Genomic DNA, 72,089 nt, shown 5'->3' with positions numbered 1-72,089 from the left:
CATCCCAAGTATCCTTTTATCATTGTGAATGTTCACTTTGTTTAAAAAAACAAGTTATGAAAAATTATTTATTTAAAACAATGATATTTCCCAATTAAAACATGCAAAACATTTGTTGAATAAAAACAAATAAGAGTGCAAATAATCAGATAAAGGCTCAAATTTATTTGATGGAATGGTAGTCTGCAAATGGAAAGACTCCATAGATCTTTACAAATTTGAAATTGGTGATATATATTGGAAAAGGGCTACATTGAACATAATGACCATTTCTCCACCAACTCTGAATCCGATGTATTTGAAGCTTCAGTTGACGATGACTGAGCGAGAATTTCTGACAGAAGACAGTTGGTAGAGCAAAGTCTTGTCAGGATGCAGTTACTTGCCAAATCCCTAATTTTTTCCTAGATTGCCCCAGGGTGAGGTACTCAATCTAGCGGGATGCATATTCAATTTTTTTATGTCTCTAACTTTTGCTTGGATCGCCCTTTCGGGTTTTCAATCCACCGAGACGCTCATTTTTGCCTAAGGTTCCCTTTCGGGTTGTCAACTTAGCGAGCTATTCTGTTTTTATTTTTAGGCGAAGTATTTCTTGACTGCATCTGAATTCACAAGACGAGTGAAATCCTCCCCATCCATAGTTGTAAGTATCAAAGCATCGCCTGAAAAGGCTCTCTTAACAACATATGGACCTTCATAGTTTGGAGTCCACTTGCCCCTGGAATCGGGTGCGAAAGACAAGACTTTCTTAAGCACCAGATCACCTTCTCGGAACACACGAGGCTTGACCTTCCTATCAAAGGCTTTATTCATCCTTTGCTGATATAAATGACCATGGCACCTAGCAGTTAATCTCTTATCTTCTATCAAATTCAGTTGGTCATAACGACTCTGAACCCATTCAGCATCAGTCAATTTGGCTTCCATCAAGACTCTCATTGATGGGATCTCCACCTCTACTGGGAGTACAGCCTCCATGCCGTAAACAAGAGAGAAAGGGGTTGCCCCTGTTGAAGTGCAGACAGACGTACGGTATCCATGCAAGGAAAATGGCAGCATCTCATGCCAATCCTTATACGTAACAACCATCTTCTGGATAATCTTCTTGATATTCTTATTAGTAGCTTCGACAGCCCAATTCATCTTGGGTCTATAAGGAGAAGAATTATGATGTGCAATATTGAACTCGCTACATAGCTCTTTCATCATCTTGTTGTTCAAGTTAGATCCATTATCAGTAATGATCTTATATGGCACACCATAACGACATATGAGTTGATTATTGATAAACTTCACAACCACTTGCCTGGTCACATTCGCATATGATGCTACTTCAACCTACTTGGTGAAGTAATCAATTGCTACGAGAATAAATCTATGACCATTGGACGCTTTTGGCTCTATCATGCCAATCATGTCAATTCCCCACATAGAGAAAGGTCATGGTGATGAAATCACATTCAAAAGTGTCGGAGGAATATGAATCTTATCCGCATAAATCTGACACTTATGACATTTCTTCACATATTTGCAGCAGTCAGACTCCATTGTCAGCCAATAGTAGCTTGCTCTCAACATCTTTCTAGCCATGGCATGTCCATTGGAATGAGTACCGAATGAACCCTCATGGACCTTAGTCATTAACAGGTCTGCTTCGTGTCTATCCACGCATCTGAGCAGAACCATGTCAAAGTTCCTTTTATAAAGCACATCGCCATTGAGGTAGAAACTGTCTGACAATCTCGTCAAAGTCTTCCTATCTTTCACAAATGCCCCAGGCGGGTAAATCTGACCTTGAAGAAAGCATTTGATATCATAATACCATGGCTTGTCATCTTGTACTTCCTCTACCACAAATACATGAGTTGGTCTGTCCAAGCGCATCACAGTGATGTTGGGAACTTCATTCCAAAGTCTAACCACAATCATTGAAGCAAGTGTAGCAAGAGAATCTGCCATCTGATTCTCATCTTGAGGAATATGATGGAAATCAACCTCAGTAAAGAACGTTGAAATCCTCCTCGCATAATCTCTATATGGGATGAGGCCAGGCTGATTCGTCTCTCATTCACCCTTAATTTGATTAACAACAAGGGTTGAATCACCATAAACATCAAGATGTTTGATCCTTAGATCAATACATTCTTCCAATCCCATGATACAGGCCTCATACTCAGCCATATCATTCGTGCATTTGAAAGTTAGCCTTGATGTAAAAGGAAAATGTGTGCCCTGAGGAGTAATAATCACTGCCCCAATACCATTTCCATATTGATTCACAATGCTATCAAACACCATGCTCCATCGGGAACCAGGCTCTGGCCCTTCATCGAGCGTAGGCTCATCACAATCTTTCATTTTCAAATACAGAATCTCCTCATCTGGGAAGTCATACTGAATTGACTGATAATCTTCAATTCGTTGATCTGCCAAGTGGTCAGCCAAAATACTACCTTTAATTGCCTTCTGAGCTCGATACTCAGTATCATACTCAGATAACAACATCTGCCAACGGGCAATCCTCCCAATTAAAGCAGGCTTCTCAAAGATGTACTTAATTGGATCCATTTTGGATATCAACCAAGTCGTATGATTCAACATATACTGGTGTAAGCGCTTAGCAGCCCAAGCCAAAGCATAACATGTTTTCTCAAGCTTCGAGTATCGAGACTCACACTCGGTGAACTTCTTACTCAGGTAGTAGATAACATATTCTTTCTTCCCTATTTCGTCTTGCTAACCAAGGACACAACCCATTGATTCTTCAAGAACTGTCAGATACATAATCAATGGTCTCCCTTCCACAGGCGGAGACAGAATCAGAGGCTCAAACAAATATTCTTTAATATTGTCAAAGGCCTTTTGGCAATCCTTGGTCCAATCATGAGACTGATCTTTCCGGAGGAGCTTGAATATCGGCGTACATGTGGAAATATAATTCAAGCGGCCGAGGAAACCTCGGAGTTGCTTCTCAGTTTTGGGCGCAGGCATCTCTTATATTGCTTTGACCTTTGTAGGATCAAATTCAATACCTCTTTCACTGACAATAAAGCCCAATAACTTGCCGGAACGGACTCCAAATGTACACTTGTTAGGATTCAGACGAAGCTGATACTTCCTCAAACGCTGAAAAAGCTTCAACAAGTGCTCTACATGTTCAACTTTCGTTCTTGACTTAGCAATCATATCATCAACATATACCTCGATCTCCTTGTGCATCATATCATGAAACAAGGTAGTCATAGCTCGTTGATACGTGGCTCTGGCGTTTTTCAAACCGAAGGGCATCACTCGATAACAGAATGTTCCCCAAGGTGTGATGAATGTTGTCTCTCCATATCCTCGGGTTCCATCTTAATCTAATTATATCCGGAAAATCCATCCATGAATAAGAAAACATTGAATTTAGCTCTATTATCTACCAACATATCAATATGTGGTAGAGGGAAATCATCCTTCGGACTAGCTTTATTCAAGTCTCTATAGTCCACACACATTTGGACTTTTCCATCTTTCTTAGGCACGGGCACAATATTGGCCACCCATTGGGGATATGTAGAAGTCACCAGAAACCCTGGATCAATTTGCTTCTGAACTTCCTCTTTGATCTTTACTGCCATATCAGGATGATTTCTTCTGAGTTTCTGCTTCACAGGAACGTACTCAGGCTTCAAAGGCAAGAAATGTTGCACGATATCTGTATCCAGACCAGGCATGTCTTCATACGACCAGGCAAAGATGTCGACATATTCTTGCAGCAACTTAATCAACCCCTTCTTAACAGATTCTTCCAGGAGTGCCCCTATCTTCACTTCTCGCACACAATCTTCAGACCCCAAGTTGACTGTTTCCAGATTCTCATGATGCGGCTGGATGATCTTCTCTTCATGCTCAAGTACACGAGTAATCTCATCAGGAATCTCTTCAACATCATCTTCTTCCGCCTCAAATACAGGGAATTCAAAGTTGGGAGATGGTGTTGGATCATTATGTTCAATGGGTTTGATCAACCTGCATAATAATTTTGGATATGAAAGAGATTTTAGAATTCGAACAAAGGAAATCATTATGCAGATGAAAAGATTGATTTTATTCTTATTTTTAGGGTTTTATGTGATCACCAATTTCATGCAAAAAGCAAAAAGGGAAAATAATTGGGAAAATAAACATTTAACATGAATTTATTGAATGAAAATATCATTGTATTTATGTGCCAACAATGTCATCACTCCTCCTTTTGGCATGGGAGAAGGGTTTTTAAACACAATGAACATTACTTTGACTTATGGATAACTGTTGGAATATCCACAGCGACCCAATTATTGCAGATCCCTCCAGGAATGATGAAGTTGTCAGAATCCTCTGCATCCTCTTCCAAAATGGCAGCAGCCTCTTCATCTTGACCGGTGTGGATAAATCCACCACTCTTGAACAACCTTTGCTTGTTGAAGACACCAGAAGAGTAGCCTATGGCAGCCCGGGATTTGTTGTCTTCCAACTTAATCATTTGCCCAAAACCAGCAGTTGCACCATGCTTAATGGCCAACTTAGCATCTTTATAGGAAGCAAATGAAGAAGTTCCCTTCTTAATAGGTTCAGCAATAGATAAAGCTTGGAATGGGGTTCCAACTTCATCCTCGGCATCTATGTAAGAGAAGGAAGGCAAATGGCTAACCAAGAGAGCCTTTTCTCCCTTTACCACCACCAGCTTCTTGTTTTTCACAAACTTCAGTTTCTGGTGTAAGGTGGATGTCACGGCGCCTGCCTCGTGAATCCATGGTTTGCCTAAAAGACAGCTATACGATGGGTGAATGTCCATAACCTGGAAGGTAATCTGGAAATCACTTGGTCCGATCTTGACTAGGAGATCAACCTCTCCAATCACAGTTTTGCGAGACCCATCGAAAGCTTTCGCAACTACTCCACTCTGCCTCATGGGAGGCCCCTGATATGACAACTTTGCAAGAGTGGATTTTGGAAATACATTCAATGATGACCCGGTGTCCACCAGCACATTGGACATGGCATCGTCTTTGCAGCTCATAGATATGTGTAATGCCAAGTTGTGGTGTCTTCCCTCCTCGGGGAGATCAGCATCACATAAACTTAAATTGTTACAAGCGGTGATGTTTTCAACAATACTGTCAAATTGTTCAATCGTGACGTCGTGATCTACATACGCCACATCCAACACCTTTTGAAGAGCTTCTCGGTGTGGTTCTGAATTCATCAGCAAGGATAATACAAAGATCTTGGATGGGGTCTGTAGAAGCTGATCTACAACGTTGTACTCACTTCTCTTGATGAGCCTTAGCATCTCATCACATTCTTCTTTCACATTGCCACTCGGGCCAACAGAAGCAGGAGTTTTCAATGTAGAGGTAGGCTTAGCAACAAGTGTCGGATTCGGAGCATTCACAGCATTCCCAACCAGGCGTTCAGCATAATCAGTATTATCAGTCCTTCGAACATCAGCTTGAGATTTCAATGGAGCCGAGAAAACACGACCGTTGCGGGTCTGGCCGCTGACGTCGGCAATACTAACAACAGATGAAGAGGGTAGGGGCACCTCTTTCCCATTCTCTAGTGCTACAGCATTGTAGCGATAGGGGACCGCCTTCTCGGAAGAATACACTACAGGGCCAGCTGGCTTAATGATCAAAGCAGGAGAAGCCTTCTGCTTGCTACCATCATACTTAATGATAACAGGCTCAGGGATCCGAAACACTGGAGAAATTACGCTGACTTCATTAGCATCTTCATCAACATTTCTGTTTTGAAGGATCTCAATGACTCCTTCATCCAGCTTTTCTTGAACATCTTTGCGCACCTGGCGACAACCCTTTTAGTTAACAGAACAAACTCGACATCTATCATGGTCATGCTCATAATGACTGTAATCACACAACAATCTATGCATCTCAACCAGAGACTATCGAATATGGCTGACATATTTGACCTTGTATTTACCGGGGCAGCCCTGGACCATGTTGACCGATTTCCCATGCTTGGGCAATGGGTTCTTCTTCACATTAGGACCTACGTCCTCGAAACACAGAATTCCACACCTCACAAGGTCTTGAACCTTGGTCTTCAAAGGGTAGCAATTTTCCACGTCATGTCCGGGAGCACCGGAATGATAAACACAATGTAATTCTGGCTTATACCGTCACTAGGGGTTAAGAGGTATAGCCGGTGGATCGCGTGGAGTAATCAACTTTCTCTCTATCAAAGAGGGATATAATTCTGCATACGTCATCGGAATAGGATCGAAGGTGACCCTTTTCTTCTCGTAACTTGTGCTGGTTTGATTACTGTTTCGAGGCTGATAGGCCTGCTGTTGCGGACGGTGCTGCTGTTGTTGATGTTCCGAATGTTGTTTTTGCTGATTATTATTGTGATGCTGATACTGTTGATTGTCTCTGAAAACAGGTGCTATATGAGCCACCTGGTGATGGTTACCGGCAGGACGCACGGTTTTCCTCCTCACAGAGGGTCTTCTAGGTTTCACATGGGAGGTCACAACATGTGCCTCGCCATCTTTCTTCTTCCCAAACGTCCCATACCGTTTGGTGGAAGAGCCTTCTTCTCTGGTCAGGCGCCCTTCCCTAACTCCCTCTTCCAAATGCATCCCCATATTCACCATCTCGGTGAAGTCAGAAGGAGCGCTGGAAATCATCCGCTCATATTTAAAAGAACTCAAGGTCTTCAGAAAGATCTTGGTCATCTCTTTCTCCTCCAGCGGGGGCAGGATTTGTGCTGGTAGCTCTCGCCACCTCTGGGCATGCTCTTTGAATGTTTCCTTGTCCTTCTGGGACACGACCCTCAATTGATCCCTATCGGGAGCCATATCCACATTATATTTGTACTGCTTGACAAAGGCCTCACCAAGGTCGTTGAAGGATCGGATGTTTGCACTGTCCAAGCCCATGTACCAACGCAGGGCAGCACCGGACAAACTGTCCTGAAAGTAGTGGATGAGGAATTGGTCATTGTCGATTTGAGTCGACATTTTCCTGGCATACATGACCAGGTGGCTGAGAGGGCAAGTATTTCCCTTGTACTTTTCAAAGTCAGGGACCTTGAACTTCACAAGGAGTTTCACATTCGGAACTAGGCATAGTTCAGCAACAGACTTGCCAAAAAGATCCTTTCCTTGAAGAGTCTTCAATTCCTTGCGGAGCTCAAGAATTTGGTCATTCATAGCGTCCATCTTTTCATTAACATCTGGGCCATCAAGCAGCTCAGAATGTAATACAAGAGAGAAGGAAAATGATCATCCCATGGATCCCTATAAACAATCATCTAAATCTCGGGAGACTGGAAGATAAGATGCCCGAAGCCTCTTCACCTCCTCATCATAGGCTCCCTCCATGTCTGCCTTCTCCTTGGTAAGTCGACCGTACTTCCTCTTCCAAAACTTGGAAGACTGAGGAAGCAGAGAAGCCCATGCATCATCAGCATAATCAATAACCCGGTGCTCTAGGAACTCAATCAAAGCATCCTTCTCCTTGATCTACTAAAGCAACTCTTCTCGTTCACGGATCCAAGCACGCGAACGATCTTTATCTCTCAACTTCTCTACTCCTTGGTCAGGGAGGGTTGAAGGCCCAGCCGTAACGGCCTAGCATGAGGTACTCGAAAGCTCTCTTCCTCACCCAAGAAGTATAAGGCTCCAAAGCGGACCATCCTCCCCTTCAAGCCTTGGGGATCTTTACCCTCCTGGAAGAACACACCCTCTAACAGAATGTTATTGGGTTTATCCTTTAGGGGGAACCCAAGCTGACGATGTGCCAAAATTGGGTTGTAGTTAATTCCACCACATGTACCAAGAAGAGGCACATTGGAGAATTCACCACAAGAGTCGATAATTTGCACACCATCATACACACGGTTATACAAAGAGATATCATCATTGGTGAGAGACATGAGTCTCGTGGACCACCATAGACATCCTTTGTTTTCCTTGAAGGCGACCGTCTGAGGCAAGTGTGAAATAAACCACTTGTACAACAGAGGCAAACAGCACACAATGGTACCACCACCCTTTGCATTCCTCATATGCAAAGAAAAGTAAGTGTCACCCAACAGAGTCGGAACGGGATTAAGAGTAGAGAAAATCCTAATAGTGTTCACATCCACAAACTTGTCGATGTTGGGGGAATAACACCAGCCCATAGATGATAAGTACAAATATGGCCTCAAAGGCGTCCTCACTCATGGCCTTCCCATACATAGTAGCTTGAGCGATGAGGAACTCAGAAGGGAGACCTTGAATTCCACCTTTGGTAGTCATATGAGAACCAACCAGAGATTCATCTATATGCAACATATCAGCTATCTCTTGAAAAGTAGGAACACTCTCTAAGCCACTGAACGACAACTGGTCTAGAATAGGTATACCCACAAGGTAGGCATACTCCTCAAGCGTGGGCAAAAGCTGAAAATCCGGAAGTGTGAAGCAACGGTACAAGGGATCATAAAACTGCACCACTACACTCATCAATCCTTCATCCACCTGAGTAGTCATAATAGATAGAAGCTTCCCAAAACGAGCCTTGAAACCCAAGGGATCTAATACATAGGATGTCAAATTCCTAAGCTCTTTCAAGTCGGGTTGTCTGAAACTGTACTTCTTTGTATTCCTTCTTTGTCTTTCCATGTCTGAAAATTTGCAAATAGACCTCTTAAGTTCCTTGAAAATTTCCTTATTATTGATGATATGGATGCAAATGGGTGCATGAATTCATGGATGCAACAATCACACTCAAGGATCAAGCAAAGCACGCCAAACAAAGGTCATGGGATGGATCATGTCATCCTTAATATCAATCATCCATTTTGGTGGATTATGGTTTACCCCTTATCAACACCCAAGTTCCATTGATATTAAGGATACAAGAACGGATCAACCATGAATCAAGGGTTTGTTGCAAGTCATGAGCATGGAGTCTCGGTTAAGAACCCACCCAAAGGGAGTGTACTAGGGTTTAAACATGCCAAACATGTTCTACAAGAGGTTCCCATAGTCATCATCCCATCTTTCGGATATTATCGGAGAAACGACTACTTGTATTCCAAAAATATTCTCAAGAGAGACTCTTATGAGTGTATTATCGCGTTACATTCGTATCAAATCATACACTTGAACGACTTTCGCACTACATCCTAAGAATAGGCCAAGATGGGCTTGGTAAACTAAGGTCCTTGGCTTGTAAGATCTATATTGGAAAGAGTAATGTCTAACCACAACTACTTGTGTGACATTATTGATCCAAACATGACCTCCACCAAGTAAATGGACTTGCAAGTCAACTTGCTAAGGAATAACTCCACACAAGTCAACAAGACTATGCCATTCTCCTATCCTAAGTGCACTCGAGTTCGGGTATAGAACTCATCTCACAAAGATCACCAAGCATACAAGGAATTAATATTCAAGCAATTCAATCATTACATACAATACAGTAATCCCAAATTGCACAAGAATATGTCACAAAAATAATATACAATACAATACAACAAATATGAAAAGTAGGCAAAACCCACTAGGCAAATGTCCCCAGCAGAGTCGCCCCTTTTCTGTAGCGGGGTATTCGTTACCATTAGAGATATTGACTAAATCTAAGGTAAACCATACAATTCGAGTTGCCACCTCACTTCTATTTATCCAAAGGAATGGTTAGAAAGCGAACAAAAACCTAAAAGTTTTATCGAATCAAAAACTAGTAAAAATGTCAGAGATCGGGGTAAGGGGGATGGTTATGCAATGGGAAGGTGTTAAGCACCCAAAACATCCTAAGTACTCCTAGGGATCCCTTTTCACACTTGTTGTAAGGTTGGTATTTTGTGAAAAATTTGTTTGTGCAAACATGATTGAAGAGATGAGAAGAGAATATACAAGTTATTTACATTTTGTGTTTGAATGGATAAACCCATTGCCTACGTACCATCTTAAAAAAGATTAGGATCAAAACCTCGTAGTTCGGGATAAAAATCTCAAAATGAGTTGGTGAATTGATTGGTCCAAAAGCCTGAAGGTCTTTTGTTATCCAAGGGAGAAAACTCAATCTAAAACCACAAAACCACCATGTGAGGATAGCTTCAACATGCTAGTGAGGGGTTAACCCTATAATAAGCATGGAAGGCTCATTGTCCATCACTAAGGATATAGGTGAGTATTACATCTACCTCAAGGATAACTCAAACCTAATAGCTAAAGGTTATTAAAAGTTTTGATTAAGAAAGTGGCCATTGAAACCATAAAAGTATTTGAATGAGTTATATTTACCAATGAAAAGTATGTACAAAATATGGTCAGAGTTCATTTAGAAGTTCAATTCAAAATAAGTGTTATAAAAAACTTTGAAAATCAAAAGCATAAGGCTTAGGTTTCTAATGTTTGAAACGAGGTGTTAAATGTTTGCACAAAATTTTTGGCTTGGGTTAGAGTGGAGGGAAGAAGAAGAATGGCTAAAGTCCTAATCATACAAGAGATAAGGGATAAGAAACAAGACCACAAATGGAGTTCCTCTCTTGAGATCATATTGATGATCCAAGTAGCGCCCATCCTTTGGAATATGTAAGCAAAAATAATAGTAAGCTCAAGCCATCAACATAATCAAACAAGCCTCTTAGGAGATCCTCAATGTATCTTGTATCTTTCACTTTGGATGAACATGGCAATGCCTCTTCAATTTGAGATCTCATATAATTTCCTAGCACAAAAGCACACACATCAAAAGTTCCATGAAGTAAATCAAGAATGGACAAGAGTGAGTTTAGAGGTTTGGTCCTTCCAGTCCATCTTCAACATTAAGGTCCTTTTACTCCAATTTGCATAGGGAAAGTCCTAGAAACTAAGTCCATTTGTCCATTTCTTTGCATTTGGTCCACAACAATCAAAACAAAACATAAGCACAATGGTATATACATAATTATGCGCTCAAGTGAGCAAAAGGCAAATTGCATTAACATAAACATGTGCTCAAATGAGCAAAGGAAAAAGCAAATAAATAATATGTACAAGAATAGTAAATTGCATAAATGTGAAGAGCAAAAAGTAATTGTTAGTGGTTATTGGTTAGTGTTAGTAGTTAGTGTGCCATAAGGAAAATTTAGCGCTATGTTAAGCAATCGTAATTGGACTTATGTAGAAGTCACAACTATCTGAGGTCGGTCAATAATAATGTAGGCAACAACACAAGTTAGAGATATTGATTAGTGAATCAAACTCCAACAACTTGCCATGCCAAAAAGAAGGTGAGAAATGATCTTGTATTGGTTTAGGTCCTTTGCATGATTTAGAAAGCAATCTATCCTTAATGCAAAGCCATTCACTTTATCATTTGATCAAGATGAATTAGATTTGAATCAAGGAAGATTAAACCTCCCTAATCAATTCTAACCATCAACCTTTAACTCATTGATCAAAAAGAAAAGAAGGAGAAGAAGAAGAAGATGAAGAATAGAAATGAAGAATTAAAGTGCATTAAATAAAATGGAATGTACCAATCAACCAACGTGACCAAAGATAGGGAAGATCAAGGTCAAACAATAGAAAACAGAAGCAAGATGAAGATTGGAAGTCAAGAAATAAACAAAATATTTTTGGCATTTTTAATATTTAAAATAAAACTTGAATTAAAACATTAAAGGAAGGTCAAACTTCAAACTCACTTCAAAACAACTTTGAAAAGTCCAAATGAATTATCCCAAGTTCAACAAGGTGAAACAAAGTTTGACAAAAAAAATTCAGCATTTTTAGAAGTCAGAAACTATTTTAAATCAATTAAAAATGCATAAAAATAACCTAATTGAATTAAAATCTCAAATAAATCTCAAATCAATTAATAAATTGATGAGAATATTTTTCATAGATCTATCATCATTCAAAGAGGTTGAGAAAATATTTTTGTATTTTTTGAATATCAAAAACTATTTAAAATGAATTAAAAATAACCAGAAAAGATAAAATTATTAAAAAATAGCAAATGATAAAATAAAAAATAGTAAAAATTAGTTTTAGAAACTAGAAATTAAAAGAGAAACAATCAAAGTGGTCCCATAATTTTTGGACCAATAATGAAAGAGATATGGATTTTAGAAAATGAAATGGAATTAAAAAATAGAATAGAAATTAATATCAGAATTAAAAAAGATGCAAAAGCGTGAGCCCTTGGATCTGAGCTCATTAATTGAGCTGGGATATCCAAGCATCCACAAGCGCGTGCCCAACGTGTTCCAAAGTCAATGCAACCACACGCTGTTTAATAAAAAGTCATAACAATGAGAGGCCTAGATCTAATCTGGAAATGACCATGGACGGCCACGATTGGATCTGGAGACTAGACGGTGGCCAGCGCCACCGTCTTCTCCGGCTAGCTTTGGTTAGAGCTCAAAAGTTGCAGAAGAGCAAATGTGCACCAAAATGCACGATTCAGGTATCAAATGAAAGGTGGAGTGATGTACATCACTCCTATGCCACTCAATTCCATTCTAGATCCCTATTGAGAGAGAAATCAGAGATGGAACTTTGGTAGTGTTCAACTGAACTTGTTTGATTTCAACAATTAAGAACGCAATAATGATGCCTCTTTGCAGAGGACTTCAGACAACACACAATCAAGGCAAATGGAGCAGTATATGAGGTGTTTCGAAGCAAAATGCATTTGAGCAAAACCTTTGGATTGTGAAGAATTGAGTCACGATCTTTGATTCCTTTTGCAAACATAAGCTTCTATGGATCAAATGAAAAAGGTTTAGGACCTATGGATCTTAAAATTCAATCGATGCAATTGAATTTCAGATCTCAATTTTTTTGAAAGAAAGTGAAAAGTTCTTTTTGTGAGGGTTGGGTTTTGAGTTCAGCAGAGGTTTAGGCGCCTTTAGGTTGAAGAATGAGAGCTCACATGCCATGTATTTATAGCCAAAGCCATCTGAAAGTGCATGAACAAAGTCTGCATGGGAGAAGAGGGCCTCCATGCATGGGCCTGTACAGGCGCATGGAGGGCCCAATTCTGATTGGAATTGATTGCTATACATTATCAAATAAGAAATGGACGTGCAGATTGAATGTTAACAGCTCATGCAATGTGTTTGAAACGAATTTCACAAAATGCACTATAATGTTCTCCTCTTCGAAAATGATATTTCCAACATTGAAACATAGGCTTATGGGTAATGGTTGGAAAGCTTATTTCATAAGGAACAAATGTCATGTTGATCAAAACATCGTTTGGGCCTTGGAAAATAATGAAATTTGAGCTTGAAGTGTAGAGTGCAAAAGATGCATATGTGAAGTTTCCAAATTTGGCCAATGTTTAAACCCTTCTGTCTCAATGATGCAAGCACCAAATGATACAATCTTCAACATGGAAGTTGTATATATTTTCAAGAAAACCAATTTGGACTTAAATTTTGCATCATTTGGATTTTAAATGAAAAAGTTATGGGCACTTGAAGTTGGACTTTTTCACATTTCAATGCATTTGGTCAAAAGTGACCTATAATGTTTTGCATTATCACATGTAATTCTTTTGAGATTTTGCAATTTTGCTAAACATAACATTTGAAGTAGACACATTAAGCTTTCCAATTCATTAAGTCTCACATCAAAATCATTAAAAATGAATGAGTTATGTTCTTGGGAAGTTGACCTAAAATTAGGGTTTCAGTCAAAATGACCTATAATGTCTTGGAATGGATGATGACCTTACAAGCTTCAAATCAATTTATTTATGAACATGAAAGTTGTTCATATTGTTCTTAAGAACATGTTTTCTCTTGGGGTCATCTCCATTTGACCAACACATAAAAAGTTAGGTCTCAATGCATTTTAAAATAGTTAGATGAATTTACTGATCAACTTCTCAAGTCCACACCTCATATCTTGATGAATTGATGATTGAATACATTTAAATAAGTTAAAATATGCATTAAATGATGAATTAAATAACTTCCCTTGATTGTATTTGACCATGGGTTGAGGTTGAGCAAGGCATAGTTGATGGACAGATGAATTAGGGTTTCCTTGGGAAACAAACCTCAAACCCCTTGATTTTCTTTGATCAAAATGATGAATTGAGATACTTGGGAGACATATTTGATGGATGGGAGATTTGGGAACCATTACCACGCTTGCTTCCATCTTCTCTTGACCATACCATTGCACAAAGGATCTCCTAGAAGCTTTAGACCTTGTGACTGCTCAAACTACAAACAATAGATGTTAGTGACATATTTTTATGCTTTTGAGTTAGGAAATGAAATGATAAAAGAAATAATATACAATTCAAGCATGCTTGGTGATCTCAAACCACTCACAAGAGACCCCATCCAATGGCAAAGGGAACCAAGATGCTTATGATCCTTGAGGCTATGCAAAATGCAATGTTATGATGCCATGAGGGATCTTAGGGTCAAAATTAGGGTCTTACAGGATCAAGGTGAAAAGGTCTAGGAACTTTTAGATCTAAGAAAATAGTCGAGGAAACTGAATTCTAGATGTGAAATTTTGAGAGAAAAGAGAGAGTTCCTTTGGTGTGGGTGTGGGATTTCAGTTGCACAGCATGTAGGGCGCCTTAAGGTTGAAGAAATGAGAGGCCAAGCACTCCTATATATAGCAAATGGCAAGGTGGGAGCATGAACAAAGCATTGCATGGGAGAAGAGGGCCTCCATGCATGGGCCTGTACAGGTGCATGGATGGCCCAATTCTACTTGATTTGGCAAGCTGAGATCACAAATGAATAAAATGGACGTGCAGATTGGACTGTATGAGCTCATGCATGGCAATTGAAATGATTTTCACAAAATGCACTATTACATTGAAGCCTTCAAAAATGCCATGTCCAAAATCAAAACGCAACATTATGAGTAATGGTTGGAAAGCTTATTGCATAAGGAACAAATGTCATGTTGATCAAAACTTCATTTGGGCCTTGGAAATTAATGAAAACTGAACTTGAAGTGTAGGGTGCAAAACATGCATATGTGAAATTTCCAAAATTGGCCAATGTTCAAACCCTTTTGTTTCAATGATGCAAGCTCCAAATGACAAAATCTTCAACATGAAAGTTGTAGATCTGTTCAAGGCTACCAATTTGGACTTAAATTTTTCATCATTTGGATTTTGATGAAGAAGTTATGGGCGCTTGAAGTTGGACTTTTTCACATTTCAATGTATTTGGTCCAAAGTGACCTATAATGTTTTGCATTATCACATGTATTTCTTTTGAGATTTTGCAATTTTGCTCAATATAACATTTGAAGTATACACATTAAGCTTTCCAATTCATTAAGTCTAACCTCAAAACCATGAAAAATGAATGAGTTATGTTCTTGGGAAGTTGACCCAAAATTAGGGTTTCAGTCAAAATGACCTATAATGTCTTGGAAAGGATGATGACCTTCCAAGCTTCAAATCAAATTTTGATGAACATCAAAGTTGTTCATATGGTTCTTAAGAACATTGTTTCTCTTGGAGTCATCTGCTTTTGACCAACACGTAAAACGTTAGGTCTCAGTGTATTTCAAAATAGTTAGATGAATTGACTAATCAATTTCTCAAGTCCACACCTCATATCTTGATGAATGGATGATTGAGGACACTCAAATAAGTTCAAATATGCATGAAATGATGAATTAAAGAACTTCCCCTGATTGTATTTGACCATGGGTTGAGGTTGCTTCATGAGCAAGGCATAGTTGATGAAAAGGTGAATTAGGGTTTCCTTGGGAAACAAGCCTCCAGCCCTTCGATTTGCTTGATCAAAATGATGAAATAGGGTACTTGGGAGACATATTTGATGGATGAGAGCTTTGGAAACCATTGCCATGTTTGCTTTCATCTTCTCTTGACCATATCAATGCACATAGGATCTCCTAGAAGCTTTTGACCTTGTGACTGCTCAAACTACAAACAAAAGATGTTAGTGACATATTTTTGTGCTTTTGGTTAGTGAATAAAAAAGAGAAAAGAAAATATACAGTTCAAGCACGCTTGGTGACCTCAAACCAGCTCACAAGAGATCCCACCCAAAGGCAAAGAGCCAAAATGCTTATGATCCTTGAGGTTATGCAAATGCAATGTTATGATGCCATGAGGGATCTTAGGGTCAAAATTAGGGTCTTACAATGTCCATTCGAAGCGGTGGGTTCAATACGTCCGATCACATCAATGCCCCATATTGAAAAAGGCCATGGAGATGAGATGACATTCAATGGTACTGGAGGCACATGTATTCTGTCAGCATAGATCTGGCACTTGTGACAAGTCTGCACATGACGAAAACAATCCACTTCTATGGTCAACCAATAGTATCCTGCTCGGAGAATATTTTTAGACATCGAATGTCCTCCTGCATGTGTGTCGCATTACGCGAAAAACCGGCGGGAAAAAGAAACAACAGAGCCGCCACCGTGTGTTATTTATCCCAAAGGAGGGAAAGGAAACGCTCGAAGTAAACCTGGAAAAGACATGGTCTCACGACCAGAGAGAGATGGGATCGGGAGTCGGTTATGCGAAGGGAAGGTATTAGCACCCCTACGCATCCGTCGTACTCGACGGGATCCACGCACAAAAGAAAGGATAAGGTTGCTAAAAACTGCTCACAAACTGCACAAGGCTGGAAGGAAACACAGAAAGACAAAAGAAACGGGACTCGGTAGGATATCGCATCCTGGGCCTACGTAGTCTGTCAGACACAGACATCAGAGTCGACGTAGTTCGGGACCGGGGGAAACGTGCTCGCTAGGATGTCGCATCCTATGCATACGTATCTTCTCTGACCGGAGAAGAATCAGAGCACTCATAGCTCGGCTAACGCACGCCAAACAAAACACAAACAAGAAACCGACTGCCAATCGCTAGACTTACGTCAGACTCCACACAAACAGGCAAACATGGAAACCGAACGCCAATCGCTGGACTTACATCAGACTCCGAACCAACAAACACACACAGGAAACCAACTGCCAATCGCTGGACTTACGTCAGACTCCAACAAGCAAACAAGACACAGGAAACCAACAGCCAATCGCTGGACTTACGTCAGACTCCAACCAGAAAAGGATAACAAACACACACAAAAGGAAAAGAAAGTGCCCGGAGAGATCAGCTCAATCTCCTGCCTACGTACCTCATCTGGTATGAGGATCAGGGCGACGTAGTTCCCCTTAACAGGGAAAGAACTTCTTACCTAACCAGAGACAAAGGGAGATAACAGACTACTAGGGAGACTACGACTCGAGCCTAGAAGTTGTCATGCATATGATCCCTATGTTGAGGTTTCTATCTAACTTGCACAGGAAGCAAGCTATCCTAAACAACACAGTCATAACACAAGCATAAAAGCAAGCACACACACTATATACAAACAAGTGGCTCACACAAGGCTAGGCTTTAGTCAAGGGGTCAAATCAACCTCGACAAACAAGCCAACTGGAAAAGGGTGTGGTTAGCTCTTAACCCTAACATTGAGAGTTAGGGTGAAGCAGATGAAATGGGAAGTGAGGGTAAGACCTCACAGCTTTTATCCCTGGCCTGAGAGAGCTTGACTCAAATAGAAGGTGTGGGAGTTCAGAATGTAGGAACTCTTCTCCACAGATGACTGACTCAACAGGATCTTGGGCTCATATTCAAAGTGCATCAACACAATGGTGTGAGCAGGATGAATGACTCAACTGAATAGCAGGGGATGGATTGCACATCCCTTGTATCTGCCAATGCCTCTTCACTTAGGAGGTCTTTGAATGTACAGGGCACAACATTAAACAAACACAAGAATTGCCTCTTAAGGAGGACTTCAGACAGGTGCCTGCCCACATTACAGGACAGGTCTTCCAGACTACATGAAGTCAGAAGAATTATACCTCAGTGGTAAGCAAACCACAAGCTAGCAAAGCAAGTTCAAAATGAACTCAAAGCAACTTAGGTACCTGTGAAAAAATCTAAACCAATCAGCTCAACTGTACAGACAAAGCATCAAGCAACAATGAGCAAGGCACAAGCACAAGTGAATTTGTTCTCAAAGCCTACAAAACAACACAATGTTAGCCAACATCAACCAATAATCAGGATTAAATGAATGAGTCACTCCAATCATGGCAAGGTGCATCTGAACCTGAAATCATAACTCAAATGATAAGTCCAAACCACTAGGTCAAAGCCTAGGGTCAAAAGAAGGTCAAAAAGTCAAAACAGAACTTTAAACTTGACATGAAGCAACTTCAAACCCATATTGACATATCCTAAAAAGGCTCATATCAAAATCATTAACCAAATGCATTTCATGATCAAGTGAAGTCAAAGGTGATTTCAAAGCATCCAAATGGTCAACATGAATGAAAAATTCAAATCAAAACAGAAATGATTCAAATAAGTCTGGAAACACTCATGAATTCTCAAGACATCTAACATGATCAACACACACAAAAACAGAAGCATTGGACATCATTAGGCATGGCAATCACATTGTACAAGTCAAGCAATCAAAGGTGTGACACAAATTGTCACACCAAGTTAACTCAATCATAAAACAGAATTGGTGCATGGGAAAAATATCAAACCAAAGCCAACATGTCCAGCATTGTGTCTAGAAACTACACACAAAATTTCAGAGTCAAGCACAACTAGGACAAATTGGATAATTTTTGAGCATTTTATGATGAAAGGAACAAGGCAATATCATAAATGGATACATGTTCAATCACCCTAGGACAAATTATTTTTCCAGCCAAGCACAACTTGCAAATTTATGCTCATAAAAATGTAGCCAAACCAAGGAGCATTGTGCAAAATATTGGAGTGAAATTGATGCATTTTTCAATTTATTGCGATTTTTTGAAGTTGATGGAAAAATTAAAAATCAAAATGGAGCTAGTATTTGAAAATGGGAGGGAAAGTGAAAAAATGCATGGCAATTTGAAAAGTTCCTTCGGCCAGGATCGAACCTGGCACGAATTTGAAATTGGAGCGCGCCTAACCCAAAACGACCACGTTTTGACTTAACCCTAAGCCTGGCAGTGCATTTTCCAGAAATCGTAGCTAATTCAAAATTTTGTAGCTAATGGATGAATGTTCGTAACAAAACCCTAGCAACTTCAAAGCAATTCTGGAAACAGCATGAACTTCATAGGTTGAAGATGAAGATCATGATGATCTTCATGTAAATTTCCAGAAAATTCAAAAAGTGTCCAGAAATCATTAAAACATATACCAATCGATTCCTCATCTCATGTACATGCAAGATCAACTATCATTTTGCACTAAAACATCACATATCATCCAAATCGAAGGAAAGAAAAATTTGCATCAAACTTTCCATCAAGCATAACTTTGCGTACAGTGCACCAATTCACTCGAATTTCATATCAGCATGCTCACCAATCAACGATTTGCAAAATAATTGAACTCGAAAACTGACCTTCTTGATGAACAGAACTTGGAATCGCGTGATACAAGGCTTGTAATGCTTCCAATCTCTTCTATGATGCTTGTGGAGGTGATTGGTGGAAGGAATGAAGCTCAAACAAGCACAAATCCAGTTAATTTTGCAAACTCCATGGATGCTTCAAGCTTTGAGTATGAGCAAACATGGCACGGTTTGATCCAATTCCACGTCCAGTTCCACTCAAAAATGCTTCATGATCATGAATCAATCAATAGAAAATGCTCTTGTGTGAAGAAATTGAAAAATATTTTGAGAGAAAAGTTTGGATGATTTTTTGAATCTAGATCTGAAATGGATGCTAATGACCAATACAGTTAGAATTAACAATATATATGCCATGTTAATCATGTTTAGAACCTGTTTAAGCCAAATGCCATTAAGATTAATCAACTTGTAAGGTGTATGCACAAAATGATATTTTCACCTCCATGCATGAAAAGCCACGTGAACAGTACACGAATCTGGCCCAAAATCACTTACTTAATGCCCATGCAAGCTTTTGAATTGGTATTTTATGCTCATGATCAACCAAAATGGTTTTATGAAATTTTCTTCAAAAACCTTCATGAATAAGCACATGCCCATGCAAAGGAAATTCATGTCATGTAATGGTATGCTTGGAAAGCACATGTTATGAGGATCAAAATGCAAAAAGGACCACTCATTTTGGAGCTTTGGTTCAAAAGTTATGCCCACTTGAATTTTTGAACACACTTTGCCATGATTGGACCATATCTCCTCAACCACACATGAGAAGTTCATGATCTTGGACTTTTTGGAAATGGGAGAGAAAGATATTCAACTTTCATGTTGGACAAAATTTCATTTGAAGCTTTCTTGATGATGTAATCTTGAGTTGAAGTTGGTCCAAAACCTTTCCATTTTTGGAAAGTTCAAATTATAGGTCACTTGCTATTTTGGGAAAGTCTTGATCTGACTTCAAATTCTTCAATGTGAGTGTTTGAAATGTCAAATGAGACTTGTCTGAACATGAATGAGTCATCTCTAATCACTTCCCACCTCCAAATCCACAATTGACTTTGCAGTTGACTTCTGTTGACTTTTGTGGGCATCAGATGACTTGCACATGCACTGATGAATTCTGAGCCTTCAACACTTGGCCAAGCCACTTCAAAATGATCCTTGGGTCATATAAGCTCAATGGAGCCACCCTAGGGCTTTGATCTCATGGATAATGCTCTTATTGCCTTGCACAGTTGAATCTCCTGACCAGTCTTGCTTGATGAGATGTAATGGACTATGCAATGCTAATGCAATCCTAATGACCTAAAAATGAAAATGGATGTACAAATGGGAGGTGCAAATTTGAGGTACTACAATGTGTTCCAAAGGAACCTTCATGTACGTCTGTTATAATTCACTCTGCTTCGTGTCTATCCACGCATCTGAGTAAGACCGAATCATAACTCCGCTTATACAACACTCCCCCACTTACAAAGAAATGAGAAGCTAGCTTCCTCAAGGATATCTTATCTTTAATAGATGCATTATCTGGGTACTCCTGCTTCTCAACATACCTTTTGATGTCATAGAACCAAGGTTTTTCATCTAATTCTTCTTCAACTGCCATACAATAAGTGGGTTCATCTAGGAGTTCAACATTGATGGACGGAGCTTGATTCCTCCATTGTATTTTAAACATGGATGAAAAAGTAGCAAGAGCATCGACCAACTGATTCTCATCCCTCGGAATATGATGAAAAGTGATTTCATCAAAGTAGGGAATCAACTTCATGACATGTTCTCTATAAGGAATTAACTTGTGGTCACGGGTCTCCCAGACTCCTCGTATCTGGCTGATAACAAGAGCTGGGTCACCATAAACCTCAAGTATTTTGATTCTTAAGTCAATTGTTGCTTCGATACCGAATATACATGCCTCATATTCTACCATATTATTGGTGCAGTCAAAGCATAATCTTGTGGTAAATGGAAGATGAAATCCTGTTGGGGAAGTGATCATTGCGCCTACCTCATGATCATGAGCATTGGGAGCACCGTCGAACACAAGCGTCCATCGAAATCCTGGTTTGGGGCCTTCCTCAGGGCCTGGAATATTGCATTCTCTGATGAACAAGATATCTTCGTCGGGGAAGTCGAATTTCATGGGTTGATAGTCTTCTACAGGTTGACGTGCCAAATAGTCAGAGAGTACACTATCCATGATAGCTTTCTGCGTGACGTACTGGATATCCTATTTTGTTAAGACCATCTGCCAACGGGTGACCCTTCCTGTAAGAGCAGGCTTTTCAAATATGTACTTGATGGGATCCATCTTAGAGATCAATAATGTCGTATGCGTCAACATGTATTGTCTTAAGCGTCCGGCGGCCCAAGCAAGTGCACAACATGTTTTTTCCAATAGCGTATACCTTTTCTCGTAATTTGTGAACTTCTTACTGAAGTAATAGATGGCGTTTTATTTTCTACCTGTTTCGTCATGTTGCCCAAGAACATAACCCATGGATTCATCAAGAACGGTCATGTACATAATAAGAGGTCTGTCTGGCATTAGAGGTATTAAGATCGGAGGATCTTTCAAATATTCTTTTATTCTTTAAAACGTGTTCTGGAAATTGTCATTCCATTCAACGGTTTGATCTTTGTAAAGTAATTTAAAGATGGGCTCACACGTAGCTGTGAGGTGCGAGATGAATCTAGCTATGTAGTTCAACCTCCCCAAAAAACCGCGAACCTCTTTCTCTGTTTTTGGAGCTTGCATATTCTGTATTGCTTTGACTTTATCAGGATCGACTTCAATCCCACGCTTGCTCACGATAAAACCTAGCAGTTTTCCATATCTTACCCCGAAAGTGCATTTGTTAGGATTTAATCTCACTTTGAATTTCCTCAGTCGTTCAAACAACTTCGACAGATGAACCAGATGTTCCTCCTCTGTTTGAGACTTTGCAATCATATCTTTGACATACACCTCAATCTCTTTATGAATCATATCATGAAAGAGAGTCACTGTTTCCCTTTGATACGTTGCACCAACATTCTTTAATCCAAAAGGCATGACCTTATAACAGAATGTTCCTCAGGGGGTAATAAAAGTAGTTTTTCCATGTATTCCAGAGCCATCCTTATCTGATTATAGCCAGAAAAACCATCCATGAATGAGAAAATTGAGGACTGGGCAGTATTATCCACCAACACACACTACGCCAAATAAGGGAAAAGAGGGCGTTTTTTTTGGCCTATAACAGCGCTTTAAAGCGCCCTCTAATCTGGCGCTGGCATAGGTAAAGACAACGCTTTTTTTTCCTAGTGAACACGCTCTCTAAAGTGGCTCTTTAAGCCCTTTAAGGGCCACTTTAGAGGGCGCTTTTTAAAGAAAGCGCCCTCTAAAGTGGAAACTTTTAAGGGTTTAGAGGGCGCTTTTACTGGAAAGCGCCCTCTAAAGTGGAAATTTAAAGGGTTTAGAGGGCGCTTATTTTGGAAAGCGCCCTCTAAAGTGGGTGGTTATTTAAAATTTTTTTTTAAAAAAGTGCTATATTCAACACATTGCATTCAACAAGCCTTATATACAACAATCCATACATATACAACAATCCACTGATATATAATCGTTTAACTTCTAAATATTCTAAATATACAACCAATTCATAACTTAAAAAGAAATAAAACTAAGTAGCAAAAGCATCTCTGAGATGTATGTTTTTTTTGCTAGCCGCAGTCTTCTTAGCAACAACCTCTTTTTGTTCAATATCAATAGCATGAACCTAAAATATCATAAAATTAGTTAGGTGAAGTATAAGATCAAGAATTAACATTTTCTATGCATAAATATCATATAATTGTGTTTATACCTTTTTTTTTTATGCAACTGACTCGATTTGCTGTAATAAAAGCCATTTTACCTGTAATAAAGAAAACAATTAAAATCATTTGACCTGTACCTTTTTCACTAAGTTCTCTTTCTTTTCTTGGTTGGAATATGTTCTACATGTCTCTTAACAACACGGACGGTTGGATTGATCTAAATACCCTCATTATGATCATTTCTAATATATGAATCATTTGATATAATATTCACATTGACCTTTTATGCTATACCCTGATAGATTTCCGTATGCTGGAAAATCATTAATTGTGCCAAACAACACCGCCCTCAAGTTGAAACTTTCTTTCCTATATCCATCATAAACCTCCACACCGGTCTCCCACAAAATCTTTAAATCTTCGATTAAGGGCTTCAAGTACACGTCTATGTCATTCCCTGGTTGTTTAGGTCCAGAAATCAACATAGACAACATCATGTACTTACGCTTCATACATAGCCATGGAGGTAGGTTATAAATCATAATAATCACAGGCCATGTACTGTGTGAGATACTCTGGATACCGTGTGGGTTCATTCCATCAGTAGATAATGCCAAGCGAAGGTTTCTTGATTCTTCTCCAAATTCAGGATAATCATTATCAATTTTCAACCACTGTGGTGAATCTGCCGGATGTCGATACTTTCCATCTATAATTCTTTCATCTGCATGCCAGGTCAAGTGTCTTGAATCGGTTTCACTATGAAACATGCGTCTAAATCTCGGAATAACAGGAAAATACCACAAGACTTTTGCTGGAGACAACTTGTTCTTATATCGCGAGACACCGCATTTAGGACACTCATTTAACGATGCATACTCATTTTGAAACAAAACGCAATCGTTTGGACATGCATGTATCTTATCATAGCTCATGCCAATAGAGCACAACATCTTTTTGGTCTCATATGTTCGATTAGGAAGAACATTATCCTCAGGAAGCATATCTTTCAAAAGGGCTAATAACTCTGTGAAACCTTTACCTGACCATCCATTGCCCGCCTTTAAGTTGTACAACTTTAATACCGCAGACAATCTTGTGAATTTAGTGCAACCATCATACAAAGGTTTCTCTGCATCACTTACCAACCTCTCAAACATTTCGGGACAATCCTTAAGATCTCCTTCAAGTGCTTTTGCAATCTCTTCAACTCGATCACAATCGTATGTATCTGCGCCACTATAGTTTGAGGCATAGGTCGTACTATCCCCCGGTTCAACATTCTCGTTACTTTTCTCACCATGCAAATTCTAACATGTATAACTTCGATCAATTCCATGCCTCATTAGATGCGATGTCAACTGAACTGTGTCAACCCGTTTCCCATAACAACAACCCAAGCAAGGACATATCATTCTACTGGGGTCTTCGGCGTGCGCAACGACAAACTTAACGAATTCGGATACCCCATTCTCGTACTCTCTCGAAAATCGATTGGAAGACATCCATGTATTATCCATTACTAATTAGAATAAACAAAAAACAATTTCAGAAGAGAAACCAAAAATGGGATGAGACAAAACAATTTCGCTTTATTGAGTTAGTCTCTGTGCAGGGCATTCATGTCTCCAACAACAACCCAAAACCAAAACAATTTTGGTTTATTGAGTTAGTTTCTCAACATTTTCAGATATCTCTGACTTCAATAGCATGAGAATGTATGAACCATGCATTAAGCATTAGTGGTATGCACTAATTTGTAGCATAGTTATATATCATCATATAGTTTTTACAAAAGATAAACATTGACTAGAAAATATATATGTAGAATTGTATAATGGTCTAACTGAAAGCTAACAGAAGAATAGTCGACTCTAATTTACTCTATCAAATAACATCCATACCTAAACTTCTTAAGTTACTAGCTACGCTATGTATGCTAGAATAAATACACTCATAAGCTGCATAGTGTACCTTTGATTGGTAGAAGGTGTTTTAGATATTGCTGCCTCCTTTTTCTACATCGAGAAACAAATGGAACAGTTGGTGAAATTTAACCCATAATGCCTGGTCTCCATTGCTAGCATTGCAACACAATAATTATTGTTGAGAATACTCAATAAATGTATGAACCAAGAAAAATGAAACCAAAAATGAACAATAGCGAACGTCAGAAGAGAAACCAAGTAATATGAAGATTAGAAAAATACCTATGGTGTCAAAATCGAACAGCTAACAACGAATTAATAGAAGGAGGAAACTTCGTAGATCTAACAGAGGTGGAAGGAGAACGCCTTAGAAGTAGCGAAAATCGTAGCAGTGAGAACACTAACGTGAAAAAGAACGAAAATAACAGAGAGTGAAATAACAAAACGCGCAGTATGTTATAATTTTAATGTTTACTAAAGGGGACCTTAGAGGGCGCTTGTGGAAAAAAAGCGCCCTCTAAAGGGGGCCTAAGAGGGCGCTTATGAAAGCGCTCTCTAAGGCTTTCCAAAAGTGCTTTATAAACTGGAAATGCACATGGACTTATAGAGCGCTTTTTTAAAAGCGCCCTCTAAGGGTAACCTTAGAGGCGCTTTCTAAAAAGCGGCCTGTATTGTTGTCCCTCTATCTCCTCCTTATTTTTTCGCTTCACCTTAGAGGGTGCTTTATTACAAAAGCACCCTCTAAAGTGCGCTGTCTATTCTAGTTGTTCGCTCCTTATTTTTTCGCTTCACTTTAGAGTGCGCTTTTGTAATAAAGCGCCCTCTAAGGTGCGCTGTCTATTCCAGTTTTTGGCGTAGTGACATCTATATGCGGGAGCGGAAAATCATCTTTTGGGCTTGCTCTGTTCAAGTCCCTGTAATCAACACACACTCGTACCTTACCGTCTATCTTAGGCACCGACACAATGTTTGCAACCCACTGGGGATAGTTAGATACTGCTAAGAAACTAGCGTCGAACTGTTTCTGAACCTCTTCCTTTATCTTGATAGCCATATCAGGCCGAGTTCTTCTCAGTTTCTGCTTCACAGAAGGACAACAACTTTTCTTTGACCACTGTCAGAGAAGTCTTCACTTTATCAACATCAATCACTATACTGTATTCACGAGACTCTTCCACCATACCCACAGAAGGACCGGCATGGGGAGGCATGGGCTTGTTGTTAACGTTAGGACCATTTGGTGCGAACGAAATGGCCTTAGAGTCAATTAATTCTTGTACCTTATGCTTTAGTGCCTTGCAATTCTCAACATTGTACCCGGGAGCACCGGAATGGAATTCACATCTTGCATTGGCGTCGTAACCTGGAGGAAAGGGATTAGGAGGAGATCCCAATTCCCTCAACTGAATCAAGGATCCACGAAGCAGATGAGCAAGAAATTGACTATAAGGAATAGGAACCACATCGAACTTTGTCTCAGGTTTCCTCTGTCTCTACTGACCGGGCTAATAATAGTTCTGACGTCGCGGAACATACGATTGCTAATATTGCATCGGCGACGGATACGGTACGGGTTGTTGACCAGCAGGGATTGCAAAGGGTTGTTGCTGATAACCATTTGGAGTCACTTCGACAACCTGATAGTAAGGTGTCTTATAAGCCCCACCTTTCCCTCTAGAAGTGGAAGCATCATTCGTCTCATTGTAGCAGTATTGATGCCCTGAATCTTACCGCTCTTTAAACAATTCTCAATTATTTCACCGGCGACCACCAAATCGGCAAACCCTGATGATGCACTCCCCACCATTCGATCCATGTAAGGACCCTGAAGTGTACTCATTAACATATCCACTAGTTCCTTCTCTAAAAGAGGAGGTTGAACCCTGACAGCCATATCCTTCCACCTCTGGACATACTCTTTAAAAGACTCTTCTGTTTTCCGAGTAAGATTCTGAAGTTGAGTTTGGTTAGGTGCCATTTATTTGTTGTATTGGTAATGCTTCAAGAATGTTTCAGTAAGCTCTCTCCAGGTTTGGACATGAGTGTGCTCAAGTTGCATATACCATTCCAAATATGCCCCACTAAGGCTATCTTGGAAGAAATGCATCAACATCTTTTCGTCATTGGAATATGATGCCATCTTCCTGCAATAAGATCTAACATGAGTCAACGGGAAGCTATTCCCTCTGTACTTCTCGAAAATTGGGACCTTGAACTTAGCGGGAATTTTCACCCCAGTCACTAAGCACATGTCAGCAGCTTCCAAAACGAAGGTACCAAACCCTTCCATAACTTTCATTTTCTCCTTTAAGACACAAAACATCTTCTCCACCTCAGTTGGTGAAGGTCCATAGGCGTCATACAAGGATTCAGGGTGCTCATCCATTTCAATCTGAGGGCCTCCTTATACAGGAATGTAGAAGGTCTGAGCGGCATTCTGATGAGTGGGACCACCTTCAACAGGACTAGTTCCTCCTATTGGATCTGTTGGCACAATCAGAATTGGGTTGGTGGCAGCAGTATCTCTCTGATTCGCTTGGCACATTTCCTCCTGACCTCTATCCAGATTCTGGAAAACATCCACAAGCTGGCCCATTTGAGCTTTCATGTGGATCACATCCTCTCTTAATGCGGCCTGGTTCTGTTCCAATTGTTCCATGATTAGCCCTGGTGAGTACGGGTATTGTAGTGATGTTGAGAAGTCAGTTTGGCGATGATGACTGTTCTGTGAAGGTTCAAGTAACAATGATGAGTTTATTGGTCTTAGATTTATGAAATGCAATATGATGTATGAGTAATGCATATATGCAAAAAATTGTTTTTATTATTATTTCCTTTCTTTTATTATTTCTAGGAAATCTTTGAGATTCGTCTATTGTTTTTTTATGAGCAATCATAGAGAATAAGTGCAGGGATAAAGAGGATAATGCCAAAATAAAGGGAAACAATACATTTTATTCAATATTGAAGAAACAACAGATAGAAATATGGATCAATAATCTGCTTAGTGAGCTACAACATGATCGGCCTGAAGCCTCTGAAATACGACTCTACAAATAGAGACAAATTGAAATACAACCCAAAGGTTGTCATGCGGGAATATAACATCGTAAGCATCTTCCAGTAGCTTGGGCATATCTTCCAAAGCATGAACAACAAACTGAGTCAAACGGGTATGCCTATCATTCCAGTATTGCGCATCCTTGACAAGGTTACACAATAATGTATGATTAGGTCCATCTAGGTGATCCTTCAAGAAATCTTCCTTCTGGTCTAGAATGACTTAAAGATGACGACTCTTCCTCTCCCACTGAGTGACCTCTTGATCGAGCAACTTGGTGCTTTCGAAGTTCTTGTGAGCTTGACTCTTCAGCTCCCGGATTTCTTTGAATCTCTTGTCCAAGTTGAATTGATGCTGAGACAGAGAAGCTTCTAGCTTCTTAGCTCTGTTTTACTCCTCTTTCAGCTCCTTCTGGAAAGCCTCTAGCTATCTTTGCAACCTCTTGAGCTGGTCCTGGTAGTTGATCTCTGTCTTGCACACTTTGTACTGTGTTGCAGCAAGTTGCTTCCTCTTCACATAAAGGCTTTCGATTGAACCCTTCAAAGCATCACCTATTTTCCTTCTTTTGTGTTTTTCTTCATGGATCTCTTTGGCGGTCTTGGTTGCTCGGTCTCTTTTCTGGTTGAGATTAAACTTCAGGTTCTCTTTCTCCATGGCGAGCTTACCGAGGTTAGATCGGAGATCAACATTCTCCTTCTCTAACGCTTTGATAATTCCCTTGAGTTTGTCAACCTCTGAAATAGGAGCAACAACAGGCTCAACAGGCTTGATGACCATGGAAGGTTCGGGCGGAAATGGCAATAAAAACCCTTTGACTCTCTCCTTAACCAACTAGGAGTAGGCTTCCTTCGCAGTACAGTTCTTCTTTCTCAATTCGGCCCTTCCATGACGATAGATATCTCCCCAGGCTCGGATAATCCTCTTCTGGAGCTCTGAGTTGTCAACCCCTTCATACAAAACAAACTCCTCTAGAATCTCATAATCTGGCTTGTCTACCATTGGGTAGCCCAACTGGCGCAATGTTATGCCCGGGTTATAGTTAATTCCATCCTTTGTACCTAGAAGGGGTACATTGGGGAAATTTCCACAATCCATGTTGATCTCAACACCATCGTAAACTCTAGAATACCAGGAGATGTCTTCAGCTGTGAGGGACATGATCCTTTGAGACCATTTCAGATTTCTCTCATTGTCAACAAAAGGACCCTTGCTGGGTAGATGCAAAATAAACCATCTATACAATAGAGAGGTACAACATACGATAGTCCCCTTCTTCTTCTCATTCCACATGTGGATGGAATAGTATGTTCAGCAAGAAGAGTAGAAACGGGATTCTTGGCCATGAAGAGATAGATCGAAGCTAAGTCAACAAATTCTTCCATGTTGGGAAACAACACAATCCCATATATGATCAAAGCAAAGATAGTGTTGAAGGCATCCCAACTCTCATCTTTATCAAATGTAATAGCCTTGTCGACCAAAAAATTCAAGAAAAACCCATGGGTCCCACCATAAGGTTTAAGATTGAGCTTCACCTCTTTCTTCCCTATGTGAAGGATTTCAGCCAGATGTTGAGGCTTAGGAAGTTTCTTTGTAGGGAAAAAAGGGAGCCTGATCCTTGATCTCAATCCCCATAATGTGTGAGTATTCCTTCAAAGTAGGAGCCAACTGGTAATCCTGGAACGTGAAACATCTCACAGGAGGGTCATAGAACTGCACTAGAGTGTGAAGAGCTGTAAGGTTGGCCTCAGTGTTAAGCATGCCTCTGAGATTCCAATAGGCATCCTTGAACTTGTCTTTATTGTCGAAAACCAGATGAGCTCCCAATCCTCTCAATGTCTTCAAAGAAGGTTCAACAAACTTGTAGCTATAAACACCTCTTCTAGTAGGATCCATTCTCTAATGTTCACTCAAACAAAGACTTGTCTCTTGAATTTCCTGGAAATGTACATGCAAGAATTAATTTCAGTATGATGTAATGATATGCAAGCATCATAGATTCAACAGTTCGGTATAATCTGGAGATTCTGAATAATATGGCCGCATTACATAATATAAGATCAAAGGTCCGACATGACCTAGGCAGTCTGGATAACTCAGCATATGATCAATAGTCTGATGTAATCTGAGAAATCTGAATAATAATATGTCCATGTAACTCAAAATAGGATCAAAGGTTCGATGTATATAAGAGGTCAATGGTATAAAGGATCTTGGTTCCCTGCATAAAAACCCAATATCCCTCTCACAGGTGTGTACTAGTCCTCAAAGGTGGTCCCTAAAAGGTCTCCCAGAGTCATCGAGTCAAATGAAAATACCATGCCGTAGTGAATTCTCACAGGATAAAATTACTTTCAAGTGAGTCTAGTGTGGGTGTGGCTCTCGTGACAACCCAACACGCAAAATGTAGGCCGACACGACTATCCACGAATTTATCCTGTGTGTATGCTCAAGCTCGAGTGTAGCTTCTCCCACATAGTATCATCCCATCCCCACAGGTATTATGACATATAATATCCAGAACACAGCATAAGAATATTTAAATCAATAAAGTAATGCGATAAATCACATAAATAAAGCGAGTAAAGAAACAAAGGTAAACACCTACTCTCATAGGGAGAACAAACAAAACTAGGCTTGACATGCTTAGGAAAAACTCCCTAGCAGAGTTTCCAGTTGAAGCTACGCGAATTATACCCTGTAAGACCCCAATTTTGACCCTAAGATCCCTCATGGCATCCTAACATTCCATTTGCGTTGCCTCAAGGATCTTTAGCATCTTGGTTCCCTTTGCCTTTGGGTGGGACTCCTTGTGATTGGTTTGAGATCACCAAGCATGCTTGAATTATACATCATTGTTTCTCTTACTTTTGTTTACTAACCAAAAGCACAAAAATGTGTCACTAACATCTTTTGTTTGAAGCTTGAGTATCATCCAAGACACTTTGTGGGTTCTATTTAGATGATCAGTCAACACAAGGGAATGACTTGAGATACTTCCAACAGGTTCAAATGGGGTTTATTCGTCAGTCAAAACGTTAATCTTGAAGGAGCAAAAGTTTGTTCATGAGCTGTCATGCTCGCTAGGTGAGCAGAATGGGTCGCCTAGCGAGTCCCAAGAAAAGCCACCAGAATCACCTACGCTCAGAGGAATTTCTTAAACTGTCATGCTCGCTAGGCGAAGCCCACGTGTTAAATATATATATATATATATATATATATATATATATATATATATATATATATATATATATATATATATATATATATATATATATATATATATATATATATATATATATATATATATATATATATATATATATATATATATATATATATATATATATATATATATATATATATATATAAATAAATAAATAAATAAATAAATAAATAAAATATACCAGAAAAATTTTGGACTTGGGCCTCTCTCATTTGAGCCCACAGGCCCACAAAAATCAGGTTATAAATTCAGAGTTTCAGTGAAACAAAAGAATTCTATTCCTATTACCCTGGCAGGGAAAAAGATAGTGAGAGAAGAGCTAACAGAGTTCAGAGCAACCTCCAGACACTGAAGGGAACTCATCGGCAAAGAACCAATTCCCTCTCATATAAACCCTAAGAGTGCTTTGCAAACCCAACCGGGCAATTCAATTTCATTCGATCTCTCATGTCAGGTTTGCCTTATTCCCATTACTTTATACTTTTAATTTGAATGCTCTGAATGTATGAGGTATTATGGATGAATTGGATACCCTTTTGATGCATGTGTTTGACAAGAGGTTTAGGCCTCCTACCCTTGGTTGCTTTTTGTGAGCTTTTTATGAATTTTAATGGCATGATTCATGTGGTTACATTTTGATTTGGGGCAACTCTTGATTACCCTATCTTGTTTCTCTAACCTGTTTGTTGAGTTCTGTTTTGTGAGGGCTCATATGACTCTTGCAGAGATGGCTTGCCTGGTGTTCCACTTTATTTGTGGGGTACCACCTAGAGGTTTATTCCGATTACCTGTACTGACTTGCTTTCTTTGATGGTGCTAGCTTGAGAGATCTCTGGGTTTCTTATCTCTTTATTTGTTGTTGCTTCAGATCTTTATTCGCGTGGTACTTTATTTTTCCCGCATTTTATCGATTTCTCAGGTTTCACAGAGCCTCTCGTGGCATGTCAATTAAGGTTGCGCGGTTCCTTCATCTAGGACTGCCTTTTTGCATGAGCATCCCTAAACACCCCAAACTCATTGATTTTTCTTCTCCTAAGAACACATTATCTCCTTCTACTATAGGCGAGTAAGTCTCCAAAGGTCGAGCATCCGGTAGATTGCGTAGTAACGTCGTTCACCCCAAAACACAACCCTTACCCCATAGGTGGTCGAACTACGTTTTGCTCTGATTTTCATCCCAGATGAGATACGTAGGCATAAGATGCGATGTCTTACCGAGCACACTCCTCTTTAACCCATAGGTAGCCGAGCTACGAAGACTCTGATTCTCAGATTCAGATGAGATACGTATGCAGTGGATGCGACGTCCGTGCGAGTCATTTTCTTTTGACCCTTCTTTTAGTAAGTAGTACATTAGATAAACATACACGCTTTTCTCATCCCTTCAATCATGTTTGCACAAATAAATTTTCAAAAAAAAAACAACAACCTTTGCAACAAATGTGAAAAGGGCTCCCTAGGAGTACCTAGGATGCTTTGGGTGCCTAACACCTTCCCATTGCATAACCAACCCCCTTACCCAGATCTCTAACATTTTTACTAGTTTTTGATTCGATAAAACTTTTAGGTTTTTGTTCGCTTTCTAACCATTCCTTTGGATAAATAGAAGTGTGGTGGCGACTCGACTTGTATGATTTACCTTGGATTTAGTCAATATCTCTAATGGTAACGAATACCCCGCTACAGAAAAGTGGTGACTCTGTTGGGGAACATTTGCCTAGTGGGTTTTGCCTACTTTTCATATTTGTTGTGTTGTATTGTTATGTGACATATTTTTGTGTAATTTGGGATTACTGTATTGTATGTAATGATTGAATTGCTTGAATATTAATTCCTTGTATGCTTGGTGATCTTTGTAAGATGAGTTCTATACCCGAACTCGAGTGCACTTAGGATAGGAGAATGGCATAGTCTTGTCGACTTGTGTGGAGTTATTCCTTAGCAAGTTGACTTGCAAGCCCATTCACTTGGTGGAGGTCATGTTGGGATCAATAATGTCACACAAGTAGTTGTGGTTAGACATTACTTTTTCCAATATAGACTTTAGAAGCCAAGGACCTTAGTTTACCAAACCCATCTTGGCCTATTCGTAGGATGTAGTGCGAAAGTCGTTCAAGTGTAAGATTTGATACGATTATTACGCGATACTACACTCATAAGAGTCTCTCTTGAGAATATGTTTGGAATACGAGTAGTCGTTTCTCCGATAATATCCAAAAGATGGGATGATGACTATGGGAACCTTTTGTAGAACATGTTTGGCAGGTTTAAACCTTAGCACACTCCCTTTGGGTGGTTCTTAACCTAAACTCCATGCTCGTGACTTACAACAAACCCTTGATTCATGGTTGATCCGTTCATGAATCCTTAATATCAATGGAACTTGGGTGTTGATAAGGTGTAAACCATAATCCACCAAAATGGGTGGTTGATATTAAGGATAACATGATCCATCCCATGACCTTTGTTTGGTGTGCTTTGCTTGATCCTTGAGTGTGATTGTTGCATTCATGCATTCATGCATTCATGCACCCATTTGGATTCATATCATCAAATATAATGAGAAAATTTTCAAGGAACTTAAGGGGTTTATTTGCAAAATTTTCAGACATGGAAAGACAAAGAAGGAATACAAAGAAGTACAGCTTCAGGCAACCAGATTTGGAAGAGTTAAGGAATCTGACATCCTATGTATTAGATCCTTTGGGTTTCAAGGCTCGTTTTGGGAAGCTTCTTCCTCTTCTGACTACTCAGGTGGATGAAGGATTGGTGAGTGTATTGGTGCAGTTTTATGATCCCTTGTACCATTGCTTCACGTTTCCGGATTTCCAGCTTTTGCCTACCCTTGAGGAGTACGCTTACCTTGTGGGTATACCTATTCTAGACCAGTTGCCGTTCAGTGGCTTGGAGAGTATTCCTACTTCTCAAGAGATAGCTGACATGTTACACATAGATGAATCTCTGGTTGGTGCTCATATGACTACCAAAGGTGGAATTCAAGGTCTCCCTTCTGAGTTCCTCATTGCTCAAGCTACTATATATGGGAAGGCCATGAGTGAGGATGCCTTTGAAGCCATATTTGTACTTCTCATCTATGGATTGGTATTGTTCCCCAACATCGACAAGTTTGTGGATGTGAACGCTATTAGGATCTTCTCTACTCTTAATCCCGTTCCGACTCTGTTGGGCGATACCTACTTCTCTTTGCATATGAGGAATGCAAAGGGTGGTGGCGCCATTGTGTGTTGTTTGCCTCTGTTGTGTAAGTGTTTTATTTCTCACTTACCTCAGACGGTCGCTTTCAAGGAGAACAAGGAATGTCTACGGTGGTCCACGAGACTTATGTCTCTCACTAATGATGATATCTCTTGGTATAACCATGTGTATGATGGTGTGCAGATTATTGACTCTTGTGGCGAATTCTCCAATGTACCTCTTCTTGGTACATGTGGTGGGATTAACTACAATCCTGTTTTGGCACGTCGGCAGCTTGGGTTCCCCTTAAAGGATAAACCCAATAACATTCTGTTAGAGGGTGTATTCTTTCAGGATGGTAAAGATCCCCAAGGCTTGAAAGCTAGGATGGTCCGCGCTTGGCGCAAGATTCATAGGAAAGGAAGGAAAGAGTTGGGTCCTAAGAATTACATCGCTTTGGAGCCTTACACTGTTTGGGTTAGGAAGAGGGCGTCTGAGTATCTCATGCCTTACGAGTATCCGAGACCTACACCTATGATTATGACTGGGCCTTCGACCCTCCCTAATCAAGGAGTAGAGGAGTTGAGAGACGAAGATCGTTCACGTGCCTGGATCCGTGAACGTGAAGAGCTGCTTCAGCAGATTAAGGAGAAGGATGCGTTGATTGAGTTTCTTGAGCATCAGGTTATTGATGACCCTGATGATGTATGGACTTCTCTACTTCCTCAGTCTTCTAAGTTCTGGAAGAGGAAGTATGATCGACTCGCCAAAGAGAAGGCCGATATGGAGGCAGCCTACGAGAGGGAGGTGAAGAGGCTTCGCGCATCTTATCTTCCTGTGTCCCGAGCATTGGATGATTGTTTCTAGGGATCCATAGGATGATTATTTTCCTTTTCTCTTGTATATGATTGACGATGTTGCACTTCTTTTCCCTGATATTATTTGATGAGATATTTCCATATGTGATAAAATGCTTAATATTTCCAGAATTTGCAAATAAAACTCTAAAGTTCCTTTGAAATAAAAAATAAATCATATGCACAAGCATTGCATGCATCATATGCATAAGCAGGTTTTGTTTCCGGTCCCTTATCCTGTGGTCTAACTCTGTGTCCTTCATTTATTTTGAAGACAAGCTGACTCACCGGTACTACACTAGAGCCAACATTTCAAGACTGATGGATCACTTAGAGCAAGAGAACCGTGAGCTGAAAGAGGAAGTGGCCAAATTGACTGCCCTAATGGAGTCACTCATGGCTGCCTAGAGCCAGTCTTCTCCGACACCTTCAACTCCTCCCCAGAGGACAGTTATCTGTGAGATTGTCTCCTCTACTGTGCCCGCTGCCAGTGCACACTTTGTTCCAACAGCCATGCCAACCGGGTTCCCGTGGGGGATGCCTCCCAATTTCATGCCTGAGGGTCCTGTTCCTACCTTTGCTTCTCTGCCGGCATATAGCCCGGTCCTTTCCGTTCCTCCTCCTGTCGTGCATACTTTGCCCAGGGTAGACGACACCATCTATCATTCTGAGCCGTCTGAGGGTCCATATGTTTATGAGAAGATGGATGCTATGAACGATCAATTTCTTGAGCTTCACAAGGAATTGAAAACTCTCAGAGGGAAGGATCTTTTCGGCAAGTCTGCTGCAGAACTCTGCTTGGTTCCAAATGTGAAGATCCCTGTGAAATTCAAGGTCCCTGATTTTGAAAAGTACAAAGGAAATACTTGTCCTCTCAGCGACCTTGTCATGTATGCCAGGAAGATGTCGACTCAAACCGATAATGACCAACTACTCATCCACTACTTTCAGGACAGTCTGTCCGGTGCCGCTTTGCGTTGGTATATGGGTTTAGACAGCGCGAACATCCGATCCTTCAATGATCTCGGCGAAGCCTTCGTCAAGCAGTACAAGTACAACGTGGATATGGCTCCCGATAGAGATCAATTAAGAGCCATGTCCCAGAAGGATAAAGAAACATTTAAGGAGTACGCCCAGAGGTGGCGAGAGGTCGCAGCACAGATCGTGCCTCCGCTAGAAGAGAAAGAGATGACTAAGATCTTTTTGAAGACTTTAAGTTCTTTTTATTATGAGCGGATGATTGCTAGCGCTCCTTCTGACTTCACCGAGATGGTAAATATGGGGATGCGTCTAGAAGAAGGGGTCCGTGAAGGACGTTTAACCAGAGAAGAAGGCTCTTCTGCCAAACGTTATGGGGCGTTTGCAAAGAAGAAAGACGGAGAGGCACATGTTGTGACCTCCCATGAGAAACCAAGAAGACCCTCTGTGAGGAGGAAGACTGTGCGTCCCGCAAGTAACCAGCACAAGGTGGCTCATATAGCACCTGTCTTTAGAGATAATCAACAGTACCAGCATCACAACGACAATCAGCAACCACCTCAGCAATATCCACAACAACAGCATCGTCCGCAACAGCAGGCCTACCAACCTCGAAACAGTAATCAAACCAGCACAAATTACGAGAGGAAAAAGGTCACTTTCGATCCTATTCAGATGACGTACGCAGAGTTATATCCCTCTTTGATAGAAAGGAAGCTGATTACTCCGAGAAACCCACCGGCTATACCTGCTAACCCCCAGTGGTGGTATAAGCCTGAGTTACATTGTGTTTACCATTCTGGTGCTCCCGGCCACGACGTGGAGAATTGTTACCCTTTGAAGACCAAGGTTCAAGACCTTGTGAGGTGTGGTATTCTATGTTTTAAGGACGTAGGCCCTAATGTGAAGAAGAACCCATTGCCCGAGCATGGGAAATCTGTCAACATGGTCCAGGGATGCCCTAGAAAATACAAGGTCAAATATATCAGTCATATTCAACAGTCTCTGGTCCAGATGCATCGTTTGTTTTGTGACTACAGTCATTATAAGCATGACCATGATAGATGTCGAGTCTTCTCTATTAACCGATTGGGTTGTTGCCAGGTGCGCGAGGATGTTCAGGAAATGCTGGACGAAGGAGTCATTGAGATCCTTCAAAACAGTAATGTTGATGGCTTCTCCCCAGTGTTTCGGATACCCGAGCCTGTTATCATCAAGTACAATGGTAGCAAGCAGAAGGCTTCTCCCGCTCTGATCATTAAGCCTGCTGGTCCTGTGCCTTACTCCTCTGAAAAGGCAGTTCCCTATCGCTACAACGCCGTAGCAGTAGAGAATGGGAAAGAGGTGTCATTGCCCTCTTCTTCTGTTGTGAATATTGCCGATGTTAGCGGTTTGACCCATAGTGGCCGTGTATTTTCAGCATTGGCGAAGCCTCAAATTAATACTGATTTTGTTGAACGCCCGATCGGGAACGCTGTGAATTCTCAGAATCCGGCACTTGCTGTTAAGCCCTCCTCCGTACTGAAAACTCCTACTTCTGTTGGCCCGAGTGGCAATGTCAAAGAAGACTGTGATGAGATGTTGAGACTCATCAAAAGGAGCGAGTACAATGTTGTAGACCAACTTCTACAAACGCCATCCAAAATATTTGTGTTATCCTTACTCTTAAATTCAGAACGACACCGAGAGGCTCTGCAGAAGGTGTTGGATGTGGCATATGTAGATCACGATATCACTTTGGAGCAATTCGATAGCATTATCGCAAACATTACTGCTTGTAACAACCTGAGCTTTTGTGACTCTGATCTCCCTAAGGAGGGAAGAGACCACAATTTGGCATTACATATATCTGTGATTTGCAAAGACGACGCCATGTCCAATGTACTGGTGGACACTGGGTCATCATTGAATGTATTGCCAAAGTCCACTCTCTCAAAACTATCATATCAAGGGCCTCCCATGAGGCAGAGTAGAGTAGTTGTGAAGGCTTTCAATGGGTCTCGCAAAACTGTGATTGGGGAAGTTGATCTCCCAATCAAGATCGGACCAATGATTTCCAGATTACCTTCCAGGTTATGGACATTCACCCATCATATAGTTGTCTTTTGGGTAGACCATGGATTCACGAGGCAGGCGCCGTGACATCCACCCTACACCAGAAATTGAAATTCGTGAAAAACAAGAAGCTGGTGGTGGTAGGGGGAGAAAGGGCTCTCTTGGTTAGCCATTTGTCTTCCTTCTCTTATATAGATGTTGAGGTTGAAGTTGGAACTCCTTTCCAAGCGTTATTTATTGCTGAGCCTATTAAGAAAAGAACTCCTTCATTTGCTTCCTACAAAGATGCAAAGCTGGCCATTGAGCGTGGTGCAACCACTGGTTTAGGAAAAATGATTGAGTTAGAAGACAACGAGTCTCGGGCTGGCATAGGTTTTTCTTCTGGTACTTTCAACAAACAAGGGTTATTCAAGAGTGGAGGTTTCGTCCACACTGGTCTAGAAGAGGAGGCTGTTGCCGTTTTAGAAGAAGATACAAAGGATTCTGGCAACTTCATCATCCCTGGTGGGGTCTGCAACAATTGGGTCGCTGTGGATATTCCAACAATTGTCCATAAGTCAACGTAATAATCACTTTGTTTAAAAACCCTTCTCCCATATCAAAAGGAGGAGTGATGACATTGATGGCGCATAAATACAATGATATTTTCATTCAATAAATTCATGTTAAATGTTTATTTTTCCATTTATTTTCCCTTTTTGCTTTTGCATGAAATCGGTGATCACATAAAACCCTAAAAATAAAATAAAATCGATCTTTTCATCTGCATAATGATTTGCCTTGTTTGAATTCTAAATCTTTTCATATCCAAAATCATTATGCAGGTTGATTTCTAAACCCATTGAACATAATGACCCAACACCATCTCCCAATTTTGAATTCCCTGTATTTGAGGCAGAGGAAGATGATGTTGAAGAGATTCCTGATGAGATCACCCGGCTACTTGAGCATGAAGAGAAGATCATTCAGCCGCATCTTGAGAATCTGGAAACAGACAACTTGGGGTCTGAAGATTGTGTGCGAGAGATAAAGATTGGGGCACTTCTGGAAGAATCTGTTAAGAAGGGGTTGATTAAGTTGCTACGAGAATATGTTGACGTCTTTGCCTGGTCATATGAAGACATGCCTGGTCTAGATACTGATATTATGCAACATTTCCTACCTCTAAAGCCTGAGTGCATGCCTGTAAAGCAGAAGCTCAGAAGAACTCATCCTGATATGGCAGTGAAGATCAAAGAGGAAGTTCAGAAGTAAATTGATGCGGGATTCCTGGTGACTTTTATATATCCTCAATGGGTGGCCAATATTGTGCCCGTGCCTAAGAAAGATGGAAAAGTCCGGATGTGTGTGGACTATAGAGACTTGAATAAAGCTAGTCCGAAAGACGATTTCCCTCTACCATATATTGATATGTTGGTAGACAATACAACTAAATTCAAAGTCTTCTCGTTTATGGATGGATTTTCCGGATATAATCAGATTAAAATGGCACCCGAGGATATGGAGAAGACAACATTCATCACACCTTGGGGAACATTCTGTTATCGAGTGATGCCCTTCAGTTTGAAGAACGCCGGAGCCACGTATCAACGAGCTATGACCACCTTGTTTCATGATATGATGCACAAGGAGATTGAGGTATATGTTGACGATATGATTGCCAAATCAAGAACGGAAGTTGAACATGTAGAGCATTTGTTGAAGCTTTTCCAGCGTTTGAGGAAATATAAGCTTCGTCTGAATCCCAATAAGTGTACATTTAGAGTTCGTTCTGGCAAGTTATTGGGCTTCATTGTTAGTGAAAGAGGTATTGAGGTTGATCCTGCAAAGGTCAAACCAATACAAGAGATGCCTGCGCCCAAAACTGAGAAGCAAGTACGAGGTTTTCTTGGCCGCTTGAATTATATCTTCAGATTCATATCCCACATGACTGCCACATGTGCGCCTATATTCAAGCTCCTCCGGAAAGATCAGTCCCATGATTGGACCGAGGATTGCCAGAAAGCTTTCGACAGTATTAAAGAATATCTGTCTGAGCCTCCGATTCTGTCTTCACCTGTAGAGGGAAGACCTTTGATCATGTATCTGGTTGTTCTTGAAGACTCGATGGGTTGTGTCCTTGGTCAGCAAGACGAATCAGGGAAGAAGGAGTATGTTATTTACTACTTGAGTAAGAAGTTCACTGATTGTGAGTCTCGATACTCAATGCTTGAAAAGACATGCTGTGCTTTGGCTTGGGCTGCTAAACGCTTACGCCAGTATATGATATATCATACGACTTGGTTGATATCCAGAATGGATCCAATCAAGTACATCTTCGAGAAGCCTGCTTTAACTAGAAGGATTGCCTGTTGGCAGATGTTGTTATCTGAGTATGATATCGAGTATCGAGCTTAAAAGGCTATTGAGGGTAGTATCTTGGCTGACCACCTGGCACATCAGCCGATCGAAGATTACCAGTCTGTTCAGTATGACTTCCCGGATGAGGAAATTCTGTATTTGAAAGTGAAAGATTGCGATGAGCCTACACTTGATGAAGGGCCAGAGCCTGGTTCCAGATGGAGTATGGTGTTTGATGGCGCTGTAAATCAGTATGGAAATGGTATTGGGGCCGTGATTATTACTCCTCAGGACGCGCATATTCCTTTTACAGCAAGGCTAACTTTCAAATGCATGAATAATATGGCTGAGTATGAGGCCTGTATTATGGGATTGGAGGAATGCATTGATCTAAGGATCAAGCATCTTGATGTTTATGGTGATTCGGCCCTCGTTGTTAATCAGATTAAGGGTGAATGGGAAACGAATCAGCCTGGCCTCATTCCATACAGAGATTATGCGAGGAGGATTTCAACGTTCTTTACTGAGGTTGACTTCCATCATATTTCTCGAGATGAGAATCGGATGGCAGATGCTCTTGCTACGCTTGCTTCAATGATTGTGGTTAAATTATGGAATGAAGTCCCCAATATCACCGTGATGCGCTTGGACAGACCAACTCATGTATTTGCAGTAGAAGAAGTAAAAGATGATAAGCCGTGGTATTATGATATCAAGTGTTTCCTTCAGAGCCAGATTTACCCGCCTGGGGCATCTGTAAAAGATAGGAAGACTTTGAGGAGATTGTCAGGCAGTTTCTACCTCAATGGCGAAGTGCTTTACAAAAGAAATTTTAACATGGTTTTGCTCAGATGCGTGGATAGACACGAAGCAGACCTGTTAATGACTGAAGTCCATGAGGGTTCATTTGGTACTCATTCCAATGGATATGCCATGGCTAGGGAGATGTTGAGAGCAGGCTACTATTGGCTGACAAATGAGTCTGACTGCCGCAAATATGTGAAGAAGTGCCATAAGTGTCAGATTTATGCTGATAAGATTCATATTCCCCCGACACTTTTGAATGTGATTTCATCACCATGGCCTTTCTCCATGTGGGGAATTAACATGATTGGCATGATAGAGCCGAAAGCGTCCAATGGACACAGATTTATTCTCGTAGCAATTGATTACTTCACCAAGTGGGTTGAAGCGGCGTCATATGCAAATGTGACCAGGCAGGTGGTCGTGAAGTTTATCAAGAATCAACTCATATGTCGATATGGGGTGCCAGATAAGATCATTACTGATAATGGATCTAACTTGAATAACAAGATGATGAAAGAGCTGTGTAGTGAATTCAAGATTGCACATCATAATTCTTCTCCTTACAGACCCAAGATGAATGGGGCTGTTGAAGCTGCTAATAAGAACATTAAGAAAATTATCCAGAAGATGGTTGTTACGTACAAAGATTTGCATGAGATGTTGCCATTCGCTTTGCATGGATATCGTACATTTGTCCGCACTTCAACATGGGCGACCCCTTTCTCTCTTGTTTATGGCATGGAGGTTGTACTCCCAGTAGAGGTGGAGATCCCATCAATGAGAGTCTTGATGGAGGCCAAGTTGACTGATGTTAAATGGGTTCAGAGTCGTTATGACCAGCTAAACTTGATTGAAGAGAAGAGATTGACTGCCATGTGTGTTCCGAGAAGGTGACCTTGTGCTCAAGAAAGTCTTGTCTTTCGCGCCCGATTCCAGGGGCAAGTGGACTCCAAACTATGAAGGTCCATATGTTGTTAAGAGAGCCTTTTCATGCGGTGCTTTGATACTTACAACTATGGATGGGGAGGATTTCACTCGTCCTATGAATTCATATGCAGTCAAGAAATACTTCGCCTAAAAATAAAAACAGAATAGCTCGCTAAGTTGAAAACCTGAAAGGGCGGCTTAGGAAAAAATGAGCGTCTCGGTGGATTGAAAACCCGAAAGGGCAGTCCAGGCAAAAGTTAGAGACATGAAAAATGAATATAGGTATCCCGCTAGATTGAGTACCTCATCCTAGGGAAATCTAGGCAAAAATTAGGGATTTGGCAAGTAATTGCATCCTGACAAGACTTTGTTCTACAACTGTCGTCCGTCAGAGATCCTTGCTCATTATCAACCAAAGCTTCAAATACATCGGATTCATAATTGGTGGAGAAATGGTCATTATGTTCAATGTAGCCCTTTTCCAATATATATCATCAATTTCAAATTTGTAAAGATCTATGAGGTCTTGCCATTCGCAGACTACCATTCTATCAAATAAATTTGAGCCTTTTATCCAATTATTGGCCCTCTTATCTGTTTCTATTCAACAAATGTTTTGCATGTTTTGATTGAGAAAATGTCATTGTTTTAAACAATCAATTTTTTGTTTTTAAACAAAGTGAACATTCACAATGACGAAAGGATACTTAGGAGATCCTCAGTGCTCTCCCAAGGGTGGTACGATCCCCAACAGGGTAAGATTTTGTCCATATTCCTGGCATGACTGTATCTCCTCCCTCCGGAACCCCTTGTGATTTATCCTACCAAGTGGATTGCTTGTTGAGAGTCACCTCTCTTCCCTTCAGCAGAGTAGCAATCTTTCTTCCTCAGCAGCTTGGATCTCTTTGGGCAAGAGCGGTATTTGGTGGTTGATCCCGATAAATCCTTTATCTCCTCGGAAAGATTCCCCAATAGAGTTGTTGGTGTGGTGGACCTTGTCTATGATAACTCTCGTCCCCAGCTGGAATGATTGATGATTCATCCCTTGTAGAGTTCTTTGCTTCCTGGTATCTCTGATCCCCAGCAGATTGGATACTCCCCGGTGAACTTGGCTTTCTCTCTTGAGATGTAGTACCGGGTGGTTGATTCCTGGACCTGGTTGTGTTAGATATGTCTGTCTGTCAGCATACATCATACATAAACCATGCATATTCATGCATAATTATAACATTCAGATATTCATGTTGCATTCTTTGCCATATATCGTTGTTTGCTGTCTCCTGCTATTTGGTAATATACTTCCCCGAGCAGATGTGTGTGTTTAATCTCTCCATATAGAGTCAGCTCCATAGGCAGAAAGCGTCTATCCTTTCTTCCATATTCCCCACCGGGTTATATCCTCATGGATGTTGATTGTTTTTGTTCCTTCCCAACACATATACTGGGATGGTTTTTCCCATTGAGTTATATCCTCACCGAAACAAGTCTTGATTTGGTGTGCCTATCTAGTTTGATCCTAGATCGGTCTCTTGAGACTCTTTTCCTGTTCCCCCGTGGTAAATGAACAATGGCTTAATAATTACTAATTATTATCCCCGGCGGAGTCTGTGTTTCTCTACCCTCATACCGGTAGTTGTAAACCCTATTTCTTCCCTTTTTGTAAAGTAACTATTTTTGCTCATCTTTAATTAGTGACAGTTATCTTCATCCAGTATTCGGTGATGATATCCCCTCATCTGCTTGGATAATTGCCATGATTACGCAATTTATCCCCAGCGGGTCATCTCTCGTCTACCTTGTTGTTCTTGGTGATGATTGTTTATCTCCTGAATTGGTCATCATTATATACCTAGTTTCGGTATCCCGATGCCTTTTCTTTTCGGTCGATTTATCCTTTATTAACCCAGTAATCGGTTGTGGATAATCGTCCATGCGAGTATATTATCTACGTTCTGACGGTAATAGATAGTATATCTCATGCACTCTTGGGTCTGAAGCCTTTTGTTCTTCCCCAGTTGAGTAAGATTCGTATCCCCTTTGTGGAGTCGAATATGCATCTTGTAATCGAGTTTGCTTTTAGCCCTCTTTTGGATGATGAGTGTTTTGGGTATCCCTGGTGTTCCTTCCTCTCTGCTCCCTATTATGACTTTTTGTCCCCTGTGGAGTCAGAATCCCTGAGTTGAAGTATACCTTTTAGGTTTTCCTCAGATGTTTTGAAGTTTTGATATCTCTCACCCTTATGCCGGTCTTGGATATTCATCTCTTCCTGAGCATGTTGTATCTCTCACCCTCATACCTGGCGTTCAGATCACATGTCTCCTTGAGCTTATTACCCAGTAACCTGTAATACCTCGTCCCGCTGCTTCCCCAGGAGTGTCCTTGTGGACATCCCCAGCGAAGTCCCTTAGTGGATTGTTTTCATCCGGATTTTATCCGAAGTATCCGCTGTGGATAGTTTTTTGCTGTATTGGCATATTCCCCAATACATGCATCTTCGAGTCAGCTTGAGTCTTTCCATTGGATCTTTTCCCTTTGGAATTTTGTTCCCCACGCTTTGAGTCGTGACCTGCTCGCGTATTTTTATCCCTTTTCTATCCCCAGGAGAGTCCCCAAGGTCTTGGTCCCATGGAGTGAATTGCTCATACGGATTATCAGTGGCTTTTGATTTCTTTGCTTTTGTGGACACATATCTCCACAGAGTGCTACCATTTTTCATACCTACGTTTGCATCATGAGGTCTCTTAAGGGCCAAAATTCGTCTCTTTGTTATTATTTAAGCCCATTCTACCCCGTCGAGACGAAGATTTTAACCTTCACTTCTCCGGCTAGAATGACCTTAAATAGGGGCATCTGTAAGACCCCTATTTTGACCCTAAGATCCCTCATGGCATCATAACATTGCATTTGCATTGCCTCAAGGATCTTTAGCATCTTGGTTCCCTTTGCCTTTGGGTGGGACTCCTTGTGATTGGTTTGAGATCACAAAGCATGCTTGAATTATACATCATTGTTTCTCTTACTTTTGTTTACTAACCAAAAGCACAAAAATGTGTCACTAACATCTTTTGTTTGAAGCTTGAGTATTATCCAAGACACTTTGTGGGTTCTATTTAGATGATCAGTCAAAACAAGGGAATGACTTGAGATACATCCAACAAGTTCAAATGGGGTATATTCGTCAGACAAAACGTTAATCTTGAAGGAGCAAAAGTGTTAGGGACCAATTAGTACTACTTTTTATACCATTTTATTGGTCCCTTTTACCAAGTTTTAGTGTAATTACACACTTTTATTCTCACTATTTTGTATAAATGCAATTAGGTTTAATTTATTTTGTTTTGAATAGTTATTTCACATATTTGTTAGTTTTGTAGAATTTTTGGATGAGAAAGCTTTGGATTGCAGCATCATAATATGGAAGATTTTGGATGAAGCTTGCAAAACAAGGAAACTGAGGCAGCTTCAGTTCGCCCCGCGAACAAAGTTCGCCCCGCGAACTGCATGACAGGACCAGTTCGCCCCGCGAACCCTGCGAATCCAGCAAACTGATTTTTGGGTCAAAAGTGCTGTTTTGAAGGCCAGCTGTTTTTGCCATTTTGGGTCTGCCTTGGAATTGCTTTTCTGCATTGGATGAGAATGACCAATTAAGGAAATGTCAACTCTTTTAGGAGAGAAAATACATTATTCTAGGGATTAATTATTCATTATCATTCATACATTTGACATTGAGATATTTTGTAAGAGAAAAAACAGAGTTTTCTCTTCTTTAACATTCTGCTTTGTAACAATGGTGATGAGGAGCTAAATCCCTTTTGTCAAGATTGGAGGTAGTAGCTATTCTCATCTGTTTATGTATTCACTTTGATTTATATATTTGATAAAGATTGTTGATGTATTGAATACTGTTTTTGCCCTAAGTTGAAAACCAGATTTGAGTAGTTGTCGAGAGAGATTACTTGAGTTTAGACATAAAACAGATTTTCAAGTAGTGAATAAGTTGTAGAGATAGATTTATTCATTACTCTTCTTTGGTATTAAACATTAAAGATTGCTATATTGATAGTTAGGTGGAGAGATCGTCTAAGGATCAATATAGTGATTATCACAATATCATTTAGACATAAATGACTTTGAGAGGATACTTGAACATCATCAATAATCTTGAATCTATTTATTTATCATAGGGAAACATAAACATTTGAAATAGTGAACTCCAATCTTGCCAAGCCTTTATATTTGACTAAAACCATTTCATAGTTTTTGTTAACATTTATTAACAAGATATTTTTCCAAACAAAACAACCCTGTTACTTTCTAAACTTATAACATTTGAATTATAGAACGGCGGTAATATTACCCAATCTCTGTGGATACGATACAAAAATATTTGCCGAAGATATACTTTTCAACAAATTGGCGCCGTTGCCGGGGATTGGTGTCGATATTACAAGCATTGCAATAATTCATTGTTTTAAGTTTTGTTACTTTTATTGTTATCCCTCTTTTGTTTCACTTGGTTTGTTAGTTTTGAAGATTCTAGTGCATGCGAGGAAAAGCAACTGAGGAGCAACTTCAATTCGATCCTGAAATTGAAAGAACACTTCGGAAGCTCAATAGCAAAACACGAAGAAGAAGGAAACTAGCCGAAGAGAGGAACCGGAGAGAAGAAGCATCTACTTCCGCACTTGTTCAAATCGAAGAAGTGGTTGTAGAGGCTTGTAAAGGAAACATGGCGGATGACAATCGTACCGAAATGTCCGCTAATAGTCCAAGAAGGAATGCTCAATTTGCCCGTGGAGGAAGAAATACGGAGATGAAGACCGGAATCCTCCAACTTCTCTATGCAAATCCATTCACCGGAATGGATCATGAAGATCCGTACTCCCATCTCATCAAATTCTATGAGATTGCGGGTTCGACGGGAATTGATGAAGCGGGTGAAGAAGCATTATTCAAGAGGATGTTCCCACACTCCTTAGTGGGAAAGGCAAAAGAGTGGTACCTTGATCAAGCAGCAAGAGTTATGACGGATTGGAATTTGTTAGAAGAAAAGTTCTTAGAAAGATATTTCCCTCAATCCCGATTCATGGAAGCCAAAACGGCTATTGCGGTATTCACTCAAGGAAGCAACGAGGCTTTAAATGAGGCTTGGGAAAGATTCAAGTCAATGTTGAGAAAATGCAAGGGTCATGGTTTTGATGAGCTCACTCAAATCCATATTTTTCTAAATGGGCTCCAATCAACTCACAGAACACTTTTGGATGCTACCGCGGGTGGCTCTCTTATGTCAAAAACTGCGGAAGAAGCTAACGTTATTATTGACCGGATGGCACTCAATGATCGTCAAAGTCGACATGACCGTAGTCCTTCACAACGTAAACCGAGAGTTCTTGAATTAAATACCAATGATGCCATCCTTGCTCAAAACAAGCTACTCTCTCAACAAGTGGAGCTTCTCACTCAACAAATGGCCAAGCTTCCACAGCAAATGAAGGAGATTCAAAGTTCTCAAGTTCGACATCAAGTAGCATGTTGCGAGTTATGCCAAGGAGATCATCCTACTGGTTTTTGCCCTCCGCTAGAAGAAGTGAGCTATGTGAACAATCAAAATCAAGGCTATCAAAGGAACAATCAAGGTTACCAACCAACAAGGTTCAACAATCAAAATTTTCAGCAGCAAAGTCCTTATCAACACCCCAATTCTCAAGGCCAACAATCGCAAGGAGGAAGTTCCAAGCTAGAGGACACTCTTCAACAATTCATGCAAGCTTCCATGGCAAATCAGAAGAGTAATGAAGCAGCAATCAAGAATTTGGAAAATCAAATAGGTCAACTTGCGAAACAGCTGTCGGAACAAACTACAGGATCTTCTTTCTCCGTTAATACTCAAACTAATCCAAAGGAGCATTGCAAAGCAATTTTTACTAGAAGCGGTAGAGAGTTGACAAGTAAAAAAGGTGAGGAAATTACAGTTGAGAATGATATGGATGATGTGCTGGAAAATGAGGATGTGGCTTGTGGGAAGAAGAAAGTGGTAGAAACTGCTTAGTTCGCGCCGCGATCTCCCTTCGCGCCGCGAAAACAGCAGAACCAACAACTGATGGAAGAGCAGCGGTGTGAAGCGGAAATGAATAAGGAAATCGAACCAAGAAATAAGAAAAAAGGAGACAAAGGAGTGAATGTCATTCCAGTTCAACATCTACCATATCCGCACGCACCATCAAAGAAGGATAACGCTAGACACTATGCACGGTTTATGGACATCTTCAAGCAGCTTCAAATCAACATTCCATTTGCTGATGCATTAGAACAAATGCCACGGTATGCCAAGTTCATGAAGGACATTCTTACAAAGAAAAGGAGACACGTGGAAGACGAGACCATACTGCTTGATGCACGGTGTAGTGCTATCATCCAAAAGATTCTCCCAAGGAAGGAGTCCGATCCGGGCCGGGTTGTTCTACCGGTGACCATTGGAAGCACATACACTGGAAATGGTTTGATTGACTTGGGCTCTAGTATAAATTTAATCCCTCTCTCCATTGTTAAAAGATTAGGGAATGTTGAGATTAAATCGACGAGAATGACTTTACAACTAGCCGACAAGTCTACCACTTTACCATACGGAATTGCTAAAGACATGTTAGTGAAGGTGGACAAATTCTTGTTTCCGGTAGATTTCGTAATAGTGGAGATGGATGAGGACCGTGATGTGCCCCTAATTCTTGGAAGACCTTTTATGAAAACAGCTCGGATGATGATTGACGTAGATGATGGACTAATGAAGGTGAGAGTGCAAGACGAAGAGGTGACCTTTAATCTTTTTAAAGCTATGAAGCATCCACATGACAAACATGATTCATTCCGAAATGATGCAATTGAAGAAAAATACCATGATGGAAAGGCCCGTCGCAAGGAGTTTCATGTCGGACAAATGGTACTGCTTTTTAAATCAAGGTTCAAGTTATTACCGGGTAAGCTGAAGCCAAAAGGGTCAGGACCGTTCGTTGTCAAGGAAGTACGGAATTATGGAGCCATTGTAATCGAGGATCCAAAGTCACAAGAGAGTTGGACCGTAAATGGTCAAAGACTCAAAGTTTACCATGGTGGCGACATAAATCGTGATGTGGATGTCGTGTCTCTATTTAAACCGGGCTAATCAGTGGACCGTCAAGCTCAAACGACGTTAAACAAAGCGCTTGTTGGGAGGCAACCCAACGTTGTAAGTCTGTATTTTAATTTTTTTTCTGCTGTGTGAGTTTTTGCTGTGTTAAATTTTGAAAAAAATTGGGTTCTGGTTTTTACAGTTCGCCCCGCGAACAAAGTTCGCCCCGCGAACTGCATGACAGGACCAGTTCGCCCCGCGAACAGTAAATAACAGAACTAATATTTTTTTGAAATTTCCTTCAGTTCGCCCCGCGAACAAAGTTCGCCCCGCGAACTGAAAAAAAAAAAAAAAAAAAAAAAACTTTTGTTTTATGTCATTTTCGTTTCATTCCTATTTTCGCGAACTTAGGAGATTCTTTCAACAACCTCGCTACTCCACATCCAAACCTCCAAATTTCAAAACTTCCCCTTTCCATTCCTTTCTTAAGAGGATTTTGTTGATTATGCTAAGTGGCCTGAGGGCAGGCCAAAATTTTGGGGGGGTGCAGGAGGTGGTGTAAACCATGGCGATGAGTTGAAGGAAGATTGAGGAGTTTGTTGAATTTTAGAGTGTGTCTTGATAATTGCATGAATACTTTTTGAAATTTAAGTGTGTTTTAATCAAATATTGGTTTGCCAACATTTTTGTTTAATTGTTCTTACTCATAAGTCAAGCTTTAAGCAACCGAGAAATGATCGCAAAGAAAGAAGCATAGGACACTTCGAGTGGTGATGATAAGAATTAGTGTCGGCATTTCAAGGTACACTTTATCGCTTTCTAGACTTAACATGAGTAGTTTGATGGTGTGTGCAAATTTCATGTCATAAATTAATTGAAGTATATGTCATTTTTGAATCAAAATAGGACTTAGCCAGTTGTGAGGAGACTTTCCATTGTACACTAAAAAGCGGGAAACCGAGCATTGTTTTAACTCATTCTTATCATGCTAAATCATGCATCAATCCATTTTTGTGTGAAATTTTTGAAAATGATAGAGGCATTGTTTGTGAGAAAAACCACTTGACCAAAAAGTTTGAATCAACTAACCTTGTGAGGAATAATCCTTAGTTAACCCCCTTTGAGCTTAATTTAGGATTCATTTGATTGATCATTGTAAAATCAATTGAAAATTGTGGAATAAATGAATCCTAATTTCTTTCGTATCAGTTGAAACCTCAAACCGAGTTGTTTGCAAAATTTTGCCTTTTGCTTATGTCTAAGTAGGGAGCATTATTGAATAAATTTGGTTTTGGAATCTAAAGTTGGGGAGAGTAAAGTGAAAAGTTGATTAGAAACTTGGAAAAGTGAGTTTCTATGAAAGGGTAAAAATATGAAAAGAAACAAGAAAAAGAAATCACCCTTGAAACCATAGAGCATAGAAAAAATTAGAAAAAGAAAAGCAAAGGAAATGCTCATGGTTGTGTGGATTTGAAAAGAAAAAGAAAAAGAAAAAGATAGGGATCAAAGAAAGGGAAATTGTGTAGAGTGAATCTTTGGGAATGCTCCCTTAGGATAGGCAATTTGGTTGAATTGTCTTAATCATATCCTTTCTTGTAACCTAAGCCACATTACAACCTTTGAAAGACCTCTTGATTCTCATTTTTCACATGATTTGGTACTTGTTGTGATAACCGCATGATTTGAGTTGTTGTTGATTTAATTGCTTGGATGAGTGAAAGTAACCCTTCATGTTATTCATCATTATTATGATGTGTGTGTAAGCTTGATTCAATTTTGACATATATGGCTTTGAATTCCTTGGAATGATTTTTGCACTTTACCATTTCCCTTATTCATATTTTGTCTAGAATTGAGATAGGTGAATTGAGAAAATGCCAAACACTTTTGAACCATTTGAATGTTCTTGGTAAATCCTTGTTTCAATCTTTTGTGTCATTGCTTTGATTGTAAGGGTGGAAACTTTTGTTTAGGGACAAACAAAATGCTAAGTTGGGGAGAGTTGTTAGGGACCAATTAGTACTACTTTTTATACCATTTTATTGGTCCCTTTTACCAAGTTTTGGTGTAATTACACACTTTTATTCTCACTATTTTGTATAAATGCAATTAGGTTTAATTTATTTTGTTTTGAATAGTTATTTCACATATTTGTTAGTTTTGTAGAATTTTTGGATGAGAAAGCTTTGGATTGCAGCATCATAATATGGAAGATTTTGGATGAAGCTTGCAAAACAAGGAAACTGAGGCAGCTTCAGTTCGCCCCGCGAACAAAGTTCGCCCCGCGAACTGCATGACAGGACCAGTTCGCCCCGCGAACCCTGCGAATCCAGCAAACTGATTTTTGGGTCAAAAGTGCTGTTTTGAAGGCCAGCTGTTTTTGCCATTTTGGGTCTGCCTTGGAATTGCTTTTCTGCATTGGATGAGAATGACCAATTAAGGAAATGTCAACTCTTTTAGGAGAGAAAATACATTATTCTAGGGATTAATTATTCATTATCATTCATACATTTGACATTGAGATATTTTGTAAGAGAAAAAACAGAGTTTTCTCTTCTTTAACATTCTGCTTTGTAACAATGGTGATGAGGAGCTAAATCCCTTTTGTCAAGATTGGAGGTAGTAGCTATTCTCATCTGTTTATGTATTCACTTTGATTTATATATTTGATAAAGATTGTTGATGTATTGAATACTGTTTTTGCCCTAAGTTGAAAACCAGATTTGAGTAGTTGTCGAGAGAGATTACTTGAGTTTAGACATAAAACAGATTTTCAAGTAGTGAATAAGTTGTAGAGATAGATTTATTCATTACTCTTCTTTGGTATTAAACATTAAAGATTGCTATATTGATAGTTAGGTGGAGAGATCGTCTAAGGATCAATATAGTGATTATCACAATATCATTTAGACATAAATGACTTTGAGAGGATACTTGAACATCATCAATAATCTTGAATCTATTTATTTATCATAGGGAAACATAAACATTTGAAATAGTGAACTCCAATCTTGCCAAGCCTTTATATTTGACTAAAACCATTTCATAGTTTTTGTTAACATTTATTAACAAGATATTTTTCCAAACAAAACAACCCTGTTACTTTCTAAACTTATAACATTTGAATTATAGAACGGCGGTAATATTACCCAATCTCTGTGGATACGATACAAAAATATTTGCCGAAGATATACTTTTCAACAAAGAGATTGTTCATGAGCTCTCATGCTCGCTAGGCGAGCAGAATGGGTCGCCTAGCGAGTCCTAAGAAAAGCCACCAGAATCACCTACGCTCTGAGGAATTTCTTGAACTATCATGCTCGCTAGGCGAAGCCCACGTGTTAAAATATATATATATATATATATATATATATATATATATATATATATATATATATATATATATATATATATATATATATAATATATATATATATATATATATATATATATATATAATATATATATATATATATAAACAAATAAATAAATAAAATATAACAAAAAAAAATAACAAAAAACGAAAAACGAAAAAAAAACAATATATATATATATATATATATATATATATATATATATATATATATATATATATATATAAATAAATAAATAAATAAATAAAATATAACAGAAAAATTTTGGACTTGGGCCTCTCTCATTTGAGCCCACAGGTCCACAAAAATCAGGTTATAAATACAGAGTTTTAGTGAAACAAAAGAATTCTATTCCTATTACCCTGGCAGGGAAAAAGATAGTGAGAGAAGAGCTAACAGAGTTCAGAGCAACCTTCAGAGACTGAAGGGAAATCATCGGCAAAGACCCAATTCCCTCTCATATAAACCCTAAGAGTGCTTTGCAAACCCAACCGGGCAATTCAATTTCATTCGATCTCTCCAGTCAGGTTTGCCTTATTCCCATTACTTTATGCTTTTAATTCGAATGCTCTGAATGTATGAGGTATTATGGGTGAATTGGATACCCTTTTGATGCATGTGTTTGACAAGAGGTTTAGGCCTCCTACCCTTGGTTGCTTTTTGTGAGCTTTTTATGAATTTTAATGGCATGATTCATGTGGTTACATTTTGATTTGGGGCAACTCTTGATGACCCTATCTTGTTTCTCTAACCTGTTTGTTGAGTTTTGTTTTATGAGAGCTCATATGACTCTTGCAGAGATGGCTTGCCTGGTGTTCCACTTTATTTGTGGGGTACCACCTGGAGGTTTATTCCGATTACCTGTACTGACTCGCTTTCTTTGATGGTGCTAGCTTGAGAGATCTCTGGGTTTCTTATCTCTTTATTTGCTGTTGCTTCGGATCTTTATCCGCGTGGTACTTTATTTTTCTCGCATTTTACCGCTTTCTTAGGTTTTGCATAGCCTCTCGTGGCATGTCAATTAAGGTTGCACGGTTCCTTCATCTAGGACTGCCTTTTTGCATGAGCATCCTTAAACACCCCAAACTCATTGATTTTTCTTCTCCTAAGAACACGTTATCTCCTTCTACTATAGGCGAGTAAGTCTCCAAAGGTCGAGCATCCGGTAGATTGCGTAGTAACGTCGTTCACCCCAAAACACAACCCTTACCCCATAGGTGGTCGAACTACGTTTTTCTCTGATTTTCATCCCATATGAGATACGTAGGCATAAGATGCGATGTCTTACCGAGCACACTCCTCTTTAACCCATAGGTAGCCGAGCTACGAAGACTCTGATTCTCAGATTCAGATGAGATACGTATGCAGTGGATGCGACGTCCGTGCGAGTCATTTTCTTTTGACCCTTCTTTTAGTAAGTAGTACATTAGATTAACATACACGCTTTTCTCATCCTTTCAATCATGTTTGCACAAATAAATTTTCAAAAAAAAAACAACAACCTTTGCAACAAATGTGAAAAGGGCTCCCTAGGAGTACCTAGGATGCTTTGGGTGCCTTACACCTTCCCATTGCATAACCAACCCCCTTACCCAGATCTCTGACATTTTTACTATTTTTTGATTCGATAAAACTTTTAGGTTTTTGTTCGCTTTCTAACCATTCCTTTGGATAAATAGAAGTGCGGTGGCGACTCGACTTGTATGATTTACCTTGGATTTAGTCAATATCTATAATGGTAACGAATACCCCGCTACATACCCGAGCGCATCGCACGCTCAAAGATACAATAAAGTCGCCATAAAACTTTATTTATTCCCGAAGGAAAGGGAAAACATCGATAAGGCACCGGGGAAAGAGAAACGGGTAAGGAAGTCGGTTATGCAAGGGGAAGGTATTAGCACCCCTAACATCCATGGTACTCCATGGGAACTGTTTTGAATATTCTTTGCAAGAATAGGTGTTATTATCTAAAGATTACTCGCGAAAGGGGAAACGGGGGTTAATAGATGATTGTTCTCACCAAGGATTGAGGCCCTCGTGCCTACTTATCCTCACTCGTGCAATGAGGAAATCAGAGCTCCATAGTTTGTGGAACTAGGACTGATGCGTTAGTTGTTTTTAATGGACAGTATTAACGTCCATATTCTACTACTGGCTTATATGCTCGAGCATGGGAGTTTTAAGCGTCTATCTTTTTTCGGTAGAATGGATGACTCGGATCGCACTCTAGCAGTTAAACATTGCTTGCTCGCTCATGAAGGCTTAAGCACCGTTCACGGTAGAACGTAAGTAACACGTCCTTTTTGAAAAGGTTTTAAACTAAAAATGAAGCCCAAATGAAAAATTGAGTTTGATGAGGTGAGTTTGCTTTTATTCTGAAATGAGAGTCATGATTTGAATCGTACTAAAGTCTATGAATGGAGATAAATACATTGAGCAACTAGGTCATTTGTATCGCACCCAAAGATATTCAGAATGGGGGTAGGAATTCTCCAGTCCCATTCCTTCTCCATTGCTTAAAGCTCGTGTCATACAATACTAATCGTAAGGTTAATTGTTTTTGAGTTTATTCACAAAATGGTTTTAGTTTTACTGGGAGAACAAAAGGATAGAAGGAGAAACCCTGAAAGATGAAAGTTTGATCTTCATTTTGATCTTCACATATGTGTTTCACGTCTGTGTTGGGAGACTTATCAATTACTCAATTTAAATTGCACTAAAGTCTATGAATAAATGCGAATACAGTGAGCACTGGGTCATTCGTCCCATACCCAAAGATATTCAGAATGAGGGTAGGAATCCTCCAGTCCCATTCCTTCTCTACTACTTAAGGCTCATGAAATTCAATTTGTATCATAATCGATGAGTGTCGAATTTGAATTTCCTTGTAGCTTCCCATGATGAAGGGTTGTCCTTGAATGATGAAGAGGCCTGTCAATAAACTTGAATCAAATTGTGCTAAAGCCTATGAATATAGGCAAATACAATGAGCAAACATGTCATTTATCCTGCACCCAAAGATATTCAGAATGGGGGTAGGAATTCTCCACTCCCATTCCTTATCTATTACTTAAGACTCATGCCACACAACTTGGCTCATGATAAACAAGTTTTGAATTTGACCTTTGTAGTGCTTGAATAGTAGTCTTGTCTTGTACTGATATGAATTGCTTGAACTCTCGATCTTGATCTTTGAATCTTAATCGAACTTGGAGATCCAGTATCCAGCATCTTGATCACAAGGAATTGCTTTATCAAGTGATCAAGGGTCTTTTGATCACTTGACTAAGCTCGGGAAATTAAGCACAGTCAAAAGATTTATCCAATCAAAGCGTACTTTGATCAACTTAATCGGTGGGAAAAATTAGTTGAAAATGAATACAACTACCTAAAGGGTTAATGTTTTTATTTGGAGTCATTTTCTCAAAGCCTAAACTATGGGAACATGCAAAAATTGGACTATTTCTAATCTATGGGCAAAACAGGCATTTCAACAATTATGGAATATTGAATTAAAATTCAAATCAAACTATCAAGTTAAAATCAATTCCAAATTCTAAACTAGATTTAATTCTAAAATATTATCTAATTAATCCCAATGTTCTAAAACCAATTAAATCTAGTGAACTAATATTCTAAGAACAACATGTATTATCTCGATTTAGCTAACCAAATCCTAATTATATTAATCTATTTTAATTCCATCATTCTTGCAATAAAGGGTGAACCATATGTAAAAAAATTAACAAAAAAAAATATTAAAATGAATACACTAAAAAGGCCTAAACAAGGGTTTTATTCAGCGACATATGGGTGTAATTAACCAAAAATGGTACAGGCCCATCGTAAGGCCCAAAGATCTCATCAGCCAAAGAACAGAAGGGGGGCATAATGTTTTTAGCGTGCAAATAGCATGATATTGGGCCTGAAGGCGAAAAGCCAAGCCAGTGCAGCGTGAGAAGGGGAGGAGACATTCACTCAAATAGAATCTAAATGGGGAGGAATTAAACGCGCGTGTGCTTCACACTTTAATTCAAAAATTCAGTTCAGCTCCCTCACCTAAAAAAACTCCCTCCGCCGCGCTGGAATTTATCGTCGGTGGTGGTAGAGGCTAAACCGCTAAATTGCTATGCCAAATCCCTCATCTCCATAACCTTAATCTAACTCCACCATCCACTCTTTCAATTCCTACACCTCAATATAAACGTAACAACTTGCACATGAATCCTAACTAGCAAAAATCCAAATTAAACTCTCCAGATACAGAATCAAAGCCCGAACGGTTAGGACTTTGATTCTCTGAGCATTCAATTACATCACGGCAACAAGCTTAATGTGAAACAGAAGAAAAATCCACCTACCTTCCGGAGAAGACGAAGTCGACGGCGGAATTCCGGTAAGCTCCTTGCCTCCTTCAAAAAATTCTGCTTTCGCTTCTTCCTACGCTTTTTTCTTCTTCAACTTCTTCTTCTGCCTCTTGATTTTCCTACTATTGTTTTCGCGTTCTTGTCGCATCGCTCTGTGAGGATAAGTGGGAGTGTTGAGGTCGAAGCTCCACTGATTATAGCTTCTGATGTTGAAGCTCTAACATTGATTGGTGATTCCGAACATATAGTGAAGTTTGAGGGGATGGAGAGTGTGAGCAATTCCAGAATAAAAAAAGTGGGAACCTCCAAAATGAATTGTGAGGATCTGAATTTATAGGGTGCAGGTTCGGATCGAATGGAGGATTGGAGTTAGGCTAGGAGTTTTTTATTTTGGCCAGGAGTTAGTTGGTTTGAACTCACTGAGTTGATCACAAACTCAGTTGGTTATTTGATTTCTACTCAGTTAGTTGAGATTTTTGTATATTTAGTCATTAGTCAACTGTTAGATTAGAAGTTAGTTACAAGTTTTACATGGTGAATCGTTAGTTAGTTATTAGTGAAGAATATTAGTGAATTAAAATTAGTCCAGCTGCTGCAAAGTTTCAGTTATGTTAATATGTTAGTTTGATTATGTTAGTGCCCTGTTAAACAATGAAGCATGGCCATGATAACTGGGTTCTTTTTGTGTATGCAGGATGCTTCAGCTGACTCATGGTTTTTCCTGGTGTTTATACAGGTGTGTGTTTGATCCATATGATTGACTGGTAAGCCTTGGCTACCTTCGATGATGGCGATACATGTTTCAATCTGGAGGTTCAGTTCTCACAGCCGTGCAAAAATTCCTACAAAACAAGCTATGAGTCGACTCAAACAGGGGATGAGTCGACTCAAACAGAGTTCATTCCAGGGTTGAGTCGACCTGGGAGTCGACCTGTTCGGACCCGCGGCGAAATGGTTCAAAGGAAAATGGGAAATGAGTCAATGTAAGGAGTGAATGAGTCGACTCATCCAGGTTTCCCAGAATTGCGTCGACCTGGGAGTCGACCTGTTCGGACCCGAAGGAACATGGTTCAAAGAAAAAAGGGAAATGAGTCGACGCAAGGAGTGAATGAGTCGACTCAACCAGATTTTCCAGAATTAGGTCGACCTGTGACTCGACCTATTCGTACCCCAAGGTTTTGCGTCGAGTCATGAGTCAACTCACGGGGTTAAAACTTCCAAAAATAAGTTTTTGCAACGTATTGTGACATTTCCTTGTATTTCTTGTATGTAATGAATATTTTATTGATGAAAATGAATGGAATTGACCGATTAAATGAAAATGAATTTCCTTAATACATGAATATGTTGCTTGAAATGGATTGAATTGTGGGCTTCTATGATCATGATGAATGGAAGTTATGAGACCAAGGACTTGGGTTATGACTAATAGACTTAAGCATCTTTGATGGATCCACAATCACAGAGATAAAATGAATGGACCAAATGCATGGGGCTGAGTGTGACACACACTGAGTGAAAGATCACATGGGCTTAGGGCTTGAGTCACGTCAAGATCATAATGTCAAGCCACAACAAAAAATCTTAAGCCAAGTGAGAAGTCAACATAAGTAATGCACAAGTATCATGAACTATGGTTATGGATTCCTACACCTCAAAGCGAAGCACATGATTTCCAAACATCCCAGATTGATAGCTAGAGTTTTAAGGAATACCAAGTTCAAAAGTCAACCAACATGATACTCATGCACCAACTATCCCTGATTAGGGTTTCAAACACCATACAAAGCTCCACATTCTACACCTCATACCAAAGGCCCACAATTAGGGTTTAGAAGTCAATGTTAGACATCCACAAAGTCAAACACAAGATCCCTCAAGATTAAGAATTAGGGTTGCAACCCATAGGATGAGCAATACCAAAATTTCCAATCCAATCTGTTTTGCTAACCAGAAACCTTGAACCTATGATGTTTGTTAATTAATGTTAATCGTGAATGAATGATGAACATGAATGAGACATGGATGAGGTTAGATGGGTCTCGAATCATGGGTTAGGTGAAAAAAGCAAAAGGGGGGGGGGGGGGGTGGGGCAAATGATTTATTGGAAATGTTGTTGTGAGGGTGAGGAAGGAAAGTTAAGGGAGTTTGCCATTGAAGGGTGTCGAAGAAGTTGTTGCAGGTTCAGTTTTGGAGGTGGTTAGGGGAGGTTTCGGTTGAAGGTTTTGAAGATGTTTGGTGAGGGATCGTGAACTTGTTAGCAGGTTATTCGAAGAACGTGGTTAGAGAGAGTTCTCCAATTCTGTTATGGAATTTTAGTTGGAAGTGTTGTGGAAGTTCTTTGAAGGTTCTGTATTGGTTAGGGAGGTTGGAGGTTAGTTGGAATTCGGTTGGTTAGGATTTATGGAGAGAAGTTGGTTCTGTTGAAGAGTTTGGTTGAAGCTTTCTGTTATGGAAGGTTCATAATTTATGTTATAGTTCTGAAGTTAGTTAGCCATTTGTTAGGAGGTTATGATTCAGTTAAGAAGTCTGTAAGAGATTCAAAATTAGTCCAGAAGTACGTTGAAGTTAGTTGTGAGGAGTTTTGTTCTAAATTGAGTTTTGTGGTTAGTTTTGAAATGTTAGGTGGTTGTGTAATGTTAGGAATATTCGTGAACTGTTATGATGTATGTTTGAATGCTATGCATTGCCATGAACTTTGTGAATTACTCTGCTGTTACTGAATCTTTTGCAAATATGTTTTGCATTTATGATTTCGTTTGTTTGATGCTTTGAATATGAACTGGATTGATGTGACTATTAGACTTGGTTGATGCCTTGCCATTGTTGTTGATCATATGCCCTGAATGCTTGTTAATGATTGCATTACACAATCTGTTTTGATTGGTTTTGTGGCAGGTTCAATGGGTTTTCCATGTATGGCTTGCTTCCCTATTGTTGATGGTGGAAGCTTGAATGTTTTTTTGGATTACCTGCTTGTGTTCCACACTATGCATCCTGCTGGAATACCATGCCATGCCTTGAAGAATATTGCATGATGACGCGTTCTTGCCATTGTGACATGTCAATTATGTATTATGCATGATTGCTTGTTGTAATTCTGGTATCAGATATAAGATGTCGAAGGTAATGTCACGACACTAATATCTGTTAATACACAATGGATAAGTAAACAGAATTGAAAAGCAAATCACACAAGCAATTGTTAACCCAGTTCAGTGCAACTCACCTACGTCTGGGGGCTACCAAGCCAGGAAGGAAATTCACTATAATAGAATTAGTTCAAAGACTATCCATACACTTCACCAAGTTACAGTCTTTCTCACCTAATCTCTACCCGTGCAATTTCTACCTAAGCACTCTTAGATATGAGAACCCACTCACTTCCCTTACAATCACAAACCCGTGATCTTAAACAACAATCCCTTGTGAAAAGAAAATACTTTTCAATTACAATATTCTTGATTTTACTTCACATTTTCAATCAAGAAGACACACTCTTGATCTTGCTTAAAAGCTTTGATCAAGAAGACAAATCAGTCCAATTCAATCATATATGGATGACTTGAATGACCTACAGACACAAACCCTAGCTCTCTCTCTAAATTTCGCTCAGTCTTGGTTATGTATTCAATCAGGTTTTTTGAGTCCCTTCTTATAGAAACATTGGACAGCTTGAAAACCCTAAATATACTTTCCAATCAAATCTTTTCATATCAGCTGTAAAGATCTCCTTGGAAAATAAACAAATTTGGTTGATATCCCTGATAGAATGCGCCATCTAGCCATATCTTCAATCAACCAATGATTGCCACCAATTGTGCAATCACAAAACACCAGACATTCACACTGAATGTTCTATGTACAAGATGTCATGACATCGGGTCTGACATCTGGAAAAATCCTGCATAATCCAGTTTCCTTTTATAGCAGGTACAGCCATATCAGTTACCATGACAATGAGTATGTCAACTGAAACAATCCTGCAGCACATGTCTTCCAATTTAGCTCCAGCAGGTACATCCAATATCAGAAGCCTTAGCATTGTAAGTGGCATTCTGAAACAATCCTGCTTGCATATGTTCTTCAACTCCAACAGGTACATAGGATATCTCATGTTAAGACATCACACATGACATCTTGTGAACACTCTTTGTTTTACCAAAATTGCTGCCAACACTTAGAATCAACAAACTCCCCCTTTGGCAAATTTTGGCTAAAACATATATCTGTCCTTTTTGTTCACAAGGCAAACTATCAGCAGTTTAAACCACATACCAGTAGTTTAATCAGCAGCAGAAGCAAAATAATTACTAGTTATGGCTACTAGTAATACACATATGCACAAGGATACTTCTCCTCCCCCTAAATATGTGCAACAATCAGAATTACTAGTTATGGATGCAACTAGTAAGACACACAAATGCATAATACACCAGGGTACTTCGTCTCCCCCTAAATCTGTGCATTCATCAAATAATAGCTACTGTAACTCCAGCACCTGTACCAGCCAGAATGTCATACTGACATCTGCTACAACATCAACACATGTGCACCATATCAGACATCCTCTATGACATCTGTGCACTTCTTCCAATAATGGTTGTACTTCTGTTCATCCACCTCAGCCAGTACCCAGCTTCATCCAGCTCCACCAGCTCCATATACTTCTCCCCCTTTTTAGTCAAAATTGACCAAAGGTAAATAAATCTCATAGAATCTTTACACCAATCACATCTCTCGCTATACCATACCTCACAAAACTCCATACTCTTTTTGTGAGAACTATCCCCAGACTCCTTTGATTGCTATAGATTCTCATACACATAGATCCCCAATTTTCCTCTTAAACATTCAAATTGATTGTCATCCAAGGCTTTTGTGAATATGTCAGCTAATTGCCTCTCTGTAGGAACATGCTCCAGTGATATGATCTTTTCTTCCACAAGTTCTCTGATGAAGTGATGCCTGATATCTATGTGCTTAGTCCTGTTGTGCTGAATAGGATTCTTGGAAATATTTATAGCACTCAGGTTATCACAGTATAATGTCATGACTTCTTGTGTGACATTGTATTCAAACAATATTTGTTTCATCCAGACCAGTTGAGAACAACTACTTCCAGCTGCTATGTATTCAGCTTCAGCAGTGGATAGAGATACACAGTTCTGTTTCTTACTGAACCATGAAATCAGATTATTCCCTAAGAAGAAGCATCCTCCTGATGTGCTCTTCCTATCATCAGCACTTCCAGCCCAGTCTGCATCACAGTATCCAGTCAACATAGATCCAAATCCATGAGTATATAACATCCCATAGTCACTGGTGCCATTGACATATTTCAGTATTCTCTTCACTTGGTTTATGTGACTGACTTTTGGTTCAGCTTGATATCTAGCACACACACCAACAGCAAATGCAATGTCAGGTCTGCTTGTTATGAGATATAGTAGACTGCCTATCATGCTTTTGTATAGACTTTGATCTACACTGACACCATTTTCATATTTGGAGATTTTTACATGTGTAGGAGCAGGGGTTCTTTTATGACTTGCATTCTCCATGCCAAACTTCTTCACAATGTTCTTGGCATACTTGCTTTGAGATAAAAAGATAGAGTCTTCCATCTGTTTGACTTGTAGCCCAAGAAAGTAAGTCAGTTCTCCAACAAGGCTTATCTCAAACTCAGATTGCATTTGTCTAACAAAGTGTTCAACCATCTGCTCTGACATTCCACCAAATACTATATCATCTACATATATTTGTGCCACCATGAGCTTCCCTCCTTCATTCTTCACAAACAGAGTTTTGTCAATACCTCCTTTCCTGTATCCATTTTCAATGAGGAACACTGTGAGCCTCTCATACCAAGCCTTGGGAGCTTGTTTTAACCCATAGAGGGCTTTCTTTAATATGTACACATGTTTTGGAAGGTTTGGATCTGTGAAGCCTTTAGGTTGTTCAACATATACTTCTTCATTTAGGTAGCCATTTAGAAAGGCACTTTTTACATCCATCTGAAACAATTTGAATTTCAGAATACATGCCACTCCAAGCAGTAATCTAATGGACTCAAGGCGAGCTACAAGAGCGATAGTTTCATCAAAGTCAACTCTTTCAACTTGAGTATATCCTTGAGCTACCAATCTAGCTTTGTTTTTAGTAACAACTCCTTGTTCATCAGATTCATTCTTGTATACCCACTTTGTACCTATGACATTTACTCCTTCAGGTCTAGGAACCAATTCCCATACTTCATTCCTTTTGAATTGACCTAACTCTTCTTGCATGGCATTGATCCAGAACTCATCAGTCAAGGCTTCCTTGATATTTCTAGGTTCAATCTTTGACACAAAGCATCCATGTGAGATTACTTCTCTTGATCTAGTAGTGACTCCTTTATCTGGGTCTCCTATGATAAGGTCTTTGGGATGATCCTTCTGAATTCTGATAGAGGGTCCCTTGTTGATTTTGTTATCTTCAGGTTCAGCTTGAGGTGGTTCTTCTTCCTTATTCTTGTCTGAGGAGTCAGCTGGAGAATCATTCAGAGATGTCTCGACATCGTCTGTGACATCAGTCTGTTGATCATCAACCACTACATTAATGGATTCCATCAACACATTAGTTCTGGAATTGAAGACCCTGTAGGCTCTGTTGTTTGTTGAATAACCCAAAAATATTCCTTCATCACTTTTGGGATCCATCTTCCTTCTTTGCTCACGATCAGCTAAGATATAATATTTGCTACCAAATACATGGAAGTATTTTACTGTAGGTTTTCTTCCTTTCCAGACTTCATAGAGAGTTGTGGGAGTCCCTTTCTTTAATGTCACTCTGTTGTGAACATAGCAGGTTGTGTTCATGGCTTCAGCCCAAAAATGATAGGGTAACTTCTTAGCATGAATCATAGCTCTGGCTGATTCTTGCAGAGTCCTATTTTTCCTTTCCACCACACCATTTTACTGGGGAGTGATGGGGGATGAGAACTTTTGATGAATTCATTCTGAAGAACAGAATTCAGCAAATTTGTTGTTCTCAAACTCCTTTCCATGATCACTTCTAATTTTGATAACAGGACTTTCTTTTTCCCTTTGAAGCTTCAGGCACAGCTCCTTAAAGACTTCAAACACCTCAGATTTTTCTCTTATAAAATTGATCCAGGTGTATATAGAGAAATCATCCACCACCACATATGCATATTTCTTACCACCAAGGCTTTCTACCTGCATGGGTCCCATTAAGTCCATATGAAGTAGTTCCAGGACTTTGGTAGTTGTGTCATGTCTGAGCTTCTGGTGTGACATCCTTGTCTGTTTTCCAATCTGACATTCCCCACAAATTTTTCCCTCATCAATCTTTAAGTTGGGAATCCCTCTAACTACTTCTACTGATATGATTCTCTTCATACCTTTCAGGTGCAGATGGCCCAATCTTTGATGCCATATCTTCACTTCTTCTTCTTTGGCTAAAGTACACATTGAAGAGTATCCAGTTTCTTGAGAGCTCCACATGTAGCAGTTGTCTTTGGACCTAACTCCCTTCATGATTACTTTATTTTCTTTGTTAGTAATAAGACATTCAGTTTTTGTGAAGTTTACATTCAGACCTTGATCACATAGTTGACTGATGCTTATGAGATTAGCAATTAATCCCTTAACAAGTAAAACATCATCAAGGTCAGGAACTCCAGGGCAATCCAGCCTACCCATCCCCTTGATTTCCCCTTTTGCACCATCACCAAAAGTAACATAACTCATGGCATGAGGATGAAGTTCAGTCAACAGGTTTTTGTTCCCAGTCATATGTCTGGAGCAGCCACTGTCAAAATACCAATCTTCTTTGGCTGAGACTCTGAGGAAAGTGTGGGCTATTAGACTTGTGACCTTTGTCTTAAGAGCCCATTTGTTTTTGCTGACAGTCTTGTGATGTTTGAACCTAGATTGGTGTTGAGACTGAACAGGACCAGGATAGCCATATAGCTTATAACAGAAGGGCTTCAGGTGGCCAAATTTTCCATAATATTGGCATTTCCATCTTTGATGGTTCCCTTTCTGCTGTTGTGACATCTGATGTGACATCTCAGATTTGCTTCTACCATGGCTGCTCTTAGGTTTGGATTTTGATTTGTAACTGCACTCACCCTTGAAAACAATGCCAGATTTGTTTCCAGTTATTTGCCCAGTCTGGAGAATCTTCTCTAGGGTGGCAGATCCATTGTTAAGCATTTTTACATACTTAGTCATCTCATCTAGTTTGGAATTCAAGAATTCAGCCTCAGTTTCCAATTTTGAGATGGTTTCCATATACTCTTTCTTCTCATTTTTCAACTGAGCTATCACTTCTTCTGGTCTTTTAACTTGTCTGCACACTCCCGCCCTTCTGGGCCACCACTCTTTGTAGGTAGTGTCCAGCTCTTCAAAGGATCTTTCATCATCAATTGACTCTTCCTCGGACCCTCATCTTCCTGTCAAAGCATTTACATGACTTGTTGCTTCTTCAGTTTCACTTCCATCAGACCAAGAGGCTACAAGACTCCTCTTTTGTTTCCTGAGGTAGGTCCCACATTCAGTTTTAATATGACCATACCCATTACACTCATAGCACTGAACTTCTTTGGGCTTTTCTTCAGACTTTGTGGTCTTACCAAAGCTGTTGGATTTATTGATGTCGGATGTGATGTTTTTGACATTGCCCTTAGCTCTGACATCTACCTTTTTCATTAGTCTGTTGAACTGTCATCCCAGCATTGCTATCTCATTTTCCAGGTCTTCATCAATGTCGTGACCACCTACCTCATCTTCCTCTTCGGTGTTTGACACAAATGTTATGCTCTTGGCCTTCTTTTCAGCTCCATCACATATTCCCATCTCAAATGTTTGGAGGGACCCAATCAGCTCATCCACTCTCATATTTGAGATGTCTTGAGATTCTTCTATGGCTGTGACTTTCATAGCAAATCTCTTGGGGAGTGATCTTAATATCTTTCTTACCAGTTTTTCATCTGACATCTTCTCGCCCAAGGCTCCAGAGGCATTGGCAATTTCAAGAATGCTCATGTAAAATTCATGAATATTTTCATCTTCTTTCATTCTTAAGTTTTCAAACTTGGAGGTGAGCAGCTGAAGTCTAGACATCTTTACCCTAGATGTGCCTTCATGAGTGGTCTTGAGAATGTTCCAAGCCTCTTTGGCTATTTCGCAGTTATTTATCAGCCTGAAAATATTTTTGTCCACTCCATTGAAGATGGCATTCAGAGCTTTAGAGTTTCCAAGAGAAAGATCATCCTCCTCCTTGGACCATTGTTCTTCAGGCTTTTTCTCAGTGGTGACTTCTCCTTCTTTAGTAATGACAGGATGCACCCAACCTGTTAGCACAGCTTTCCAAGCCTTGTTGTCAAGGGATTTCAGAAACGCTACCATTCTAGGTTTCCAATAGTCATAGTTAAAACCATCCAAAATTGGTGGCCTATGAACAGATCCTTCAGCGCTCTCCATTGTACCAGAAAGTATTGCCCCTAGATCTCACCCAGAACCAGAGCAGGATGCCTGCTCTGATACCAATTGTAATTCTGGTATCAGATATAAGATGTCGAAGGTAATGTCACGACACTGATATCTGTTAATACACAATGGATAAATAAACAGAATTGAAAAGCAAATCACACAAGCAATTGTTAACCCAGTTCGGTGCAACTCACCTACGTCTGGGGGCTACCAAGCCAGGAAGGAAATTCACTATAATAGAATTAGTTCAAAGACTATCCATACACTTCACCAAATTACGGTCTTTCTCACCTAATCTCTACCCGTGTAATTTCTTCCTAAGCACTCTTAGATATGAGAACCCACTCACTTCCCTTACAATCCCAAACCCGTGATCTTAAACAACAATCCCTTGTGAAAAGAAAATACTTTTCAATTACAATATTCTTGATTTTACTTCACAGTTTCAATCAAGAAGACACACTCTTGATCTTGCTTCAAAGCTTTGATCAAGAAGACAAATCAGTCTAATTCAATCATCTATGGATGACTTGAATGACCTACAAACACAAACCCTAGCTCTCTCTCTAAATTTCGCTCAGTCTTGGTTGTGTATTCAATCAGGTTTTATGAGTCCCTTTTTATAGAAACATTGGACAGCTTGAAAACCCTAAATATATTTTCCAATCAAATCTTTTCATATCAGCTGTAAAGATCTCCTTGGAAAATAAACAAATCTGGTTGATATCCCTGATAGAATGCGCCAGCTAGCCATATCTTCAATCAACCAATGATTGCTACCAATTGTGCAATCACAAAACACCAGACATTCACACTGAATGTTCTGTGTACAAGATGTCATGACATCGGGTCTGACATCTGGAAAAATCCTGCATAATCCAGTTTCCTTTTATAGCAGGTGTAAGACCCCAATTTTGTCCCTAAGATCCCTCATGGCATCATATCATACCATAACATAGCCTCAAGGATCATTGCATGCCCTAGCTTCCCTCCTAGTGGGTGGGTACCTTGTGAGTGTGGTTCTTGATCACCAAGCATGTATTGCATTTGTGTATCATTGCTTTTCATTTGTTTACTAACCAAAAGTACAAAAATATTGTCATCTAACCATGTTACTTGCAGATGAAGCAAACTAGGTCAAACAGTCAAAGTCAGTCATTGAGATAGATGGTGGCCATTCTTGAAGAATTTGGGCACCATGATCATTCATCAAGAGTTCATATGAGTTGTGACATCATTTTGGATCAAGATATCAAGTGGTAGGGCTTGGAATTCATCAGAACATGGTTCAGTCAAGCAAAACCCTAGCAAAGTCAACTGAAGTCAACCTTGGTCAACTGTGCATTTAATCAGTGATTTGATGGTGGGAATTGGTCTGAGAGGTCTCATTCATGTCCATATAAGCCTCATATAACATGTCAAACATCCACATTGAAGATTTTGAAGTCAGACAAGAATTTTCCCAAAATAGAAAGTTGACCTGTAATTGGAATTTGCCAAAAATGGAAACTTCTTCTCCTCAACATTACATCATCATACAAGCTTCAAATGAATTTTTTCCCAACATGAAAGTTGAAGATCTTGTTCTCTCATTTTCAAAAAGTCCAAGAACACTCATTTCTCATTTATGGTTGGCAAGTTATGATCAAATCATTCTCAAAAATTTTTGAACTTCAAAAGGCCATAACTTCCAAACCATTTGGCCAAATTGGGTGGGGTTTTTTGCTACAAGTCCTATTTGATGTTCTCTATCCAAATCTTTCATCACAATTCACCAAAAATATTCCAATCAAAATGGCATTTTTTTAGTTGACTTGAATTAAATAAGTGAGGTGAAAAAATGACCTTTCAAAATAACCATTTCCAACCATTTCTACCAATTGAAATTGTTCAGAAAACATGTTTTGGATGTGTTCAAGGCCCAATTTCGTGCATGTACATGCACCTCCATGCAACTTGAGTGGACTTTTAGCAATTGGTCAAAATACCTCTTTTATGCAAATTGTGATTACACTTCAATTAACCAACTTAAACACATGCTAAACAGACTATATATTCAACATTTTCTGCTGAAAAGCCCTAGCACACTTTCACCAAAACAGACCAAACCATTTTTCTCTCAAACTCTCTCACTTTTCCATCTGAACTTTTTTTCTGAAAAATTGCAAAGAACACGAGCTAGGGTTGGTTGTTTCATAATCCACCATCGTTTTGGAAGCACTTGTGAGCATTATTTCTCAACTGTAAGCAAGGAATCGTGACTGTTACTTTAAAGCATTTCCATGGCAGATTTCGATTTGAGCTGGAATTGAGACAACTGAGCTAGAACCCTTCTTCCATTCACCTCCTGGAACAACATAGTGCATCTGTTTCTACACATCACAGCCAAACAACATTTGAATCATCACTGTGCTCCAATTTTGGTAAGGTTTCGAATCTCTCTATTTCCAAAATCATGTCATGCTTTAGATAGGTCTTGCTTTGCTGGTCACAATGAGCTTTGAATCATTAAAAATGGTGGAATATTTTGAGGGTTACATTGATTTAAAGCTTGACACTCAAATATGTTTTTGCTTAGTTCTCTCATGATAGCTCGATTTAATGTTAATGGATGTTGTAATGTTGATGTGCATTGTTTGCTGAGTTGATTGATGTATTTGTTTCCCAATTCTGGAAAAAATTTCATTTCGATTTGGTGATGATGATGAACAGTAAGCAAACCCTAAATGTTAAACCCAGGAACGCGTATTGGCTGTTGGAATTTCATTTTGCATGCTTTTTTTACTGTTTGATTGCCATGAGCGTATCGCTGGCTGCCACGCAGTCTAAGTGGAACGCAGCGTTCCATTTAGATGTCCAATATTTACCAATTTGCCACCGGTCCCTTATTTAATTCATTAAATCATTTTATTTCTTCATTTTTATTTCATTTTGTGACACCAACTTACAAAAATCATAGCACACTCAATTTTGATCCAAATTTCATGGGATTTTTTGCAAAATGTTCATCTTGATCTCTAGTGTTTTATCATGATTTTTCCAGATTTTTTGCATGTGTGGATTTTAAATTATGCTAGGGTTTGTCATATGTGTCCATTTTATGTACGTCTTTCCAAATGAATTGTGAAATGATGATACATTATCCAATGCTTCCCAAATTTTTTGTGCTTAAACTAGACACATTCATGGTGATTTTGGTGTAGAGTTTGTGAATTTATCATTACTGGTTGTGGAGTTATGATTTTTTGAATTGGGGTGTGACAATTTGTGTCACACCATTGATGTCCAACTTCATGATTTTTATTACCATGCTTCTTTAACTCAAATTGGTCTAAATTTTTGCATGAACATACTTATGGATGTCTAGAATACATGTGAATTTTTCTGGAACTATTGATGGCATTTCCTATTTGTTTGGGATTTTCTCCCCTGTTTGGTCATATGTTGACTTTTTGTGACACATGTTCTCATTTGATTTGTGAAATTCTCATACTTAATTGGATGAATTTGAAATTTGAAATGTGATTATTAGACATCTTAAGCTTTGCCATGGTTTTAGTCCCATTCATTTCTCATATGTTGTCACTGTTTTATTATTTATTGAAGTTGGTGCATGTTTGGTTGACTTCTTTGAGCATGCTTGAACTTGCCTTGCCTTTCTGATTTTCATTGACCTACTTCCTTTGATCCAAATGAGCTGAAATTTGATATGCTTATCATGTTATGGATGATGTTTGATCATGAATTATTTGAGAATTTTTTGAAATGTTTGTGATTGGATTTGACTTGAATCATTCTGTTGACTCTTTTGAGCTTCTATATGCCATGCTTTGACCTAATTTGCTTATAAAATGATGATGATGATTGATATGAACATGGAACCAATTGAGTTTGTCTCTTGATTGTTTGAACTTGATTTTGGACACTTGTCACTTGCTGTTTTGATTTTCTTATCTCTTTTTGACCCTAGGCTTGTCCTAGTGGTCATGTTGGTCATGTTTAAGTTTGTTGTTTCAGGTTAAGCAACAAATACCCAAAGAGATCAATACAAATTGATTGAGCTTGATTGATTATCATGACTAACTTGTTTGTTTTGTAGGTTGCTTGGCTCACATGCTTTGAGCCTTATGCATTGCACATTTAACTGATTGTGTTGACTGTTGATCCCTATCTTATTTTCGTTTGACTTTGAGTTGTGTACTGATTCTGTTTGACTGGTTTCAGGTACCCTTAGTTGCTTAGTTCTTTAAGAACTTGCTTTGCTTTGCCTTAATAGCAATTTGCATTGAGGTATAATTCCTTATCTTCATGTAGTCTGGAAGACCTGGCCTGTTACTTGGCCAGGCAACTGTCTGAAGTCCTCCTTAAGAGGCAATGCTTGTGTGTGTTTACATTTGTCCCAAGCAGGAAAAGTCCTTTAAATAAGGCAATTGGTGGAATCCAAGAGATATGTAGCCTATCTCCTACTATTCTGTGAGTCACTCACATTGCTCACACTACTTGTGTTTGATGCGTGTTGAGTAAATACCCAAGATCTATAGAGTCTAACTTGTGGAGAGAGTTCCTACTTTCTGAACTCCCACACCTTCTGATATTCAATGCTCTCCCTGGCCAGGGATAAGAGCAATGAGGCACACCTCTCATATCCTTTCATCTGCTTCACCTTAGCCCCTCAATGGCAAGGTTAAGAGCACCATTAACCCTATTCCAATTGGCTTCAATGCCTAACCCTTTGTGTGAGCCTGATTGTTTGGTTATAGTGTGTGCTGAATGACTTTAATTGATTGATTGCTTACCTCATATACACATGTCTGCTTGCATGCTTTGTGCATTTATCATCATTAATTGCTCATTAGTGCATGATCATCTCATTTGTCTTTGTGACATATCTTTGTTGATTGCCCATTGAGGACAATTGTAAGACCATCCTTTGGCCATTGTTCCTATGATATGGAAGTGAGTATAAGACCATCTCATTGGCCACTCATTTTCTCTTTGCTTGATGCATTTGCATTTGTTGTATGTGAGGATGCAATTGTAAGTCCCTGCATGTTGGCATTTGCTTTCCTATGATCATATGTTGGATATTGGTATAAGCCCAGACAGATTGGCATCCGGTATCCAA

General features: G+C 39.5%; 1 protein-coding gene and 2 long non-coding RNA genes across 3 annotated transcripts; 1 reads left to right on the top strand and 2 right to left on the bottom strand.

Moving 5' to 3' along the window:
- Positions 1-20,830: 20,830 nt before the first annotated feature.
- LOC127136679 (uncharacterized) lies at positions 20,831-21,637 on the bottom strand. Its single transcript, XM_051063212.1, has one exon. The coding sequence runs from the start codon at positions 21,635-21,637 to the stop codon at positions 20,831-20,833; it is 807 nt and encodes a 268-aa protein (XP_050919169.1).
- Positions 21,638-23,001: 1,364 nt separating this feature from the next.
- LOC127074541 (uncharacterized) lies at positions 23,002-57,906 on the bottom strand. The gene is made up of 3 exons (XR_007786031.1): positions 57,456-57,906; positions 23,286-23,336; positions 23,002-23,198 (listed from the first exon to the last, which is right to left on the bottom strand). It is a non-coding gene; the product is annotated as an uncharacterized LOC127074541 (long non-coding RNA).
- Positions 57,011-58,783, top strand: LOC127074540 (uncharacterized). Its single transcript, XR_007786030.1, has 2 exons — positions 57,011-57,490; positions 58,198-58,783. It is a non-coding gene; the product is annotated as an uncharacterized LOC127074540 (long non-coding RNA).
- The last annotated feature ends 13,306 nt before the right edge of the window (positions 58,784-72,089 follow it).

Source organism: Lathyrus oleraceus, chromosome 4, assembly GCF_024323335.1.
Source record: "Lathyrus oleraceus cultivar Zhongwan6 chromosome 4, CAAS_Psat_ZW6_1.0, whole genome shotgun sequence".
Lineage (NCBI taxonomy): Eukaryota > Viridiplantae > Streptophyta > Magnoliopsida > Fabales > Fabaceae > Lathyrus > Lathyrus oleraceus.
This window is presented reverse-complemented; position numbering and strand designations above follow the sequence as displayed.

What these genes read in the sequence shown, in the direction of transcription:
- LOC127136679 (XM_051063212.1), bottom strand. Translation starts at nt 21,637, where the DNA reads ATGGATAGTGTACTCTCTGACTATTTGGCACGTCAACCTGTAGAAGAC.